Source organism: Talpa occidentalis, unplaced genomic scaffold, assembly GCF_014898055.3.
Source record: "Talpa occidentalis isolate TD23 unplaced genomic scaffold, MPIMG_talOcc4v2.1 talOcc4.12, whole genome shotgun sequence".
Taxonomy (NCBI): Eukaryota; Metazoa; Chordata; class Mammalia; order Eulipotyphla; family Talpidae; genus Talpa; species Talpa occidentalis.
The window spans coordinates 38860120-38929708 of record NW_023601212.1 but is presented as its reverse complement, the minus strand read 5'-3'; the positions used below and the strand labels follow the sequence as shown (position 1 = coordinate 38929708).

Sequence of the window (69589 nt, the reverse complement as noted above, 5' to 3'; positions counted from 1 at the left end):
GCAGAAGGACCGAAGTACACTGCTGAGGGGAGCAGCGGGTGGCAGGAGAGGTCTGCGGGCCACGTGGGACCCTCCTCCAGTGGCCCGGGAGCAGCCGGGGATCAAACTGGAGCGAGCCGCAGAGGCCACTGGCAGCTTCGCAACCCAGCGCTCAACCGCTGCGCCACCGGAGAGGCCCACTAATGTCTTTTTTTGTGTGAACTGCTAGTGTCTTTTTTCTGTGGGACAGTTTGGCACTCTGTTCCCTCCTTATATTATTTGGGTGTATTTTGGTCAGCCTATCTCCATGGACACCCCCCTTCCATGCTGAATTCCCTCTGGGCTCCAGTGTGCATAAGGGGTGGTAGGCAGGGAGTTAGGGCCTAAGGTTTGAGCTCCCCCCACCCCTGCCCCCACCAGCCAAGAGCCTTGGACAGTCTGACAGGGAATGCTGAGTCTGACACTCTGCCCGACTTCTCCGCAGCCTTGCCGTGGCGGCCCATGGAGTCGGGGCTGCTGCGGCCTGCGCCAGTGAGCGAGGTCATCGTTCTGCATTACAACTACACGGGCAAGCTCAGAGGTGCCCGATACCAGCCAGGAGCCGGGCTGCGAGCTGACGCGGTGGTGTGCCTGGCCGTGTGCGCTTTCATCGTGCTGGAGAACTTGGCAGTGCTGTTCGTGCTGGGTCGTCACCCGCGCTTCCATGCGCCCATGTTCCTGCTCTGGGGCAGCCTCACGCTGTCCGACTTGCTGGCAGGCGCCGCCTATGCCGCCAACATCCTGCTGTCTGGGCCACTCACCTTGCGCTTGTCGCCTGCTCTCTGGTTCGCGCGTGAGGGAGGTGTCTTCGTCGCGCTCGCTGCATCGGTGCTGAGCCTCCTGGCCATCGCGCTGGAGCGCCGCTTCACCATGGCGCGCCGAGGACCCGCGCCGGCTGCTCGTCGGGGACGCACGCTGGCCCTGGCTGTCGCCGCCTGGGGTGTGTCACTGCTCCTTGGGCTACTCCCGGCTCTGGGCTGGAACTGTCTGGGCCGCCTAGACACCTGCTCCACCGTCCTGCCCCTCTACGCCAAAGCCTACGTGCTCTTCTGCGTCCTAGCCTTCGTCTGCATTCTGGCAGCCATCTGTGCGCTCTACGCTCGCATCTACTGCCAGGTGCGGGCCAACGCGCGACGCCTGAAAGCGCGCCCGGGAACTGGCAGCGGCTTCTCCTCCCGCCTACATCGCACACCGCGCTCTTTGGCGCTTTTGCGCACGCTCAGCGTGGTACTCTTGGCCTTTGTGGCGTGTTGGGGGCCCCTCTTCCTGCTACTGTTGCTCGATGTGGCCTGTCCCGCGCGCGCCTGCCCGGTGCTCCTGCAGGCTGACCCTTTCTTGGGCCTGGCCATGGCCAACTCGCTTCTGAACCCCATCATCTACACGCTGACTAACCGCGACCTGCGCCACGCGCTCCTTCGCCTCGTCTGCTGCGGTCGCCATCCCTGCTACAGAGTCTCTGGTGCCTCCCGGCGGTCCGGCACCGCCGCTGGGGCTTCACGTGGCCTGCACCGTTGGCTACCCCCCGGCCTCGGCCTAGACGGCAGCTCCAGCCGTTCCGAGCGCTCGTCACCTCAGAGAGACGGATTGGACACGAGCGGTGACACAGCAGCACCTGGTGCTCTGACAACTGCCCGGACCCTGGTTCCTGCGCCTGCCGCAGACTGACGCCTTCTGACTCTCTGCTACGCTCCTCAGAGCTGTTTTGCAGAATTTTTCTTTTTATATGAAGGGATTTGTAGGAAAAGCAGACAAAAGACAGTGGAGGCAGAAGAGACACGGGGAAACATATTTTATTGACGCTAAACTCCATAACAGTGAATAGACAAAAATCCTGACCTTGTGGAATTCACGTTCTGAATTCCAGAGGCAATAATGAGAGATGCAGATAATTTCAGTGACAATACAATGATGTGATAATGGTCAAGAGAGGCCTTTCTTTTATTATTATTATTATTTATTTATTTATTTATACAAGCACTGTGTACAGTCGGAAGCATGGAGGGTGAGAGAGTTCACCAGAGCCAGAGCGGGGAGCAGAGCAGGCAGAAGGACCGAAGTACACTGCTGAGGGGAGCAGCGGGCGGCAGGAGAGGTCTGCGCGCCATGTGGGACCCTCCTCTGGTGGCTGGGGAACAGCCGGGGATCCAACCGGCGCTGCAGAGGCTGCGGGCAGCTTCGCAACCCAGCGCTCAACCGCTGCGCCACCGGGGAGGCCCAAGAGATGCCTTTCTGAGGTGGTTACTTGTGGTATGAATCAAGACCTATCACACTGTCCTAGGAATCCCTGAAGGAAGGTCATTTTAGGATGAGCTTACAGTAGGTGCAATGGCTCTAAGGCAAGAATGTTTGGCCCTAAATTCTATAAAAAGCATGGATCCCCTGTGGGTAGAAAACAAGGCCTGGAAATGACTGGGCATATGGTGTTCTTCCTTGTGGGCCCAGGGAAGGACTTTTCTGAATGAGGTGGGAGTCATGGAGGGTTCTAGACGGAGGAGGGACTTGACCTGTTTCAGACTTTCACTGATGCCTCTGGTCTTACAAAGTAGGGGCAAAGATGGAAGAACAAGATTAAAAGCGGCTGCACTGACCCAGGAAGGGGATGACTAGGACTCAGCCATGAGGATTCTGGATACATTCTGAAGGCAGTGAACAGGGGAATTGAGTCTGGGAATGAGGCAAGGAAAGAATAGCTAAAGAACAACTCTTTAGAGAAGAGGGCAACAAAGACAGGGCACCCTAAAATTTGACTCTGGGAGACTCATCTAAATTCTTACATATAACAAGATTTCTTTCAGTGTGATGTTAGATCCTTCATAAAAATATAATAAATTAATAAGAGCAATTATAGCTTATTGTGCCTGGTTAGTCACCCCCACTGGTAACTCAGGATATGCTTATTTCTACTCTTAGGGGCAACAAGCATTTGACAGATAAGGAAACTCCAAGCAGTGAGTATTTTGCCACAGTGTCTGAACCCAGATAGTAGGCCAGGTTGTCAGGCTCCTAGATCCTGGGAGGCTCGGGGCAATTGTCTGGCTCCTTAGGAGGGGTCTGGCAGCAGTAGGAGACTCCCTCCCCGTCAGGGACTCAGGGGTCTGCATTCTCTGCGGGGGTGAGGGAGCTATACGAGGGTCCCATTTATGCACATAAAAGGCTCCAGACACTCTGGCTACGGCAACCAGCTGTCCCTAGGGACATTCTTTTCTCTTGTGCTTCCGGGCATTAGTGGGGGGAGGGAAAGCGGGGCTGGTGGACCCTTCAGACTCCGAGTGCGCGCGCCACCTTTCGGGAGACTGCGGAAATGCACCCAGCGGCAAAGGTGTTTTGGGTGGTCACCAATCCATCTTAGGGGCCTGAACCTCCACCCATCACGCTCAGGTTGTCCCTGTAGGCCATAACCATGGGAAGCCAACTTATTTCCTGTAAAACAAACACACTCAAGCCTGGGATCACAGTTCCAGGATGTTTCCATTACTGGACCCAATTCCCCACCAGGCCTGGTTTCCCTACCCCCAAACTTCTATCTTCCAGAAGAACCTGAGACACCACTCCATTGTCACTGGTGTGATGGTGTGATGATAGGAAATCTATTTGCTTATTCACATTATCAAGAAGTACTGGTTACCTTTCCGGGATGCAATCACTATGGAAATTTCTTTTTTTTAAAGATTTATTTATTCATACAAGAACTGGGGTACAGGTCAGAGGCGCGGGAGGGTGAGAGAATTCACCAGAAAGAGTGGGGAGCAGAACAGGCAGACGGACCAAAGCCTGCTGAGGGGAGCAGCAGGTGAGATAGGAGAGGTCTGAGGCACCATGTGGGTTTCTCCCTGGCCAGCTGGGAATGGAACTTGTGTTGCAGAGGCTGCAGACATCTTCACAGCACAACCCTCAGCCCTGCTGCACCACGAGGGAGGACATTTCCAGAGCTATTCTATAGATAAATAGCTGAAATGTGAAAGGTCCATGCAGGAGGCTGGAATGCAAAAACCCACCAGGAAGCCCACCTGGGAACAGGAATGCGGACGCCTGCCTAGAGAATTCAGACAATGAAACTTCCCACTCCCTACAAATCTTTTCTCAGACTAAGAAATTCCTCCCCCCCTACAAAATCTTTTTGCGCCCTACAAACTTTTTCCTGCCTTAGAAACCCAGTTTCCCACCTGACCTCTCCTCACCCTATAAAAGCCTGCCTTCCCTGACAACGTGCGCGGCTTCACTGACCCCTACCTTGGGTCAGTGAGGTCCGCCTGTGGCACAATAAATTTTCCCTTCCTTTGAGAAATTTAGCCTGGCTCTCCTTTTCTTTATCATTCAGAACCTTTCAAAATGTAAATACATTGTTTCTTCTTTTATGAAATGTTAGCACTGCTCTGCATCTTGCTTTGTCCACTTTATAGTATATCTTGGAAATGATCTTGAATTCCACTTTTTGTAGTGTCTTGCTAACAAAAAACAAAGACCAGGTGACTAATAACAGAAAATTATTTCCCACAGTTCTGGAGGCTAGAGGTCTGAAATCAGGGTGCCAGCAAGGCCGGTTTCTAGCGAAGGCTTGCTTCTTGGTTTGCAGAGGACCACGTTCATGTTGTGTCCTCCCAGTGAAGAGAGAAAAGAGCACTAATACCATCAAGGACCCTCACCCCCTTGACTCATCTAAACCCAATTACCAACCAAAAGCCCCATCTCCAACACCTTGGGGGTGGAGCTTCAACATGACTTACAGGGAAACAAAATTCAGTCCATAGCACTTTGTTGTTGTTATAGTTAAAAAAAAAAAAAAAAAAAAAAGACGGGGGCCTCCCTGGTAGCAGAGGGGTTAAGATGCAACCTATGAAGCTATCCGCAGCCTTTGCAGCATGAGTTCAATCCCCCTGCCAGCCAGGGAGCAACCCATATGGCTCAGCAGACCTCTCCTGCCTCACCTGCTGCTCCCCTCAGCAGTGTGTTTAAGTCCATCTGCCTCATCTGCTCCCCGCTCTGTCTCTGGTGAATCCTCTCACCCCCTGCACCTCTGGCCTGTACCCCAGCTATTGTATGCATAAATAAATACTTTTTAAAAAAGAGGTAAATATTATATAGCAAAATATTTTGCTCCTTTTATCTGGATGCATAGTATGTCACCATATAAATGTGCTGCCACTTATTACCCCAGAGACCTATAGAGGAGTATGCCGGATGAGCCCAATCCTTTTTTATATTATACAGAGCACTGCAATTAACTCCTGTGTACATACATCCTCTTGTGCTTGTGTGCATACTGAATAAATCCCTACAAGTGGCACATCTGAGTCACAGGGCCTATGGATTTGATTTTGAGATACATGAAGTTGACTTCGGTGCCTTCTAGGAGGCTGTAGGTTTCCCCAGTCACAGGCACTCTGTGTATTTGCTGGCTGTGCTATCTCCATGCCTTTCAGGAGTAACCCAGAAACGCAGTTTCATGCTAGGGGGATGTGCAGAAGGGTGCAGTGCAGTTTCTTAGCCTCCCACTTGGGTTTAGTGCCAGATCCCCAGTGCCCAATGTTGAATTCTCTAAATTCACCCTGGAGGCTGGTGGAATCCTTTCTTAGACCAACACCTGTTCAGCCTAGCCTTTCCCTTTCTAATTCATTTCTTTCTCACTGAGACAAACAATAATAAAAACCCTCAAATTTATTTAAAAGTTAACTTTATATCCAAAAACAGCATAAATGGCAAATCACTATGCCTTGCCATAAAAAATAACCATCATATATATTTTTAAAAATTTATTTATTTTATGCATACAAGAACTGGGTACAGGGCAGAGGTGTGGAGGATGAGAGGATTCACCAGAGACAGAGTGGGGAAACAACAGGCAGATTGACTGAAATACACTGCTGAGGGGAGCAGACAGTGAGTCAGGAGAGGTCTGCTGCACCATATGGGTAGCTCCCTGGCTGGCAGGGGGATCGAACTCATGCTGCAGTGGCTGTGGCTAGCTTCATAGCTTGCGTCTTAACCCCTTGCGCCACCAGGGAGGCCCAGTAACCATCACATTTACTGGCGCTAGCATTCACATTTAGTCCCCACCATAAACTAGTGGGTAGGGGCTATTATTTTTATCATTGCACAGGTAGGAAATTGAAGCACAGGGAGGTTAAGTTACCCGCCCACCGGTTCAGAGATAGAGAGTGACAGAGCCCGAAGTCCAAGCCCCGCAGGCGAGCTGCACACGACTCTAGATCTCAAGTAACTAAAAAACCCACTTAAGTAGATTATTGTAGCAGCATCCTGAGAGAGCTGGGCCATCAAGCATTAATTGGAGGAGGTTAGGTCGTAGAAAGTAGCCCCGCGCTGACAAGATTAAATCGAATGGATGGAAGGGACAGAGAGGAGGGGGGCCGGGCCTGGCCCTAAGCTCTCCTCGGATGCCCCATTCTTGCTCATGGGCGCAGGGCACCTGAGGGAAGGGCGGGGAATCGCGGCTCCTTCCCTGCCGCACCCTCTCCTTTCTCTGCCCGCCTCCTTGCTCGGCGTCCCCGATTCTACAACTGAGACCCCGCAGGCTGCGCGGTCCGGTAGCCTGCGTCCCCCGAGACTTAGCGCTCCCGGGTATCCTGCAGCGAAGGTTTCGCTGGAGCCGACTCCGGCCCGGCTGCAGCCCCTCCGGTTTCCCGGAAGCGAGGCGCGCGGGTGGCACTACATCCCCCGGAGTCGCCGCCCGGCCGCTGGCATCCCCACCCTGCAAGCGAGAGCCACCGAGGTTACAGCGGGCCGAGGTGAGCGCGCTGGCGGACAAGGGTGTCCATGATTCTGGGTGCAAACAAGGGGACACGAGGCCTCGAACCCGGGCCTCTGATTCCTGGCGGCTCCGACCATGAGGCTGGGTACGCCGAGGGCTGAGATCCCTGGTTCCGCTGCGCCGCCAAGACCCGCGCTGTGGTCGCTGCGCTGGGACCGCGTGGCCTGGCGACAGCTGGATGGGGGGCAGGGAGCAGCCCCTCTCCGGTCCCGGCCGCCTGAGGCCCGGGCCGCGGGGACTTTTATTCTGACACGGCCTGCGCCCGGCTCTGCTTAGTCATGGTGACCTGCGCGCTCCGCGCCTCCCCCCGCGCGCGGCGATGGAGGCTCCCGGGCCTGGGCGACGGAGGCGGAGCCCGAGCACAGCCATGGCGGGGTGAGTGAGGCGGCCTGCGCTGGGGCTGCGGGCACGGTGGGCCATTGGCGCCCCGGCGGCCGTGCCCTGGGGCTGGGGAGCGGGGCGCCGCAGGCCCAGTCGCTTCGGGATTCCCGCGGCCCAGCTGAGGGCCAGGAGGGCGCGGCTCGGGTCCGGTCCTTTTGTTGGACGGCGCGACTCACAGGGTGGCCCGGGAGCAACAGGAGCCAGGAGAGAGGCCCAGGGAGCGCCGCTCGGTTTGACGAAGGACGGGGGATCCCGGGACTTTGGGGAGTTTGGTCTGCGCTGTGGGGTTGGCTGCTGAGAGACCGTGACGGGGCCACTTCCTCCCTTCTCCAGGCCTGGCTGGCTGCTCTGGCGAGGCATGCGCAGTCTCCCACTTGTCGACTCATGGGGGAAGTGCCCAGTGCCCAGGGGGCACCGTTGACCAAACGGCTGAAGACTGAGAGGCCTCTCCCCGGGGCCTCAGCTGGGGAGAGACGGCCAAAGGCGCCCTGTGGCCGGTGGGGGAGGGTGCTCTGGCAGACACCGCAGAATGGGCAGTCAGCCAGCCACACTTTTACTGACCCCTGCTCAGTGCCAGGCCCCAGGCGGGACATGGGGGAAGCACATGAAAGTGTGGGCACAGCCCTGATCTCGCATGGGGCTGCCTGCACGCTGAAGTGTTGGGGTGGGGCTGAGGTCCAGAGGGAAGCCTGCTCCTCAACAAGAAAGCAGAAAATCTGTTCAGCTCCTGACAAGTACAATGATGAAAATAAAACAGGGAGATGATTCTGCGCTGAGCCCCTGGAATGCTAAATGAAGAAACTGAAGAACCTCTTACAGACCCCACCCTCCACACACACTTCTCCCTGCAGGACCTTTCAAAAACACCTCATGCCCTGGCCTTCCAATTTTCATGGTTTTCATGGAAACTCTGTTCTCTGTAGTAATCATCTTCCATTATACTCTTTCCTGATTGTCAAGATTCTCTCATTCTGCCTCTGAGCGTTTGCACTTGCTGTTCCCTTTGCATGAAAAACTAATCCCTACACCCCACACCCATTCATATGTTCTTCCTTCTTTCTCAGCTTCTACGGAAGCCTAGACCACCTTATTTAAAGTAATGTCACATTGTCATGATGCTGCTGCCATTTTCTTCATGACCCTCTTTTCTGCTCAAGTCTTGCTTCGTTTATTTCTGGTCCTTCCCTCCCCAACTAACAGCTACCGGAGGGTAGTTTTTGTCTCTTGCTCACCGGTGCCTAGAACAGGGCCTGGCATGCAGTGAATGTGCGATAAATGTTGGTGGGGTGAATGAAGGAATGAACTTGACATGTTCTATGGCGGGAAGGGCCACTCGATGGATAGCTGAAACAGTGAGCAAAGGGGAGAGGTAGACAGCAGCTATCTGAAGAGGGTCTTGCAAGTCATTGAAGAGTTGAGCTGTATGCTTTATGCCATTGGGAGTTGGGGGGATTCTGAGCAGAGAAGGGATATCATGTAATCAATGTTTTAAGATGGATCCTTGGGCTGTGGAGGCCACGGAGCAGTTAGCAAGAGCAGATGGATGCTGCTTCACCCTGGGCTTGGGATGGAAAACTGATCTAAGATTTGCTTTATCTTAAAAGAGAAGATCTGGCCTCAGGCCCTAGCCCTGTGCTCTCCCTCCTCCAGGCCCCTGAGTGTCAGTGGTGGTGTTGTGCCTTGTCACCTGGAACTCCATGCAGCCAGAATCCAGGCCTAGCGGGGCTGGGGCCCACAACCAATTTCTGCCCCTGCAATCACAGCGCCCGGAGGGGGCAGGGGACGCAGTGATGTACGCTTCTACCGAGTGCAAGGCTGAGGTGACACCCTCTCAGCATGGCAACCGCACCTTCAGCTACACTCTGGAGGACCACACCAAGCAGGCCTTCGGCATCATGAATGAGCTACGACTCAGCCAGCAGCTGTGTGATGTTACGCTGCAGGTCAAGTATGAGGATGCACCAGCTGCCCAGTTCATGGCCCACAAGGTGGTGCTGGCCTCATCCAGCCCTGTTTTCAAGGCCATGTTCACCAATGGACTGCGGGAGCAGGGAATGGAGGTGGTGTCTATTGAGGGCATCCACCCCAAAGTCATGGAGCGTCTCATTGAGTTTGCCTACACAGCCTCCATCTCCATGGGTGAGAAGTGCGTACTCCATGTCATGAATGGTGCAGTCATGTACCAGATCGACAGCGTGGTTCGTGCCTGCAGTGACTTCCTGGTGCAGCAACTGGACCCGAGCAATGCCATCGGCATCGCCAACTTTGCTGAGCAGATTGGCTGTGCCGAGCTCCACCAGCGTGCCCGCGAGTATATCTACATGCACTTTGGGGAGGTGAGCGAGCAAGAGGGGACCTGGAACCAGGGTTTGGGGGTGGTATCAGAAGGACCAGGGAAAGATGAGTGCTCATCACCTATCTCCTGGGAAGCTGGAAAAATGGGGTTCTGAGCTTCTATTCTGCACATCAGGGGCAATGCTGGGAAGTGGCCAAGGAAAGTAAGGGCTTCATGGGTCTTTAAGAACAAGGGTAGGGACAGGGTGTAGTGAACTTGAGAGCAGCTCTGCCCTGGGGTGCACTGAGCTGAGCCCAACATTTCAGGCAGTCAGCAAATACTCATCGCACACATGTGACATGCTGTCGACTATAAATGTGATCCTTAGATATGTTTTCTTTGGTGCACGCAGTGCTGTCCTTACCCTTGGTTTCATTTTCACTTTTAAGTGGAGGAAGTTTTTCGGCATAACAGAAGGGTAACAGAAAATAACAGAAGGGTTCTTGAAAAATCCAATGATGAGTCTGAATTCTTAGGTGGGTGCCATTGGTGGTGACACATGAGATGAATAATAAGTGTTGGGCATTTGCTGTGGGACAGCACCTTTTCTAAATGATTTCCATCTTTTAAATTATTGAATTTAAAAGCTATTCTAGGATTTAGTACCATCCTTGAAGAGCCCCATGCTTTGAAGTGCCTTCCTAGAAATTTTCAGTCTGGCTCCAGTGACTAGCACTCCCTCGGTGGACACTACTCTTGTCTCCATTCCTTATTGTGACAATAGTCCTAGGGCTTTTTTTTTTTTTTTAAAGATTTTTATTTATGCATACATGCAGGAACTGGGGTACAGGCCAGAGGTGCGGGTGGTGAGAGGATTCACCAGAGACAGTGTGGGGAACAGAACAGGCAGATCGACTGAAATAAACTGTTGAGGGGAGCAGCAGGTGAGTCTGCTGCGCCATGTGGGTACCTCCTGGTTGGCCAGGGATCGAACTCTAGCTGCAGAGGCTGGGGATAGCTTCATGGTGCTGTGCTTGCGCCACCAGGGAGGCACAGGGCCTATGGCTTCTAAGAAGTGGTCCAGAAAATAGGGCTCATCCACTGGCCTATACAATGTTTCTTTCCTGGAATTGTGTGGGGTCGGTGGGGGGTGTCTCAGATTGGTGGTGAACTGTGCTGATTGTAGAAGAACCAAAATTATTTATGTAGATCAGTATTGGACAAGAAATATTTCCCCAGGGACCCTTTATGCCCTAGAAGTAGTTCTGATGTGTCATACAATCCCCTTTTACAGAGGAGGAAGACCAAGGCACAGAGGATTTCAAATATTTGCCCAAGGTCACATGGTTAGAAATTTGTGGGCCAAAACTGCAGCTCAGGCTGCTTTCTTCAGTGCCTGTACTTTTTGCCTTGCTTTACTTTTTTTTTTTAAAGATTTATTTATTTATGCATACAAGAGCTGGGGTACAGGCCAGAGGCGCGGGGGGTGAGAGGTTTCACCAGAGACAGAGTGAGGAACAGAACAGGCAGATTGACCAAACTACACTGCTGAGGGCGAGTCAGGAGAGGTCTGCTGCACCATGTGGGTTGCTCCTTGGCTGGCAAGTAATTTCATTAAAAAATTAGGTAATGTTGGGCCTCCCCGGTGGCGCAGCGGTTGAGCACTGGGTTGTGAAGCTGCCCGCAGCCTCTGCAGCGCCAGTTCGATCCCCGGCCACCGGCGAGGGTCCCACATGGCGCGCAGACCTCTCCTGCCGCGCCCATTGCACCCCTCAGCAGTGTACTTCTGTCCTTCTGCCTGTTCTTCTCCCCGCTCTGGCTCTGGTGAATTCTCTTACCCTCCCACGCTTCTGACTGTACCCAGTGCTTATATTTAAAAAAAAAAAAAAAAAAAACAGAAACCATTTAAAAAATAATAAAGTTGTAAAAAAAAAAATTAGGTAATGTTATAAAAACATTTTTTGATACAAATGTCACTTTTTTAAAAAAGATTTATTTAGGGGCCTCCCCGGTGGCGCAGCAGTTGAGCGCTGGGTTGCGAAGCTGCCTGCAGCCTCTGCAGCGCCGGTTCGATCCCCGGCTGCTCCCCGGCCACCAGAGGAGGGTCCCACATAGCGCGCAGACCTCTCCTGCCGCCTGCTGCTCCCCTCAGCAGTGTACTTCGGTCCTTCTGCCTGCTCTGCTCCCCACTCTGGTTCTGGTGAATTCTCTCACCCTCCCGCACTTCTGACTGTACCCAGTGCTTGTATGTATGTATCAATCAATCAATCAATAAATAAATCTTAAAAAAAAAAGATTTATGCATAGAAGAAGGGGGTTACAGGCCAGAGATGCAGGGGGGTGAGAGGATTCACCAGAGACAGAGTGGGGAATAGAACAAGCAGATTGGTTGAAATACACTGCTGAGGGGAGCAGCAGGTTAGTCAGGAGAGGTCTGCTGCGCCATGTGGGTAGCTCTTTGGCCAGGGATCGAACTTGTGCTGCAGTGGCTGTGGATAGCTTCATAGATTGCACCACCAGGGAAGCCCATAAACGTCACTTTTTACCTGGCATGTGGTATTAATTCATTTAATCATCACAACCTATGAAGCTTATACTATTTGAATCCCCATTTTACATATGAGGAAACTGTGGAGTGATATCGTTGATACCACTGAGGGTGGAGGGAAGACACATGGGAGTGTGCCCATCCTGCTAATTCTGTCTACAGGTAGCCAAGCAAGAGGAGTTCTTCAACCTGTCCCACTGCCAGCTGGTAACCCTCATTAGCCGGGATGATCTGAATGTGCGCTGCGAGTCTGAGGTCTTCCATGCTTGTATCAACTGGGTCAAGTATGACTGTGAGCAGCGGCGCTTCTACGTGCAGGCACTGCTGCGGGCTGTGCGCTGCCATTCGCTCACGCCCCACTTCCTTCAAATGCAGCTGCAGAAGTGTGAGATCCTGCAATCGGACTCCCGCTGCAAGGACTACCTGGTCAAGATCTTCCAGGAGCTCACTCTGCATAAGCCCACACAGGTGATGCCCTGCCGGGCGCCCAAGGTGGGCCGGCTCATCTACACAGCTGGTGGCTACTTCCGTCAGTCCCTTAGCTACCTGGAGGCCTACAACCCCAGTGATGGCACGTGGCTCCGGTTGGCAGACCTGCAGGTGCCCCGTAGTGGCCTGGCAGGCTGCGTGGTGGGAGGGCTGCTCTATGCTGTGGGCGGCAGGAACAACTCCCCTGATGGCAACACCGACTCCAGCGCCCTGGACTGCTACAACCCCATGACCAACCAGTGGTCACCCTGCGCCCCCATGAGTGTACCGCGCAATCGAATTGGGGTTGGGGTCATTGATGGACACATCTATGCCGTGGGCGGCTCCCATGGCTGCATCCACCACAACAGTGTGGAGAGGTAAGTGGCAGGGCCAGGAGGGTGGACTCCCAGGCTCCCACTGCAAACAGCTCTCATGCCATTGGATCTTGGGAGTCCCCTTGCTGTTGAGTGCTTGTCTCTGCATCCCGCCTTCAAAGAGTAGAAACTTTAAGTCCAAGCAAAACTACCTCAGGTGATGTGTCTGGGCCTGGGAACTGCTTACAGGGCTGTCATAAACCCACACAGCAACTTTGTGATGATCTGGAAGAAGTTCCATCCTTTTGAGATTGCTGCAATGTGCTAATTTTGTTAAAACATAGTACCTCACTGCTATCTGCCCCTATATTGTATTAAACAGGGTATGTGAGGTCACTTATGTGGACAGTGCCTCAAGTGTGGTGCCTTTGTGCAGTACACATCAGTGCCTGGGGAGCCTGTTATAGAGGCCAAGTATTTTGGATATTTGGCTCCTGTGTAGCCTGGTCCTTTGCTTCTCCTTTTCCAGAAGTGTGATCCAGGATACAGTTGTCATGGAACTTGTTGAACTCCCCAGCCCTCCTCTGGAAATTCCAGAGATCTGGCATTGATGGGTTTGTGGTGAGGTTGGGAAATGGGAATTTTAAACAAATAACTCAAAGACCTCTAATGTACATGGTCTGTGAATAAGACCATGGGATGGCACTGTACCCTTGGCAGGCCATTTTTGAGGAAAAAAAAAAAAAAAGCACACTATTAATTATCCCAGGAGTGCAGGTGTGAACTGGCAGTGTCCAGTGCTCAGGCCAACTGGGACATGGTATGGTCATCCATCTTTGAGCATCACACTTTGATGCTCACTTGAGAAAACTGTTTCTGGGACATCACTTGATTGTTAGAATTGGGGTTCTGGGCACTTACAGGGCTGGCACAGACCCTAGCTCTGCCACTCCTTGATGCCACTTTACCTCTCTGTGCCTCCATCTTGTCATCTGTGAAGTGGTGGGTGATAATGAGGATACCCTGACCCAACAGGCTGGGTTGATCTTGGTGACAACACAAATAACAGCCCAGGGCCTGGCAGAGGTGTGATTTAGGCACCAGGGTCCAGCAGGTGTGCATGTGACCTTGAGCAGATGACAGCTGCAAACCTCAGTTTCCATCTGGAAAATGGAACTACTCATGGCTTGTTCCTTGGAGAATGGTTGTGAGGACTAAAGATCAAATGTACAAAGAGCTAGCAGAGTATTGGGCTATAGTCAGTGTTCCACACAAGTCGGTGATGATCGCTATTGTCATTGTTATTATGATCCTACAGGTATGAGCCAGAGCGGGACGAGTGGCACTTGGTGGCCCCAATGCTGACGAGAAGGATTGGGGTGGGAGTAGCTGTCCTCAACCGTCTGCTCTATGCTGTCGGGGGCTTCGATGGGACAAACCGCCTCAACTCAGCCGAGTGTTACTACCCAGAGAGGAACGAGTGGCGAATGATCACACCCATGAAAACCATCCGGAGTGGGGCAGGTGGGCAGGGTCTGTGGGGAGGGGAGCCTGAAGGAACACCCTCCACCCTGGGGCAAAATCTAGCCAGGCCTAAGTGCGGCTTCCGTTTCAACTTTGAATCCCGTGGGCCCACAGAGGGCTAGATTCTGACAGATTCCAAGCTTCTGTCCCCCAGCTTTGTTTCTTTTTCTTTTTTTAATTTAAAAGGCAGGTTTAGGGCCTCCCTGGTGGCGCAGCGGTTGAGCGCTGGGCTGCAAAGCTGCCCGCAGCCGCTGCAGCGCCGGTTCAATCCCGGCCACCGGTTCAATCCCCAGCCGCTGGTGAGGGTCCCACGTGGCACACTGACCTCTCCTGCTGCGCCTGCTGCTCCCCTCAGTAGATTCTTTCGTCTGTCTGCCTGCGATGCTCCCCGCTCTGACTGGTGGATTCTCTCAGCCTCCCGCTCCTCTGACTGTGCCCGGGGCTTGTATAAGTAAATAAATAAATAAATAATTCTTTTAAAAAAAAAAAAAAGGCAGGTTTATTAGGGAAGGGATAAAACAGTAAAAGACACTTGAATAGACAAGCGGGCAGGAAGAACTGCCCCAGAAGGGACAGGTTTGCTGAGAGAGGCCTGCATGGTCGCAGGCGGGCGGCCTTAAGGAGAGCGGCCTCCACTGAGGGAGGTCAGTTAGGAGAAGTCCTGGCATGGTACAGGTCACTGGCAGACAGGTGGCTGCTGCCCTGTGGAGGGAGAGAGTTGGTGAAAAGAGGCACCTGCACAGTCACAGGTGGGCAGACGGATTGCTGCTCCCAGCTTTGTTTCTGAAGGGTCTCTCAGGAGAGGAGTGAGGGGAGGGCCCCCCAAGAAGGTGGTGACTGGGGCCAGGCCCTGGAGCAGTCACCTTCTCTACATGGTGTGCTCTAGGAGTCTGTGTCCTGCACAACTGTATCTACGCTGCTGGGGGCTATGATGGGCAGGACCAGCTAAACAGTGTGGAGCGATACGACGTGGAGACGGAAATGTGGACTTTCGTAGCCCCCATGAAGCATCGGCGAAGTGCCCTAGGCATTACTGTGCACCAGGGGAGAATCTACGTCCTTGGTGAGGCCCCGGGGATGGGTACCTGGGTGGACAGGACTAATGCTCCAATCCTGGCCGGAAGGCTCCTCGAGGCTTCTTCCTCCTCTTTCTTACCCTGTCCTCGGAGGGAGTGACCTTGCCCTCCGCTCTCCCTGCAGGAGGCTACGATGGCCACACGTTCCTGGACAGTGTGGAGTGCTATGACCCAGACACGGACACCTGGAGTGAGGTCACCAGCATGACATCCGGCCGGAGCGGGGTGGGTGTTGCTGTCACCATGGAACCCTGCCGGAAGCAGATTGACCAGCAGAACTGCACTTGTTGAGCCACTTTTGTTTCTTGAGCAAAAATACGGTCCGATGGAGAGTATTGTCATTTTTGTACAAAAAACAGGACAAAAACAAAGGACACAGAGCAAGTGCTTGTGCTCTAGTAAGAGGCCAGGACGCCTCAGTGCTAAATGACAACTCGGAAGAAAAGAAGGCCAAAATGGGAGCCCATGAAGAGAAGACCCAGAGAACTGCTTGGGAGGGGGTGCGGAAAGGAGAAAGTCCCCCACCTGCTATGCCGAGACTAGGACTGGGTCCCACAACAGCAGCCACTGCCTCCCTTTGGGGTGAAAGCAGGTGCTGACATCAGGTATCTCTGTGATTGGATCCTGGAGGGCTGGGAAGGGGCCATCAGAGGCCCTTCTGGAGATGTAGACCCTAGGAATGGGCCTGTACATAGAAACCACTGGATATCTCTGCCCTGAACAGCCATTTTGTTGATAAACAACCTTGTAACTTTGCAATGAAAATAAAAAACAAACTAACTAATGTCTTCCACCTAGGCTTTCAGCTGGAGGTCTTGAACCCAGGGACAGAAAGGACTCTTCTGAAATGCTTTCAAATTTTTGCTTTAGTTAGACTTGTATCTGAAACCAGTTAACTCTGCATCTGGATATGTAGGGCATCTTTTTCCCCATAGACCCAGCCACACAGGGCTCACTTTGTCAGTTTCATCTGCTTCAAAGACAATGACCTATCTCTTTTGACATCTTTCCTCGGACTCCCTGAGATTAATTTCATATATGTATACTGATATTTGAAGGCAAACCATCTCTGACATGGCTTTCATATTCAGAGCAAATCTATCTGGCCATTTTTATGTGCTACTATAATACGGACTGAGCCTTTTATTTAGGTCACTGGGTATTAAAGGACAAAGGGCTTCTTGGGAATCTTCTTAGGCAAAAGACCTAAAGAATTTGTACAAAGGCAATATACTGCCCAGATTAGTCTCATCAGTCAACTCTTCTGCTGGGGGGGTGGGCAGATGAAAAAGGAAAGAAGTAAGGTCCCAGCTATAGGGGATTTCACAGATTCACTCGCTTCTGGGGAAAACCTGATGCCCCCTTCTGTGCAACTTCCCTTAATCCACCTGGAGGCTGCCCTAGCTACTTGTTCTGGTCCTCATCCTAAGGATTTTAAGGAACAAGAAAATAGATTGAGGTTGGCTACATTACTTAGTGGGGGAGGACTAGGAATTGTAAATATCTGGATAATCTTTTAGCATTTGTAGAGTGTTTCTACATATTTCCACTTGTTTATCAGTAGGACTGTGAGCTCAAAAGGACAATCCTGAATTATTTACAGATGAGAAGCAAAGGTTCAGAGGAAGTGACTCGTCCACGGTCACATGACCACTGAGTGGGGGAGTTTGGATTCCACCCCACAGCAGCTGTTCTCACTCCGCCATTGCTTTTGTGAGAAAGGATATCAGAGGTGGGGGAGGGGGAGAAGAAAGGGGTATTAATGTGTGTATCAGTGAAAGTTCCAGAAACATCAATCTAATTTAGAGTCCACAGAATTTATGTGTAGAGTGTTTGCCAGGAGCCACGCAGCCTAAGTCAAAGTGGTGCTTGAGCCCTGGTCTTGTCAAGGGTTCAGAGTGGTTGGAGTCCTATTCTTGTCAGGTTTAGTTGATTCAGTACAAATAGGTCAGGTGAACAGTTTCTTAGCTGCAAAAATGGTGCTTGGTTACCTGCTGGGTGCTGGGCCCTGTGTGAGCTCCTGAACCAACAAAGGTAAGTATATTCATTTTCTGACTCCACGATAACTTCTTGCTAGTCCTTGCTGTGCTAGGATTCGGGTTATGACAATGAATAAGCCCCAAATGATCTCTGCCTTCATTGAGAGTACAACCTAGCAGAGGGACTAGGGTGACCAATTCATCCTGGTTTAATTTGCCCGGGACTTGGGCCTCCCTGGTGGTGCAAGGGGTTAAGTCTCAGCACTATGAAGCTATTGGCAGCCAGCCGGCTAACCACATGATACGGCAGACTTCCCAGTCTTGCCCTCTGCTCCCCTCAGCAGTGTATTTTAGATCTGCATGTTCTGCTCCCCACTCTCTCTGGTGAATCCTCTCAGCCCCATACCTCTGGCTTACACCCTGGTTCTTGTATGCATAAATACATAAATCTTTTAAAAAAATAATTTACCTGGGACTTTTCCAGTTTGAATACTGAGAGGCTGGTATCCAAGAGGGACTCCTTTGTCCCAGGTAATCTGGGGCCATTAGTCACTCTACTGGTAAGCATGATGCTGCAGCAATGTTACACTGTGCTGAGTGGCAGGCAGGTGAGGGTCACACAATTGGTAGTCGGGGCTGTAGATGCTAGGTGGCAATTGCTTGACTAGGCAATGAGAGTAGGTGGGGGAGGGTCCAATGAAAGGCTGGAGCAGTAGGCAAGTGAGAGAGGATACCAGTTCAGATTACGTAGGTGGCTATGAGACTGGAAAACAGCTACAGCTACAGCTAAAGAGACAGGTGATTAGATAGGAAGGATGAATAATTAAAAATGAAGCTGTGGGTGGTTTCAGAGCTTCAACAGCCAGAACAGGGAGTTCCAGAGGAATCTGATGTTATCAATGGGCAGTGATGATGATTTAGAATATGTTAGGTTTGAGGCTTCAAAACAACTATTTTAGGAAAGTGCATAAAGTTATAGCCGTCAGTCTTTAATGCTTCAAGAAATATTTCTTGAATGTCCCATGCCAGATATGAGGTGGGGTGTTCAGACAAAACAAGGAGCAAGCTTGACCTATGTCAGAGCCCCAAGAAAACATTCTTGAGTAACTGATCTTCCCATGAACATCCAAAGGAATTAAGTGTAAACTAGGTGAGGGTAGACGAGACAAAAATTGGCAGAGGAAGCATCATGTATAAAGGCCCTGTGGCACTGGAAAGCAAGTCTGGATGAAACTGAGGGAGGAGGAACATTGTATCAGAAGAGGCTAAACCAAGAGGTTATCAGGGGCCCAGGCCATGTAAGCCCTGTGGGCCACACTCATTTCTTTGTTAACTACCTAAATATAATCTTTTATAAAAATAGAACTTACAGAGAAAATTCAATTCTACTGTGCACTTCAGTCCCCTCTTACTGATACAAAAAATATATGTATATATATATATATATATATATATATATGCAACAATGGTCTATGTATAAATGAAATAATGTTGCCTATATTCTGCAATTTTACTTTCCCCTTCAGGACTTTCATGTTGTTTTACCTCTTCCACTGTTGACAGATGTTTGGATGGTTTCCAATTTTGCTGAATTACAGATAAGACTGCCATGTGCACTCTAATTGTCCTCTTGAGCACACGTATGTATATTTCTCCAGGAGAACTTACCAAATCTTATAGGATAGGCACAGCTTTACTGAATACTGCCAAATCTCCAAGTGGTTATAACAAATCTTATTGCGCTGTTTTCTTAGAGTTCTGTATAGATCTACACTCAATCAAATTCATCGCTCTTCTTGGTGGTTCTTCCTTTTTGCATCATATTTAAGATGGACTTTATGTTCTTGCTCCATCCTCTGCATCCTGCTCATTTGTTAAGTTATTTTCTCCTGACCATAAATTGTTCCTATCTAAGTTAACTAGAGTTAGTACTTGATGGTTCTGTCAGAATCAAGAATCCAGACTAATAGAGACATCAAGAAATTTAAAAACATAGTTTTTAAAGGTTTATTTATTTATGCATGCAAGAGGTGGGGTATAGACCAGAGGTGCAGAGAAAGGGGTGAGAGGATTCACCAGAGACAGAGCGAGGAGCAGAACAGGCAGATCTCCTAAAATACCCTGCTGAGGGGAGCAGTGGGCAAGACAGGAGAGGTCTGCTGTGCCATGTGGGTAGCTTCCTGCCCGGGGATCGAACTTGTGCTGAAGTGGCTGGCAACAGCTTGATAGTGTGTCTTTAACCCCTGTGCCAGCAGGGATGCCCCAATTTTTATTTTTTTATTTTTATTTTTAAAATACTTATTTATGCATACAAGAATGGGGGTACAGGCTAGAGATGCAGGCAGTGAGAGGATCCACCAGAGACAGAGTAGGGAACAGAACAGGTAGATTGACTGAAATACACTGCTGAGGGGAGCAGCAGGTGAGTCAGGAGAGGTCTGCTGCGCCATGTGTGTTGCTCCCTGGCCAGGGATGGAACTCATGCTGCAGTGGCTGAGGTTAGCTTCATAGATTGCATCTTAACCCCGTGCGCCACCAGGGAGGACTGGCCCCAATTTTTAAAAATATTTTTCTTTAAATATGTTTAAGTATTGTTTTTTAAAATATTTATTTATTTATGCATACAAGAGCTGGGGTACAGGCCAGAGGTGTGGGGGGGGGGGTGAGAAGATTCACCAGAGACAGAGTGGGGAACAGAACAGGCAGATTGACTGAAGTACACTGCTGAGGGGAGTAGCGGGTGAGTCAGGAGAGGCTGTCCCGCCATGTGGGTTTCTCCCTTGCTGGCAGGGGGATCGAACTTGTGCTGCAGAGACTGTGGACAGCTTCAAAGGTTTGCATCTTAACCCCTTGCACCACTAGGGATGCCCTAAAGTATTGTTTTTGCACTATTTTTAAGTCCATTTGGAATTTGTTGGTATATGTGGTATGAGATAGGAATTTAATTTTTATGTGAGTAACTCATTGCTGCCCAATTATTTTTCAAGCCATTTCTTTTTTCTTTTTAATTTTTTTAATTTTACATATTTTATATCATTTTTCATTTTTGTACAATGTATGCATTTTCATCTTGGGTATAGTCTCCATAAAATTCCCACCACCCTTGTTTTGATCCTACTCCCTTCTCCCCGCCTGTAGTGTGTCTCTAGTTTATAGTTAGTTGCCTGTTGATTTTGATTTTTACTTTATTATAATTAGTCTTTTTCCTGATCCCTTATTTGGGTTTTCTAAATTCCTGCTATGAGTGAGACCATCCAGTATTTTTCTTTTTCCTTCTGGTTTCTTTCTTTCTTTCTTTCTTTCTTTCTTTCTTTCTTTCTTTCTTTCTTTCTTTCTTTCTTTCTTTCTTTCTTTCTTTCTTTCTTTCTTTCTTTCTTTCTTTCTTTCTTTCTTTCTAAGATTTCTTCATTTATTCATACAAGAACTGGGGTACAGGTCAGAGGTGTGGGGGTTGAGAGGATTCACCAGAGACAGAGTGGGGAACAGAACAGGCGGAAATACACTGAAATACTGAAATACAGTGACTGAAATACACTGCTGAGGGGAGCAGTGGGTGAGTCAGGAGAGGTCCGCTGTGCCATGTGGGTAGCTCCCTGGCGGAGGATCAAACTCGTGCTACAATGGCTGCTGATAGCTTCATAAGTTGCATCTTAACCCTTTGTGCCACCAGGGGGGGCCTCTATTTTTTGAAGTCTTCTTTGCTGTCCTCAAGAAAGCTTTATAATTTCTCCACAAGAGGCTTTGCATATTCTAAATCATGGGAGATTCTAGGTGTTGTTACTATCGGTATTTTGGGTATTCAACTTAAATTCATATTTTGGGCATATGGGAAAGTTGTTGATATATTTTGATCTTCCACCAACCATTGTTTTCCTAACTTCATTTTTCCCCCAGAAGATAGTCAAATCACTTGCAAATCTTTTCCAATTATACCACAAATTACACCACTAATTTGTCTTTCCTTTTCATTTTAAGGATTGATTTATTTATGTGTACAAGAACTGGGGTATAGGCCAGAGGTGGGGGTGGTAGTGGTGAAAGGAGTCACCAGAGACAGAATGGGGAGCAGAACAGGCAGATCTACTGAAATACACTGCTGAGGGGAGCAGTGGGAACTACACGAGAGGTCTGCTGCGCCATGTGTGTTAGCTCCCTGGCCTGCGGGATCGAACTCATCAAACTAGTGCTGCTGTAGCTGGCGATAACTTGATAGTGGCTGCGTCTTTAACACCTGTGCCACCAGGGAGGTCTGTCTTTTCTTACCACATTAGCTAAGACATTCTGTACAGTGTTGACTAGTAGTTTTCATAATGTGCATATTCCTAACTGTAAGGTGGTTGCTTCCAATGTTCCACTTTGAAATCTGAGATTTTCTCAGATTTGCCCAAAGATTTGTCATTGCCCAAAGATTTTCTGTACTCTGTGCCTTAAGTTTTGCTGGAAGCTTTATCAAGTTCAGGAAACTCCTTTCCATACCTAATTTGCTATATGTTTGTTTGAATCCTAAGTGGATATTGGATATTCAGAGGGCTCTTGTTCAGTAAGTGGGTGCCAAAAATTACATTTCTTTTTAAAATATTTTATTTATTTTTGCACAGAAGAACTGGGGTGTAGGGCAGAGGTGCAGGAAATAAAAGGATTCACCAGAGATGGGGGAGCAGAACAGGCAGATCTACTGAAATACACTGCTGAGGGGAACAGCAGAGGAGACAGGAGAGGAGCTACAGAGGCTGTGGATAGCTTCACAGTGCTGTGCTTAACCCCTTGCGCCACCAGGGAGGCCCTTTATTGACTAGGAATGAGGTAAATACTGGAAACCTTAAATGTTAATGTTAATCTGAATGATCAAGATTGTTAAGGAAGAATGACAATGACATTTAATGACTACAAAACACTTTATTTGCATTCCTTTTTTTTTATTTTTTAGAGGCATGCTTTATTTATTTATTTTATTTATTTTTTTTTTGTTGTTTATACAAGCACTGGGTACAGTCAGAAGCACGGGAGGGTGAGAGAATTCACCAGAGCCAGAGTGGGGAGCAGAGCAGACAGAAGGACTGAAGTACACTGCTGAGGGGAGCAGCGGGCGGCAGGAGAGGTCTGCGCGCCATGTGGGACCCTCCTCCGGTGGCCGGGGAGCAAACCGGCGCTGCAGAGGCTGAGCGCAGCTTCGTAACCCAGCGCTCAACCGCTGCGCCACCGGGGAGGCCCTTTATTTGCATTTCTTAAAGTGCCTCACTGGCTCTCATTACCTGTAAAAATTCAGTGCTTGCACCAATTCACCTTATTTTCTTTTTTTTTTTTTTAAGACATTTATTTATTTATAATAAAGCACTGGGTACAGTCAGAAGCGTGGGAGGGTGAGAGAATTCACCAAGCCAGAGCAGGGCGCAGAGCAGGCAGCAGAAACCGAGGTACACTGCTGAGGGGAGCAGCGGGCGGCAGGAGAGGTCTGCGCGCCATGCGGGACCCTCCGCCGGTGACCGGGGAGCAACCGGGAATCGGACCGTCACTGCAGAGGCTGCGGGCAGCTTCGCAACCCAGCGCTCAACCGCTGCGTCACCGGGGAGGTCCTCACCTTATTTTCTGATGGGTTTGTAGCTACCCAGTTTCCCCAGTGCTGATACAGGCAGTGAGCTTTGAAGGGAGTGCAGCGCCCTCTTATGGACCGCTGAGTGAAAAGAAGAACTATCCATATTTCCAGAGAGGAAAGTTAGGAAGGAGCAAGGTAGGAACCTCAGGGTGTAGAATGTCCTGACCTTAACTTGTTCTTTTTATTTAAAAAAAATTATTTTTATTTATGTATGCATATAAGAACTGGGGCTTAGGCCAGAGGTGCAGGGAGTAAAAGGATTCAGCAGAGATAGAGTGGGGAGCAGAATAGGCAGATCTACTAAAATACACTGCCGAGGGGAGCAGTGGGCGAGACAGGAGAGGTCTGCTATGTGTGCCATATGGGTAGCTCCCTGGCCGGGGATCGAACTCATGCTGCAATGGCTGGCAATAGCTTTATAGCACTGAGACTTTAACCCCTGGATCACCAGAGAGGCCCCTTGGCTTGTTCTTATTTTTTAAATTAGCAGCACTCAAAATTTCTGGAAAATACTTGTATTTTTTATAAATCAAATACAACTCTAAATGCATTCAGGAAGCACACTGTTTGAAGAACTCTTCCCCCTATGAGCCCCTGTACCACCTCAGGGTTGTAACTGATTTTATTTGTCAAATTTTAAGCAAGATCTCCAAGAATGCTTTTTCAAATTATGATTTCAGGATCCTCTGGGATAAAGTCAGTTGATCTAAACAGCTTTGGTAGGTAATTCAAAACTAAGTAGCCTAAGCTGCCTCTTTGCCTTCATGCTCAGTTTCAGGATCAGGAAAATTGAATAGCATTAGCCAAGACATTGGTATTTCTTCTTGAAGTCTCAGCAATTGTGTCATTGTGTCTTTCATCTGTAGCCTATGGCTTCCCCTTACTCATTATTTTTCACCTTCCCTGACCATTTCCTCATTTCTTTAAGAATTCACCAAGTAAAGAGTGAGACAGGCAACAAATACTTCAAATATTTCAGTGCCTACCATGTTCCAGGCTTCTGCAGATACAACTGCAAGCAGAAGACATGGTTTCTTTCCTCCTCATGTGTAATCAACTGGTGGGAGACAGATATTTGCATGGTTGCTCATTAATGGACCCTGAAAAGTGCCCTAGGAACAAGTAGTTTGCAAAAGTCATAAACAGGGCCTCCCTGGTGGTGCAAGGGGTTAAGACCTATGAAGCTGTCTGTGAGCAACCCACATGGTGCAGCAGACCTCTCCTGACTCGCCCGCTGCTCCCCTCAGCAGTGTACTTCGGTCAATCTGCCTGTTCTGTTCCCTGCTCTGTCTCTGGTGAATCCTCTCACACCCCACACCTCTGGCCTGTACCCCAGCTCTTATATGCATAAATAAATCTTTTTTTTTTAAAAAAGTCATAAACAACATTTGTTGGATGGTCTTCATCATATTCTTCTATTCTTCTGTCTTGTTCACCGTTTTACTTACTAAGACACACTAGGAGCTTCACATGAATGCTGAGTAGAGAAATTTCTGGTTACAATGGATATACAATAAAGATTTACAGGATGAATGGCCTTGGAGTCTTCCAGATGCTTTATAAGGGTCTGGATTTTGCCAGCTCTGTGCAAGAGTAGAACTACTCAGCTTGTTAGAATTTCAGTGTGACCCAAGGAATCCTTTTTGGCTTCCTTCTAATTGTTACCATCATATCTCTTGGGATTTTGTGGAACAAAGTAATACCTCTCCCAGGTGACAGCCCTGCATATCCAGTCACTCAATAACCAGCTTCTGAGATGTCAGAAACTGTGTATTAAAGTATTAATAAATACTTTAAGGCAACTTTAGCTCCTTCCTGTGGCTCCCATTTTAAAAGAAACAGCCCCAGTTCCTTAAATGATTTCTCATGTGACATGGTGAGTTCCTTTAGCAATCAATATCACTCTCCCCACCCCCAATACTTTCAGCTTGAGCTGAGTTTTTTTTTTAAGGTTTATTTATTTATGCATACAAGAGCTGGGGTACAGGCCAGAGATGCGGAGGTGAGAGGATTCACCAGAGACAGAGTCTGGAACAGAACAGGCAGACTGACTGAAGTATGCTGCTGAGGGGAGCAGCGGGAGAGACAGGAGAGGTCTGCCTGGCCATGTGGGTTTCTCCCTGGCTGCTGGGGATGGAATTCGTGCTGCAGAGGCTATGGATTGCTTCATAGTATGGCGCTTAACCCCTTGGGCCACCAGGGAGGCCCTTGAGCTGAGTCTTGCCTTACCCCTCCCCCCAGCTGGGAGGCAGAGAAGTGCAAGAGGTGAGACTTCTCATTTGTATGGGAACCTCTGAAACCCTTGTGGGAAGGAAGGGAGGTGGGTCTTCCTCAGAAAAAGGGGGGAGTAATGGGTCCCTTCTTCAGGGTGTGGGGGTGGTAATGACAGCAAACCCTCAAGAAAGGGAGGGACATGCCACACCCCTTTTCAGGAAGGAGAAACAACTGGGGGTCCTTGAGGAAGCAGGTACCATTCTGGGGATGACCCTGGTATTCTCAGGAAGGACAATGTTAGGGCCCCATTAAGAAAGGGGACTGATGGGCCTCCCCGGTGGCTCAGCGGTTGAGCGCTGGGTTGCGAAGCTGCCGGCAGTGGATCCCCGACTGCGACTGCTCCCTGGCCACCAGAGGCGCGGCCGCTTTAGTACCGCGTGCAGACCTCTCCTGCTGCCCGCTGCTCCCCTCAGCAGTGTGCTTCGGTCCTTCTGCCTGCTCTGCTCCCCGCTCTGGCTCTGGTGAATTCTCTCACCCTCCCGTGCTTCTCACTGTACCCAGTGCTTGTATAAATAAATCAAAGTTAACCTTAAAAAAAAAAAAGTCTTTAAAAAAAAGAAAGAAAGAAAGAAAGGGGACTGGACTGACACCTTTGGATGCCCTCAGGAAGGGAAGATGACACCAGGTCCACCTAAGACAGAGACCATGAGAACAACACTAGGTCACTTTCACGGAGGGAGTGACACCAAGATCCCCTCACCAGCCTCCCTCTGGAGGGTCTAGCACCTCCAGTCCACTCAGTCCTCTGGGTTATTTGTGCTGCTTGTTTTTAAAAAGGCAACTGTAATGTAGAAATACCAATGTTCTCTTTGTGGGAAAGACAGCAGTTAGAAAAGGGAAATAATGAATATACTGTTAGGAGGGTTTTTTTGTTTGTTTGTTTTTGTTTTAAATACAGCAAGCCTTGGGCCTCCCTGGTGGCGCAAGGGGTTAAGCACCGCACTATGAAGCAATCCGCAGCCTCTGCAGCACAAGTTCGATCCCCGGCCGGCCAGGAAGAAACCCATATGGCGCAGCAGACCTCTCCTGTCTCGCCCGCTGCTCCCCTCAGCAGTGTACTTCCGTCAGTCTGCCTGTTCTGTTCCCCACTCTGTCTCTGGTGAATCCTCTCACCCCCCACATCTCTGGCCTATACCCCAGCTCTTGTATGCATAAATAAATCTTTAAAAAAAAAAAAAAATAATAAATACAGCAAGCCCCTGGGATTCAAGAGCAATCTGGAGAACTCATAACAGAAAAATTCCTGCTAGGGGTAAGAACATCACCCCCTCCACACCTTGGACCAGATGTTGCAAACTAGTTATATGATTAAATGGTCATGACTTTGCAAGGCTCTGGATTTGTCAGGTGGGAATGTCAGGGATCAACTGTAAGATAATTTGCGTACAGAGTTAACAGGAATTCTACACGTTAATAGTACTTCCAATTCTTTCACTCTTACAGTTAAGTAGCACAGTATTTAAAGTAGAAAAATGGCTGAAATGGAAAGATTGGAGGGAGATAAAGAAGGCAGGAGAAAGGCGGTGGGAAGACACAGAACTTCAGGTCTTTGCTCTATTTAGGGCCATGTCATAAGCACGCCACTGTTCCTGCTGGAGAGGAGAGGGCCAGTGGTTCAGGCTGACTCCCTCAAACTCCGCCATCATCACAGGAGGGAAGAAATGCAAAAGCAACCGGGAGAGTCAGGCTCAGAATAAAAACAGGGAAGATGGATCGGAAGCAATGGGGAAGTAGAAGGCAGAAATACCCAAGAAAATGGACAACATTAAATGAGCCCTTCAGGGACTAACCCTTTTAGGACCACCAAAGAAGGAAATATCTGTACAAATGAACACAGCACACCACACTTAGATGTGGAATGGGAAAGGGACAAGGGAAAAGTAAATGTTGCCAAGCAGAGGTTATTTCTCAGCCTTCAGATACTAAAGCGGCCGCGCCTCTCATTGGTTGGTTTTCCAGCTATTGACAACCATGACAACCAATCATAGTGCGCAAAGAGGTGCATCCTCGCCACGCCTCCCACCTGGTCTGTGCGGAGGCGCCCTTCTGTTCGCCCTGTAACTCCCCAATCCCACGCTAGGGGGCACTCGTGGTTGGCGCTCCCTGCCCTGTCTTCTCCCACGACCCACTTTACACTAGTACCAGCTTTATAGAGCTGTTGTGAGAATGAAGTGCAATACTTTACGTAAATCAATGCCTGGAACATAGTAATCGCTAGGTAAACATCACAGATTTTTTTTAATTACTTTATTTATTTATTTAAAAGCTCTTTATTTATTTATTTTTAAAGATTTATTTTATTTATACAAGCACTGGGTACAGTCAGAAGCGCAGGAGGGTGAGAGAATTCACCGAGCCAGAGCGGGGAGCAGAACAGGCAGAAGGACCAAAGTACACTGCTGAGGGGAGCAGCGGGCGGCAGGAGAGGTCTGCGCGCTATGTGGGACCCTCCTCCGGTGGCCGGGGAGCAGCCGGGGAGCAGCCGGGGATCGAACCGGCGCTGCAGAGGCTGCGGGCAGCTTTGCAACCCAGCGCTCAACCGATGCGCCACCGGGGAGGCCCAATCACAGATTTTTTGTTTGCATTTTACAGCAAGGGAAACGGAGGCAGTAAGTCACCTCTTCAGACCATCCCGGTTCATTACCTGGCAAGAGTTGGAACCAGAATCCAGCCAAGCTGAACACAGAGTCTCTGCTTATCTGCCACGTTTTTGTGCCTCCCTAATCTCAAATGCCGGCTATTACTCCTTTCCCTTGACTATAAAGTAACTTTCCCCCTAGTTATAAATGTAATTCATCCTCACCGCAGACTTTCAAAAAATATCAAAGACTGCTGAACAGAAAATGCAAATCTCGTTAAAATCTGCTGTCTTTTGTATGCACATAATTCTTAGTAGAATCCCGTAATGCAGAACGTTTTGAAACCTACTCTTTAAACTGAACATCTTTGAACATCTTGTCATTTCAGTAAATGTAAGTCCAACTCATTTTTAATGGCTGCATATTATGATGTCCGGTGGGTAATGCTTCATTTTGTGACTCCATTATTGGACATCTGGGTTCTTAGTAATTCTGGGTTCTTAGTAATTCTGCACTACGTTGACCAACACTAGAATGGACATTTTGTAATCAGCACTTTTAGGTTTTTATTCAATTGTTTCCTTAAGTATTTTTAAAGCTGTAATAGCTGGGTCAAAATGCATGTGCTGTTGTTCTATCTTTGATTAAACATAGAGCACTCTAGGAAAGCTGGATGTGCCCACTGCCACCAGGCCTGACAAGGTCTGACTGCTTTACCCACCTGAGAATGGGCTGCCTTTTCATTATTTGCCAATTTAAGTGTTTATTTTTTTTATGCTGTGAGCAAGGGAAAATATTACCCACATCTCAAGATTTTGTACATATGAAATAAAGTAGTGATAACATAAAAGTATCCAGGCAACTATCATTGTAGAGCAGACCTTATTTCTCTGAATTTTCCCAACACTGTGAGATCACTTCTTGGCCTCACTTTCCTCACCTGTAAAATGTACGATAGTGCAAATCTCAAGGACCCCTGGAGAGTTGATAAGATAATCTGTCTAAAGAGTTTAGCTCAAGGCAGAGCTCTGGACATACACGCCGGGAGAGGAGAAGCCATTTGCCCAAGACCACATAGCTGGCAAGTGACTGATGTTGGCTTCAGAGAATGAAGCTACTGCACCCATTCCCCAGACCCCCCACCCTGTTTAGGTGACAAGGTTTGCTGTCATGCCCTTGTTACTGCCCTTGGTCACTTTCGCCTGAAGGAAGACGAACTCCCTACTGGGAGAATTTTAAAGAGCCAGCTGATGATCATATGCCACCTCTGCCCTCTGACCCACTTTCTCTGCCTGCCACCCTGTCCCAACACAGGAGGCATTTGGATCATCATACTTGCCCTTTTACACTTGGGGAAACTGAGGCCCAGAGCAGAAAGTCTCACCCAAGACCACTCAGTCAACCCCTGCAGTCTGGGGTTGGTGCTGTCACCTCCTGACCCCCAAACCTACAGCCTTTCCCCGACTCAGCCTCCCTTTGAAACACCCTCGGGAATATGTGTCTCCTTTTTGCTTCTTGCACAAAGTTCAGATTCCCTGGAAACTTTTACCTAGTTTTCCAATTTTGCTTCTCCCCTCTGGGTCCAGATTGGCCCCCACTCCTCTGGGTCAGATTATCCACTGTGAATCTTTAAGTCAGTCAAGCAGGCAAACCTTTGCACTAAACCCTCTACATTCATTCTCTCACTTAAGTTCTAGAACCTAGCAATGGATACAGCAGCCACTGGCTGCATGTGGCTACCTAATGTGAAGGAAAATTAAAACTCTGGTTTCTCAGTTGTTCTAGACACATCCCAAAGTCACGTGTTGCTAGTGGATCCTGTGTTGGACAGCATTCTTATCATTGGTCCAAGGAAGCTTGACCTCATTGTTTCAGAACACACATACTGGGAATATACACATCTACACACCCCACTGTGCTTAACCACTTTAAGCACTGTGTGTGAGTGTCTATCTTAGTTTATTATACCCTAAAGGCAGCCAGTATTCTAATCTAAAAACCTCATCACAAACACTTCCTATCCAAGTCTTTATCCACTGGGGTAGTTTTGCTCATTAGCACCATGATGTCAGAAACATCTTACTGGTGGAAAGGAGGCCGCGTTAATTAGCTTGATAAAGGTTGGAAAAATGGGCTTCCATTGGTGGAACTGACAGTACTCAAAAATGTGGATTTTTTAAAATATTTGAGACTCACTCATCTGACCTTGTTAATAAACCTGTCAGAAAAATGACTTAAGTCCCAAGCATCTTGTGTGAATTCAGACAGTTCAGCTTGCCTGATGTCCATCGTAAGATTTCCATGCTAGAAACAACACAGAATCCTGCCTTTATATATTCAGGTTCATTTTCTTGGCTTTGTTTTAATGCCAAGTGAGGACTGCAACTCCAAAATAGAATGCTGAAAATTCATGGAACTTACAGGTGTGAATTCTCTTGTGCCTGTTCATCAAGTTTAATGTCTGCACCTCAGAATTTGACAAAAGACCTTACATGATGACCTGGGAGTCAGGTGGTGCAGGTATCGTAAGTTAAGTTTCTTGAGGTCTCTAGGAGTGATCTGCAGGTTCCAGCAGCACCCAAGTGTTTGCCAGTGTTCCAGGTAGGAGAAGTGAGGCCTCCCTGGGTATGTTAGCCTGTCAAGACTGTGTAGTCTGAACCTCTACTTACAACCTGTGCTAGACCTAGACGAAGAAGCCTGGGGACTGCCTCCTATCAAGCTCTCTGTACCCCCTCAAGTTCTAGCCACTCTGGAAGCAAATGGGAAAGGAACCCTCCTTTACCCCCACCTCACCCCAAGCAGAGACTGCTGGAGAGAAGCACTCCCAGAAACAGGGTGAAAAAGGAAGTCACAAGAGCCAGGAAGATCGGCGAAAGCCTTGGTTTAATTGGAGACAAGATTGAAGGACTGATTATCGATCAACAGACCGACAGATTAATTGTCAAGTGGACAACACACAAGCAGCTCATGGGGGTCCTGTGCCCCACCCACACCCCCATTCCCAGGGAGAGGAGTCCTGATGGCAGTGGGGTTCCCTCTGATCAGTTCCACCCAGCCCTGGGGAAGGGGGAGGGGCAGGCTTCACCCAGTCCTCCCAGCCCTGCTATGACACGGCTTCCCATCAAACAACAGCAGAGTCCACCCTGGGGGGTGGGGGGGGGTAAGTCTATGGTACAATTTGTATAATACAGCAGGATTGGAGACTCTCCCTCTGGGAGACCCCCTCCTCTCCTTCCCCTGACAATGTCAGTCAGGGAACGGCAAGTTTATTTTCCCTTTTTGCCTCTAGAATAATTTACAAACCAACCTTACAGTATATACAAAAAAAAAAAAAAAAAACAAAATAAAAAATAAAAAAAGAAAGAAAGGAAAAGAAAAGAAAAAAAAAAAAAAAAAAAACGAAAAAAGACCCACTCCGGTCACCGGCTGGGACAAAAACTACTTTTGCTACAAAAATGAACCCTGTACAGCATCAAGGGGGTGGAATTAGGTGGTACACCCCACTGGATGGACAGACAGATGGAAGGTTGAGGAGAGCAGGGGCAGGGGCTACAGTACCATGTGCTCAGAATTGAAGGGGAGGGCAATGAAAGAGAGAGATCCTGCTCTGCCCACTTGCAGAACTGGGCCAAGGAGTGGAGGGGAGGAGAGGAGGGGGGCTTTCCTTCCAAACAGTCCCCCCTTGATTTGGAAAAAAACAGCCTTGCATCTGTCTGTCATATTGCTCAGGGAATGGTTGGGGGACAGGGAGAGGCTTGGCAAGGGGGGGACACGAGAGAATGACTTTGGTGCCAGGGTGGGAAGGAAGGGCTGCCCAGAAAGGGGGTGTGGGTATACACATTATTGCTTCCTCCTAGGGCACAGGGTCTGGGAGGGGGGCTGGAGGATGCTGGGGTAGAGGGCATGTTCCCAAGATGGGGGTTCTGGGCCTGGCCCCACCCCACCAAAGGTGCAGGTGGGAGTCACTGCGGCCCCTTCTCCTATGGCCATGGGAATCATTAAGGCAGAAACAAAAGGAGAAGCAGCTGAAAGGAGGGGTGTGCTATGGAGCTGCCCACCCCACAAAACAGAGAAAATTCAAACAGAACCCAATGTAGAAGAGGAAGGGCGTGGCAAGCAAAGGCGGAAAAGCAGGCCCTCCTCAGACCAAAGGCAGGTGGTGTCAGTGTCCCTTTAACACCCCCTCTGCATCCTGAAGTGCACAGCTCCCCCTGCCCGACCAAGTCAGTATTGCCGAGTTTGTGCAAAATGAGGCGGAAGACTTGGGGGGACAGCTTGCCTGAGAAGGGACGGAGCTGGGGCCTCCACAGTGACTATGCCCAGCCCCACCCAGAATGGCTATTCCTGGCTGTGTTCTAGAGACCCTCCTAAATTCAGAAGAAAAGCCTGCTTAGACCCAGGCAAAGAGCCTAGAGACCGGAAGACAGAACTCGGGGAGGTGGGGGACAGGAGGTGACAAGGGGAGCAGGGAACAGGAGCATCTACAGTTGCTGTGTTTCATCCTGGTATTTTTTTTCTTTTTTTTTTCTTTTTCTAAAAATGTAACAATTAAAATTCAAAAAATAAAATCCCTTCCAGGACCTCAGTCCCTCGTTCCCCAGCCCCCACCTCCAAAAAGAGGCCCCAAGGATGGGGGTGGGGGAAAAGGGGAAAAAAAGAAAAGAGAAAAAACCCCACTTTTCTGTTTTCTTTTTTCTCAGGAGGCCCAAGAGTCTTTGAGGCAGTAGAGGAGGTGGTTGGGGGGTGATGGCGGTGAAGGGAGGCGGGGAGGGTAACAGGATATCAGGGCTGGGGCTCAGGTAGGGCCTCCAGTAGACCCCCACCCACCAGGAGCTGGGAGTGTGGGTGGCTCCTTGGCAGATGTCCCTGGGCAGGCACAGCACGCCCTCTTGGCAGCCTGGTGCTCTTTTTGGGCCCCCACCTCGGCCACCATAGAGGGGAGGCCCAGGAAGCCCGGGGCCTCCTCTGGAGGGGGTGGGGTCCTCAAGGCAGGCAAAGGGGTGCTCTCAGGAGACAGGGCAGGGGGGCTGTTGCAGCCTACCACTTCCATGGACACATCTGGGCACATGAACCCCTCCTGGCCCGTAGCCACACTATCTGCTAAGTCTGCTTGCTGTGTCAGGCACGCTTCCTCTAACCCTGCCTCCGCGGGTGTGTCCTGGCTGTGGGCCTCAACTGTGAAGGGTGCCTCAGCTGGGGATGCAGCCTGGGTCATGGGCAATTCCTGTGTTTCAAATGTGCCTGGGGTGGCAGATGCCTCTTCCTCCTCTTCCTCCTCCAGGGTCAGCTCAAACTGGAACTTATCCGGTGGCTGTGGGTGGCCTGGCTCCTCCTCGGGTGGTGGTGATGGGCTCTGCCGAATGGCGCTGTAGTACCAGTCCCGGTTGTCCTCCAACGTGTCCAGGATCTCCTGGGCATCTGGGTGGACCAGGTCAGCCCACGTCTCCCACAGCGGATGCACAATATAGTCGATGAAACCCACCTAGGGGAGGGGAAGAAGGTATAAACCCCGGGCCTGCTAATGCAGGTGCTGAGGGATCTAAGGAAATAAAAAAGAAGCTGATGCCGTTTGACCCAGCAATCGTGCTTCTCCATGTCCACCCTGGAAAAATTCTTACTTAAGAAAATCACATATGGGGCCTCCCTGGTGGTGCAAGGGGTTAAGTCTCATCACTATCAAGCTATTGGCAGTCACTGCAGCATAAGGTTCTGTCCCCGGCCAGGGAGGTGACCCACATGGCGCAGCAGACCTCTCCTGTCTCACCTGCTGCTCCCCTCAGCAGTGTATTTCAGTCAGTCTGCCTGTTCTGCTCCCCTCTCTGTCTCTGGTGAATCCTCTCACCCCGTGCACCCATGGCCTGTACCCCAGTTCTTGTATGCAAAAATAAAGAAATCTTTAAAAAAAGAAAAGAAAATCACATATGAGATGTAAACAAAAACTGGACACAGTCACACATTGCGTAATGACGTTTCTGTCAACAACTGACCAAATATTTGAGGGTCATGCCACAGGCCCTACCAGCCAGGTCTATGTCCTTACTCTACCACACAAAATAAAATTGCCCGGTGAAGCATTTCCCAGATCACATCCCTGCTGTTGAGTGCCATCTGACTTATTATTAATAGGATTAGAAGCTGTTGTATACTCCAAATATTTATTATGAGCATTTTTTTGCAGCAAAGAGAAACTAGAAATAATTTCATGGCAAACTACTGATTAACACTCTGATATCATCTTCCCTCCTTATTGATGATCTTGATTTTTCTGGTAGGCGGTCACGAGTCCAGCTGAAAACTGTATTTCCCAGTCTCCCCTGCAAAGACATGGTGGCCATGTGACCATACGTAAAAGGGGCATGGGGGAGGGATGCTGCCTCAGCCAGCAGAGGCCTTTCCTCCCTGCAATGCAGTTAGAAAGGCTGGAGCTTCAATGTCATCTTTGACCATGAGAAGCAAAACTGAGGATACAAGCCCCATGCCTCAGAAGATAGAAGAGAAAAACTGAAAGCCCTGGGGAGCCTGCCAACTTCGTGGAGCAAAACTCCTTTTCTCTACAGACTTCTCATGAGAGAGAGAGAACACGAAACAAACCAACAACTTTATCTTGTTTATATCACTGTGAATTCCTAACTACTAAGTAGTTAGATGTCCACTGACAGGGGAATGATCACATAAATCATTATCTATACCAGTGTGAAGACTATACAGTAGCATAAAAGGTTTCTCTGTGTAAAAACTTGGTAAGATCTCCAAGTCATTGTTGGGAAGAAAAGGAAAGCTGGGCCTCCCTGGTGGCGCAGGGGTTAAGTCTCAGCACTATCAAGCTATGGCCAGCCCACATGGTGCAGCAGACCTCTCCTGTCTTGTCCACTGCTCCCTTCAGCAGTGTACTTCAGTAGATCTGCCTGTTCTGCTCCCTACTCTGTCTCTGGTAAATTCTCTCACCCACCCTGCCCCATACCTCTGGCCTAGACCCCAGCTCTTGTATGAATAAATAAATAAAAATAAATCTTTAAAAAGGCAAGATGTATAAAAATAGGTATATATTCACACAGTGTACATTTTTAAAAAAGCTAAGCCCACAAATTATTGCTGTGAAGCTGTCTATGAACATAACTAAATAATAAAGCTGATAAAATTGGTTTTCACCATGGAGTGGGGGTGGGGGATGTTGCTGCATGCCCAGGGGACATTTGGAAGTTTCTGGAGGGAAGGGTTCTCCTGGAAGCTTGTGGGTAAAGGCCAGGGATGCTGCTCAGTACTCTACAATGCACCCCCACCCTGAAGAATGCTGTGCTCACAAATGTCAACAGTGCCCAGGCTGGACAGCTCTGGTGTGGAAGGGCATATACAGTGAGCTGGGAAGGATGGACATCACCAGGGAAGAGTTCGAAAGTGGGAGGATGAGAAACTCACATTCACATTTTAGCCTTATCTTTTAAGAGATTGTTTTCCTGTTCTCCTTGTTAAACTATTTTTTGTAAAGATGTATTTATTTATGCCTAACAAGAACTGGGGTATAGGCCAGAAGTGTGGGGGTAAGAGGATTCACCAGAGACAGAGTGGGGAACAGAACAGGCAGATCCACTGAAATACATTGCTGAGGGGAGCAGCGGGTGAGTCAGGAGAGGTCTGCTGTGCCATGTGGGTTGCTCCCTGGCTGGGGATCGAACTGGTGCTGCAGTGGCTGCTAATAGCTTCGTAGATTGTGTCTTATCCCCTTGCGCCACCAGGGAGGCCCCTTCTTGTTAAATTAAATTGGCACACGATGAAGATGAGTCATTCCATCTCACTTTAAAATCTACCAAAACCAATCAAGAAGATGTGGTACATATACACAATGGAATATTACTCAGCAATCAAAAAAGATAAACACATGCAGTTTGTAGCAACATGGATGGAGCTAGAAGGGATCATGCTCAGCGAAATAAGTCAGAAAGAAAAAGAAAAATACCGGATGGTCTCACTCATAGCAGGAATTTAGAAAACCTAAATAAGGGACCAGGAAAAAGACTAATTAATACAAAGTAAAAATCAAAATCAACAAGCAACTATAAACTAGAGACACACTACGGCAGGGGGTGAGCGGAGAGGAAGGATTAGTGTCAAAATAAGGGGGGTGCAATTGTATGGGGAATATAACCAAAATGAAAGTGCATGCATTGTGCAAAAATGAAAAATGATGTAAGAATTATATAAAATAAAATATTAATTAAAAAATAATAAAATCTACCAAAACCAGGGACAATTTAAATAGCAAGGTTACAGGGAAACTGGGAATTTGTATAAGTTTTGTAACTAAGAGCCAAGTCAGTATTATGATGTTATGGTGGTTGCTGCAAATGAGCTAGAATTGTATGAGCACAGGTCGGTTTACCACCTACCCGAGACACTTCAGTTCACCTGCTCTATGGAGACATTTTCCATCAAAATAGAAAACAAAAACTTGACTTTGTGGAGGGCAGGTCATGACCTAGCCAGGATGGGGTGGGGAGACCCGCCCTGGACCCTTCAATTGGCTGATCTGAAGTTGTACCTGAGACTTCTCCACAGAGGCTGTGTGCTTGTCACACATGGGGCTGATTTCCATGCCCCGTTCACGTTCACGGTCGCCCTGCTGGAAGAACTCGGCCATGATGCGGTCCGTCCACTGGCGGTACAGCTCCAGCGGCTTGGTGGGATTGCTGAGGTCCGCACAGTGTACCATGTTCCGCAGGACCTGCATGGGGTGAGGAACCTTCAGAGGCGATGCCCCCACCCCAGTCTGAGGATTCAGGCTTCTTTGCCTCCCCCTCTTGGGGTGAAGTGGGGGAAAGAGGTGTGAAGGAGATGGACAGAGCACAGAAAGGAGGGAGATGAATGGAGAAGGAGGACAGAGATGGGAAGGGGCTGATGAGCAAAGGTCAGGAGAGAGAGGGAAAAGAGACGTTAGAGGGAAGTACAGGGAGTTAGGTGGGGGGAGAGGAGGGAAGGGGATGGTGGGGGAAAGGAGATGAGCAGGAGTTAAAGAGAAAAATGAGGAAAGATGGGGGTTGGAAGGCAAAGACGAGGAGGAGCTGCAGGCTGAGGGAGGGGTGTACCCCGAAGCTAAAGGGGCAAAAGGGTTGTGTGGGGGTCACCTGGATGCGGTCAGAGTAGTTGTCCAGCAGGAGGACCCCTGAGCTGGTCACTTTCTTTGTCTCTACCATGGTCTTCAGGTCAGCCAGGAGGGTCATGTGCTTGGACATGTCCGTGGCCAGCACCTGTGGGCAAGGGGGTGTCACTGGGGTCACTGAAGCTCTGCCCTCTGCCCTCTACATCCACCCATGAGGATTTCTGAACTTTTCACTCCCTGCAACCTACCCCCACCAGGCCACCAGAGGTCGTGGCCTCCACAAAGGAGCCGCTGATCTCAGATCCAAGGCTCCCAAAGGGCCCCTTTCCTTTCCCACTCTGTCCCCCATCTCCAGCTCACCATGTCAATGACCATCTTGCGCAGGCTCTGCCGCTGGCGCTTGCTGAGGTTCTGGAAGATGTCGCAATTGTCTTCCTGCAGCAGCTTGAAGCCCACGGCCAAGTGATGGTTCTCCAGCACAGACTCGTCATTGTACATGAGTGCCAGCTCGGAATCTGAGGCCCAAAACAGGGCAGGCATCAGGGCAGGTGGAGGTCTCACCAATCCATCCCCAGAGCCTGTACGGAGGGGTGCTGCGGGGTCCGCCTCCAGCCTAGGGCACCCCACCCCTTGGAGGGCCACTCACTGGTATTGATGAGGAATTGGTTGGAGACCCCGGGGTGGTCCACGTCATGAATGGCAGCAGCGAAGAGGGCTGCGAGAATCTCCAAGTCAGTGAACACAGCCTGGGGGGGCCCATAGAGGTGGTCAGAGTAGAACAGAGCTTAGGAAAATTAGGGAGGGCGGGCTCCCCAGTAGGGCCCTCAGGCATTGAGATGCTGAAGACAGACACATTCAAACTGCAATGCTTCCAGAAACTGACAGGGATCAAGTGTGTGGTGCTGGCAGATCCTGGGCAAGCTGGCATAGACTATCTCTGAAAGATTTATAAGATTTACTCCAGACATTGCCCTCAGGAATCCATTCTACTCCCTGGAAATGCCCATCAGGTGTGAGCTGAATGGGCCTTGGATGGATTCTTTTTTTTAAAGATTTATTTTATTTATTTATGCATATAAGAGCTGGGGTACAGGCCAGAGGTGGGGGGGGGGTGGGAGGATCCACCAGAGACAGAGTGGGGAACAGAACAGGTGGAATTACTGAAATACACTGCTGAGGGGAGCAGTGGACGAGACAGGAGAAGTCTGCTGCGTCATGTGGGTAGCTCCCTGGGTATTGCAGTGGCAGCTGATAGCATGACAGAGCTGAGACTTAACCCCTTGTGTCACCAGGGAGGCCCCTGAATGGGTTCTTACCCATCAGGTGAGAACCTGAAGTTGGCCCTGGAGGTGGCAGTGAAGGCTGAACTTTTGGGACCTGGGTTACAGGCTGAACCTGTTACGAACCCCTCCTCCCCCAAATTCTGAGAGCTCCTGCATCAGGGTTCTTGCTGTTACCACTACAGTAGAGATCCGAGCAGTCTTGTTAGCGCACCTGAGAATGGGAGGCTGCTGAGTCTGATGATATGTACTGACCCCCAAACCTTAACACCACATTTTCTCCCCTTCTGTATCTATCAAAGTCCTACTTCCCAATTTTGTACAGATTTATCTATGAGGAGGTAGGCCCATACAAGCTATAATAAACATTCCTTTGATCTCAAAAGAAAGGGAGGAAGAGAGGGAGGGAGAGAAGGGGAGAAGAAAGGGAGGGAGGAGGTCAGAGAGAGAGAAAGAGAGAGTTGGGGTGAGATCAGAAGGCCATAGAGAGAAAGGTAAGGATTAGAGTGAGATGGAGATCAGTGATCAGGGCCAGAGGAACAGGAGATCTGAGTTAGGTAATCAGAGAGAGTGAGAGACAGACTGGGCTGGGGAGGCAGGGGCTGGGCAGTGCTCACGTCCAGCGCAGGTGTGGCCAGCAGCACGTGGGTGGACTGCAGGACGTCGGCTGCATGCAGACTGTTGTGGTAGGCCACGTCAGCATGGTAGTGGTCTTCCAGGGTCAACATGTATGTCACCATCGTGTCCACTGGGATTCGGAACTTCTTTAACAGGTCCCTCTCCTGAGGGCAGGTGTGAAGGGGTGGTGACCCTGCTGACCTCAATGCCCCCTCCTGCCCTCCTCCCTGCACCCTGACCCATCAGCCTGCCCCGCTGTAATAGCTCCTCACCTGGAATATCGTGTACATGACGCAGCTGAGGGAGCGGCCTCCGGCATAATCTGAGACACAAAAGATGTTCAGGCCCCACTTGTTCAGATTCTCCAGTTCCTGGTGGGGATGATGCCCAGAGTTCAGAAGTATACAAGGCCCAGAGCTTTCTAGATTCTTTCCTAAGAGTTCCCAGCTCGGGTCTAAAGGCAGCACCAATACAGCCCACCCAGTGGACGGTGTACTCAGCAGCACAGAATTCACTACTCAGGTTCTACTGGGTAGAAAATAACAGCAACTACAGCAACTGTCTACTGAGCGCTTATTACCTGCCAAGCACTATACAAAGCACGTGGTCTCGTTTGGAAGAGGCAAAGTAGTCACCTAACTCTCCCACAATCCTATAACTCACAAGAGGCAGACCTGGGATGTGAACCCAGCTCAGCTGACCCCAAGCACAGTTCAGCCTTTGAGTTAAGCCACCGTGAGTGCAGAAGGACATGAGATAATTTTCCATGTCTTCCCAGAAACCAGAACAGTGCTAGTGCATAGCAGGGGCTCAACTGACAGGAGCAGGATTTGCCAGGGCTGACTCAAGACATAAAGCGTAAATTCTGTCCATTGCAGGAAGTGTCAAAGTGGCAGTCCATGGCCCCAAATCTGACAGAAGGGCCAGTAGTCAAACCTAGGTCAGTAGATGTTGCTGGGGTCCTGCTTGGATCCCCCTCATTGCTACCCCTCCCCCTGCTGCTGGGGCTGATTGAGACTCCCAGCTTCACCTTCTCCAGAAAACTGTTCTTGTCTCCATATGAGCTATAAGGGGGGTGATGCCATCACCCAGAAGTACAAAAGGCAGGCTCTTCTCCATGGTGCCATTCACACCCCAACTACAGCTGAGACAACCTCCTTACTCAGGCCCTTCCTATCCTCCTCCTTCACTGCCCTTTCCCCTGCACATAAAGAGCATAGAACCCGAATCCTCATCTCAGGCTGACCCACTGCCCAGTCCTTCTTTGAGCCCCAATGGGAATGGGGGTGTGGGGAGCCTGGCCCTCTCCAGTCCAGCCCTGGCTGAGCCCCCACCCACTTGGGCCAGGAGCTCTTCTTGGTCAGTCTTCACCCCAAACCGGGGGATGCTGGAATCATTCAGGCTGCTGCTGTGCATCAGTTTCTTCACCCCTGTGATCTGAGACATGGGCTGGAACTGTGGCCCAGGAGGCGGGGGCTGCTGGGAGGATCTTTGCCGGGGCACTTGCTGTTTTTCCCGATCTTTCATTGTGGGTGATGGGATCTCCACTTCATTCTGCTTGTCTGAAGAGATGGAAGAGGGGCAAAGATGAGCACCCCTCCATGCCCCCACATGCCCAGGGATTCTCACCTGGGAAGACAGAGCCCTTCCAGGTGTCATGCTGTAGGACAGAAACCAGAGGGGAGGTTGGAATTCTTCTGGGAGGTGGTGGGCTGAAGTGGGGATGCTGGGGCTGGCCCAGAGCTGTGGGGTGGCCCTAGTGCAATCGCCAAGTTTGGCAGGGGGGTGGTGTGGGAAGTGAGGAAATAGGGTGGGTAGAGCTGCTGTCTGCCCCCATAGGCAGGGAACCTTCTCCAGTAGGGAAGACACCCTCATGGAGACCTAGAGTGCTGGTGGGGGTGGACAGTGCTGGGAAGAGGGAGGGAAGGGTGGTCTCTGGCTCCAAGGGTCCCCCACCCCCTTGACACCAGCCTGCCTGGGGTCCAGCCCCATGAACCATTTTCCTCAGCTTTCAAGGGCTTCCAGAGCTCAGCCAGAGTCACCCATTGTGACCTGGGGCTGCGAGTCAATGAGAGGGCCTAATGGGAGTTATTTGCATGCTGGGCTCCCATTGGTTGGATCTCAGAATCCAGGCAAGCCACACCCCCATTGGCGGGAGCATTTGAAACTCTGAAGCCATCTCTTGACCTTGGGAGAGGTTCTCTGAAATTTGGGGCCTTTGTGGTTTGGTGATAAGTTGTAAAGGTCAAATTACCCTGGGTTTAGTGGAGGTATAGTCTCAGCTAGAAAGCTCTTAGGTTCAGAGATCAGGATAAGTTGGAGGTTACCATGAGCTTCAGGGTTCCAATGAACTGGAGGGTATTTTTCTGTATTAGGATTCCACCAAGTTAGGAAAGTCTCCTGATTTTGGAAAATCTCTTACAGGTTCTTAAACTTGATAATCTATTGAGTTCAAGAAACTAAAGTTGGGACCTCCCTGGTGGCAGGGAGGTTAAGATGCTGCACTATGAAGCTGTGCGCAGCCACTGCAGGCACTTAGCAGGAGTTCAATCCCTGGCCAAGGAGGTGACCCACATGGGGCAGCAGACCTCTCCTGTCTCGCCCACTGCTCCCCTCAGCAGTGTATTTCATCAGTCTGCCTGTTCAGTTCCCCACTCTGTCTCTGGTGAATCCACTCACTGCCCCCCCCCCCACACCTCTGGCCTGTACTCCCAGCTCTTTCATCCATAAATAAACAAATCTTTCAAAAAAATCTAAAGGTGGGGGGGGCTACTCAATTGGGGGAGTTTTTTATCTTGGAAGTTTGTTAAAGTTTGGGGGTCTTTTATGGGCTCATAAGGACAGTTACCCTTTCAATTTGATAACTTTACTGAGTTTGGTCATCTTGAGTCTGGAAGAGACCTCCTGCATTTGGGAAGAATTTGGAGATTCTACTGAATTTTGAGTGCCACTGAATTTGGAAAGGGTTTTTCATCTTGGAGAGAATTTGAGGGCATCCTGAGTATGGGATCTCTTGAATGGGGTGACTTTGACCTTTAGGGAAAATTGATCGTTTGGGCAAATAGGGCAATAGGACCCAGGGCAACCTCTTGCAGCCCAGGTGGGCTCACACACACACAAGAGCAGCCCCTCACTCACCCAGGAACGTTGTGGAGATGTACTCAGAGACCTGGTTTCCTGACCTGCTCATCTCTGACAGGTGTGTGAGTTCACGGTTTAGCATCCTTTTGAACTAAGGTGAAGGAGGCAAGAAGAAAGAAATGCTGGGGGTCATGGTGGGAGGAACTCTCACCGTAGGAGACACTCTCAAGAAACTTCTGAAGGCTCCATGAGTCCCTCCTACTTCTCTGTGCAGCCAACAGAGGATCCATCAGAGGGATCAGCCCCTCCTCCCTCCCCAGTTCTCAGTGTGGGGAGTTGGGGGCAGGCTTGGGGAATTCCGACCCAGCATTCCCCTCCCAGCATGAGGAGAGAGGGGCTCCCCTCCCCAGACTCTTTCCTCCTCCCCACAGAGGAGGAGCCAGAGGGGCACCTGTGGAAGGGAGGGGCTCCTGCTTAACAGGGAGCCAATGGACTATCAGGAGAATCCTGTCGCCATGGAGATGGGAGTCTCCTTAGCAACTCCCCCTCCAACCAGCTACTGAGCTGGGGGAAAGAGGGGCAGGCAGCAGGTCTCTTAACCCTTGCCTTCCCAGAGTTACCCTAACCCAGGGCTTGGCAGACACAGACCCCACTGCCTGCGGGTCCTGGCCTCCAGCCCCCAGCCTGGATTGGAAGGGAATGTGCTATCCAAGCTCTGGGTGACGAGAACGTTTTGCTGGGGCAGGGGAGAACGGGGAAGTGGGGAAAGGCTAGTTCATTCACCAGGGGAGGGGGGTTCCCATCATAGCCCCCTTCTCCACAACCTCAGAGAGGTGGGCAGATGCACAGATGAAAGAAGCACAACCAAACCTTGGCTTGGAGGCCTGCCCTGGTCCCCCCATGCCACTTCACACAAGCATCTGCTGTGACATTGTGCAGAGAGGAGAAAGGGCATCAGCTCCCTGCCCCCAAGTTCTGCCAAAGCACCCTCAAAACAAGAGCAGACTCTGTCCAGAGAGGCAGGAGAGACACTCAGCAGAAAGGGTGAGCCCATGTGGCCCACAGGGGGACAGGGCACTCACTCCTCCCAGGGCTGCCCAGAGACCCTGTGTGCACAGAGACACACACACAAGATGGACCCACCACCACACACAGTCACAGACTCCCATGTTACACAGTTCTGCACAGCATCACACAGCCTCACACACAAAAACCAAGGAGCACACATAACAAGACAGACACTGGTATCACATGCCCAAGAAAAATCACGCAGCTCTGGGCTCCCAAACATGGTTCAACACACAACAACACAATCAGAGACACATGATCTCAGACTGGGCCACACCATGACCCAGACAAACAAACATATGGTTAATTAAACCCATACCCCTGCACACATACATGTGCACTGAGAAGCACATGCAGCAAGAGACCCAACCCCAGGGAAAGCCACACACTCCCAGCTAGCCACCATCCACTCCCAGCCCAGGGCCACACACAGAGACTCAGCCATAAGGCTTCATCTTCAGGCCACACACGTGCACAGCTGCATACACAAACTCAGACCGGGGACTGGAGGGCCCGAGGTGGAGGTGGGAGGGCCAGGGCTGGGTCTCCTGCCCATCCTCCACCCCAAGTTTCCCTACCTGGTCCCACCAGCCCACCAGCCACGGCTTGGAGCAGGTCTCGCAGAAGAAATCCACCAAGGGCATCTTGAAGCCTTAGCCCCGCACAGGGCTGCTGCACACAGAGCCTGAGCTGGGGAGTCCTAGGGTTAACAGCCACTGTGCGTTGGGGGGGGTGTGCTGGGCAGGTGGGCAGTGGAAGGGGGAGCCGCGGAGGGGCCTGGGCCGGCCCAGCAGGGCTGGGGGCTCCCTTCCCCTCCGCGCCCCCGGCAGCAGCACTGGTTACATGGTCCACCAGTCCCTGGGCCTCATGGGCCCCCCCTCGTCAATGGCTGGAGGTGGCCAGGGACCCCTGCCCATGGGGGGGCAGGAAGGGCGAGGGTCCCAGAAGGAAGCTCTGGGGTCCGTGTGTGTGCCTGTGTGTGCGCGCGCGCGTGTGCGTGCTCACTGCAGTACTGGCAGGCTGCATGCGATGTCAGGTGGTGCTGGAGATGGGGGGGGGCGTTAAAGGGGTATGGGAGCCCATGGACCTCAGCCAGGACCCAAGTGGGGCTACCAGGGATAAGGAGGGAGGCACCCCCAAGAGGACATGTCCCCTCCATGGACATATAAGAGACACCCAAAGACACACAAACACCCTGAGACACACCTTTCCACAGGCACCAACACAGAGCCAGATACTTGACATGCTCTTAGGCACTTGAACACACAGACATCTAAATGCTGTTAGTGCTACACTTACCTCTCTCACACACATAGTCACAACTCACAACTCTTATGTCCAACACATTTATGGGTAAACAGTTCAGTATGCAGTTATAAATGTTTTCAGACACACCCCTTCTGAGAGCACAGAGCAACACCAAGGGAGACACACACCCAGATGTTAGATACACTTACAGACACACACCAATAGACATACTTTTAAACACAAATCCACATGACCTTAGACACAGGGAATGCTCACTCTCAAATCCACAGATGCACAGATATACACACACTTGCGGATCCACACTCCAAGACACAGTCACATTCTGAGATGCTCAGTGCACCCTCAGACACAGTAGCTCTCAGACGCCCATGTTTCCCGACAAGCCTCCATCTACAGGCACCTGCACCCCCAACACACACACCTCCACCTGCACACTCATTTCCTGATAAGCATCCTCCCACAAGGACTGCCACAACACTGCACAAGCTGAGAAATCATTTGCACTGCCTACTTTCTCAATGACGCCCCCTGCAGTTGTGCAGTGTATGGTCTGCATCCTCTCCTGCAGCCCTGCAAGCACACACAGTCACTCAAATACACAGATTTGCATCTGGATCAATGCCCACAGACACACACACCCCCACAGCACACTCCCACACACAGCCCTGCGTAATTGCCTGTGCAAGCCCATACATGCTCCACAGGTTCAGCATCTGTACATCATTCCTGCACATCATTCCCCTCGGAATCCACACCCTGCACTGCAAATGTGCGGCTGACAATTGACAGCCACACAGATGCATGAGCCACAAATACATACCTGCAGACTATACAAGCATATTATACGCCCCCCATCCTCCCAAAAGATATAGTCACCTGTGGATAGACATACAAGCAGACACACATGCTCAAACACACCAGTCTTCTCCAGCCCTGCAAGAATCCTGAAGCTGGCACCCAGCGTTGGCCCACCCCAGGGGCTGGCCCCTAGCAATGGGCCCTGTGCATGGATTTGCCCCTTTCCCTAATGGCCCGACCCATAACCATCCACATGTTGACCCTAGTTGGCCCCACCCCTCCAGCCCTGCCCAGGTGCTAGCACTGGCCCACAGGCCCAAGGCCCCAGGCCCCTGCACACCTTGTGCGAAGCCATCTCGCTAACTGAGCGGTAGGTCTGCATGGTTTCCAGCTGCTCCAGACACCAGTCCAGCTCCTCCAACGTCTCTCGAGCCAGTTGCTGGCATGTCTCCTCTGAAGAAGGAATAGCCGGGGCTATGACTGAGAAGATCCACAGGCAGACCCCCAGAATCCCCCACCCATGGTCACGGGGGTCCACCAGGTGAGTGGGGTGCTGGGGAAGGGGGCGAGACAGCGACCCTGGGTGAGGGACCCCCACTGGGGCAGTAAGAAGGCCCCCCCTGGGCTTAACTACCTGACAGCGTGGCCTTGCAGACAGGGGTTGGGCCGCCCAGCGGGGACCGCCTGCAAAGAAATGGGTCTCCAATGTCAGCCTGGGCCCAACCCCGAAGATACCTGTTTCCCCCTCTCCATGTATAATGCCAGTTCTCTTCTTTCTGAGCACTCACTGTATCCCAGGCACACCACCATGTAGTCTGCTGCGGCCCTCACAGAGCCCCACAAGAGCCCATTTCACAGATCAGGAAACAAGCTCAGGGAGGTGAATTCAGGATTACACAGCTGGTCAGCTGTAGGGTGAAGTCCTGTCTCGCCAAAGTCTCTGCTTCCTTGACCATCTCTGCACCCCCTCCCATTCCTTGACCCTTATGAAAATAGCTTTGTCCAGAGACCCAACAGCTCTCAGCCACACCAGTGCCTCAAATAATGACTCCTATTTAATAAGCTCCTACTATGCACTGGACAATGTTCTAGCACTTTTCTATATACCATCTACTGGACCCCATGGCAGCTATCTAATGGAGGTGCCATAGGAATGCTATTTGCCTAGCAAATTGGCATTAAGGGCCAAGGCTGGGTGGCTGACCACCCATGGCCTTATCACCATGTGTCCTGACCCCTTAATAGTCTTTATAAACATTTCTGTGTGGTAGGCTTTCAAATCTCAATGACTTACTGGCTCGAGGGGGAGCTAACGCCTGAGTAGAGGCTCAGAGAGGTGAAGTGCCTGTCTGAGGTCACACAGCAGGGCTGAAAGTCGAATACAAGTGTTCCTCATGATTGTGGGCATGGGGGCCCAGCCTTGACTTACTTGTTACTGGGAATGGGCACATTGGTCAGAAGAGAGAAGTTGCTGCGGACGCTCCGGAGGCTGGCCAGCACCTGGGGTGTGGAGCAGTAGTGAGGGCAGGGGTCTGCCCAGAGGGCCCATGTCCCCCAAGTTTGCTTCAGAGTTGGAGGCCTTTTCCTCCTTAGGGGAGGGGATCTCACCTGGGCAAACGGTGTCACAATGAGGTCCTCAGCATGCCTAAAATCAATGACAGGGCCAGGTCAGGGGTCTTCACAGTGGGACACCCCCCCCACCCACCCCCCTTACCCCCCACCCCCACAAGCCTCCAGATGAAGAGGGACTGCAACAGGGATTCCATACAAACAGCTCTCTAGGGTGAATACTGTGGGGGCTGGGCCTGGGGAGGCTGGCCGGCAGGGTGGGGGCTCCATAGAGCAAAAGGAGGGGGCACTTATGCCTCAGCAGTGACATGCTGAAGGCTGATCCTGAAGGAATATGACAAAGAGGCACAGTGACACACTACAGTGACTGGGCTGGGTGAGAGCAGGGGTGGGAAGGAGGTGGAGGGAGCAGGAGGAGGGCTAGAGAGGGGAGGTGGGTACTTCCTCGGGTGGGGGCAGAGCTAAAGAATCCCATGAGAGGGGAGGGGCTGAATAGGTGGGGGGCTGCTCATGCCTGCATAGGTTGTCATCATAAGGGGGGTGGATTATAGAAGTCTGGTGGGGGAGAGGGGGCTCAAATGAGGTGGACGCTCTGGAAAAAAGCGCTGGCAGATTAGGGCTCAAGTGGAAAGGTTTCCTCCTTGCTAGAGATACAGGCTGAGGCAGGGCCACATCCTGGCAGCCTATATGCAGAAGTGGGCTTGAGCAGGTTGAGTGGCTGGGGTATACCTGGACATGGGGTGGGGGGTGCTGGCCTGAGAGAGGGCCCCAGTGTGTCTGGGTAGGGGGCAGACATAGGGTGAACACTCGTCTCTCACTGGTAGATAAGCTGAAAGGGACTGTCCTTGCTGGATTGAAGGGGGCCGATACCCTTCACTGGGGAGGACAGGTGGGGGGCTTGGGCTGTGTCTATCCAACTCTTGCTGGGGAATGCAGCCTATGACAAGGCCAGAGGGGAAGGGTGCTCACGCCTCGCTGGTGACTGATGAGTTCCGGGACATGGTCTTGGGTGACATGTCATAGTCACTGTCTGAGCGGTAGAGAAAGGACTCGCGGCGCTGGCTGGTGGCTGCCCCAGCATGTAACACAAGGCCTGGGCTCGCCTGCGAGTCCAGGGGGCTGCGGCCAGGTGATGATGTGGGTCCATTCTCTGCTTCGAAGCTGCAGGGAGCAGATGGGGGAGAACAGGGGTCAGGGACTGAAATGGTCTTGGGGAGATCAAGGAAATTCCTGGCAAAGATAGGGGTGGGGTGGGCAGATAAAGAACATTACATACACTCCAAGAGAGAAGGAAAACAGAACTGCAGAGATCAATTGACTATTGAGCGCCTTCGTGTGCCAGGCCCTGTTGCTGGCACTGGGACACAGCAGTGACCATGATTCATCCCTCAGAAATGACCCGGGGACAGCCAGATCACAGTTAGGTTAAACTAGTGGAAATACATACTCCAAAAGTTGGGCAGTTGTCCTTGGCTTTACTCTTTCCTTTTAACCTCAAATCAGGGCCTCCCTGGTGGCGCAAGGGGTTAAGCACTGTACTATGAAGCAGTCCGCAGCCTCTGCAGCACGACTTCTATCCCCAGCTGGCCAGGGAGCAACCCACATGGCGCAGCAGACCGCTTCTGTCTTGCCCGCTGCTCCCCTCAGCAGTGTATTTCAGTCAGTCTGCCTGTTCTGTTCCCCGCTCTGTCTCTGGTGAATCCTCTCACCCCCCACACCTCTGTCCTGTGCCCCAGCTCTTGTATGCATGGATGAATAAATCTTTTTTAAAATAAATAAATAAACCTCAAATCAGCCTCATCACCCAAATCTATCGAGAATGCATCCACTTCTCTCTCCCTGGCCAGCCTCCCAACCTCATCACATGCCTGGACAAGTGCATTTGTCCCTGCCTTGGTCCCCAACTCCTGCCTTCTCCCTTCAGTCTGTTTGCCCCAGGGCAGCCAGAGGGAGCCTGTGAACATACAAGTCAGGTCATAACTCTCCTTAGCTCTCTGCTGAAAACTCATGGCTCCCACTACACTGAGAGCACAAGCCAAAGTCCCCACAAGTGCTGCCCACCAGGCTCTGCCCATGACCTGCCATCTCCCCTTCACCTCACTCTGCTGCAGCCACAATGGCCTACTTGCTAGTCCCCAAACATTCCAGACACATCCCTGGCTCAGGGCATTTGCACAGGCTGTTTCCCCTCTCAGATCTCCAGTGGCTCCTTCTTTGTGTCCTTCAATCTTTAGCTTAAATGTCAGCTACTAGGGTAGCCTCCCCTGACCAACCTAACTATAGTTTGTCCGTGACCAAATAGTTCATATTTCCCTTCCTTACAAAATCAAACCCAAAAGATACTACTTACCTGACATATGATATATTTTGCTTATCTTCTTAATTTGTTTGCATTCCCTCCTAGAACTAAGCATTGGAAGCAGGGTTTTGTTTTGTTTTGGTCTGCTTTGTTCATTGCTCTATCCTTGGGCCAAGAATACGGCCTGGCACACATGGATGGTCAATAAAAATTTATTAAATGAATCCTAAGACATAAGAATGAATGAATGAATACAATAATATGTGAGCTGGATTGTGTCCTGCAGAGAATTAAAACGAGATGAGTGATAACAAGTTACTGGAGAGATGATTTTATCTGCTATGTGAGTGTGCATAAAAGATGAAAAGTAGCAGACCTGGAGGTGGGAGAAAGCACTCCAGGTGTGGGAACAGCAAGCGCAAAGACCCAGGATGTTGGTAAGTTGGAGTGGAGATAGATACAGATGAGCTATGACAAAGGCAGCAACACAGAGACAGAGATAGGTATCCGCTGACTTTGTCACTTCCCAGCTGTATGAGTTGGAGGAAATTACTGAATTTCAGTTTCCTCATCCATAAAATGGGGACAACTACCACTGACCTTGGGTGAAGCAGGCAACCAGCATTAACACAGATGAAATAGAAAGGTGCCTGGCACAGGAACTCAAAATATGGTGGTGATTGCCTCTCAGCATCCGGGGAGTAGATTTAGCAAGGCAGTAGATGCGGAGAGTTGAGAAGAGCGAGCGGCTGTACCCTGACCATGTGCTCTCTCCAGTCTGTTACCCCTTGTCTATTGTTAATATGAGGGGGTTAGACTGATGAGCAGACTCCAGACTATGCTCCGGTGGGTGTAATAGGTTAGAAGGAGGAAATGAAAGCCTCCCCTTTCTTGTCCTACCTACTGAGAATCAGCATAAGATTCGATTTTAACGGCCCCTCTGCTAAGAAATGTTTGAAATCTCCCAGACCAGAGAGCAAAACCAGTTTCCATATACTGAACTTTTTTTCTGGGCCAGTCGTGAGCTGGGAGTAGGGAGGCCAGGAGAGACTTCACTGACTATTTTACAGAGAAAGAAACTGAGCTTCAGAGGGGAGAAGAATTAGTTCTGGGTAACACAGCAAGAGTGGGCTGAGAATTCAAACCCAAACCTTGTGGCTTTTCAGACCAAGATGTTAGCTACTGTTCTTTGCCTATTCCACCCCACCCCCCCTTAGAGCAAATGTTCCCAGGGCCCAGGCAACCTACATAAAAAAGAGTGGCCTGGGGGCCCTGAGCAACCAGATATTCCAATTTAAGGGAAAAAATCCAGGCATTTTAAAGAGTGAAAAATTCAAACTGCATTTAGAGATGAACCTCAACAACATTTTTAAAATATGGTGAAAACTGCTTTGCAAAGACACTGTGGAGAATAAAAAGCTACAGACTGGGAGAAAATATATGACAACGCACTTGTATCCAAACTATATCATGAACTCCTAACTCGGTAATTAAGAAGACAATTAAATAAAAAATAAATGAGCAAAGGCATGGACAGTTGACCAAAGAAGATATCCATATGGCAAGATGAAACAGGACACATCACTATGATTCCTAGAGGAATGCATTTCCTTAGGGAAATGAACTGTCATATCATACCTACTGGGATGGGTAAAACAGATAAGCAAATAAAAACTGACAGTTTCAGTCAACTGGTGATAAGAATATGGAGCACTGGAACCCTCACTGATTGCTGGTGAGAAGGCAAAGGGGTTCAACCACTCGGGAGACAATGTGGCAGTTTCTTATGAAATTAAACATACATTTACTGTAAGATTCAACAAAGTCACTCCTATTTATTTGCCCAAGATAAATGAAAACATATGTGCACTCAAAAGCCTGCAGACATATATCTATGGCAGTCATGTTCATAATCACCCCAAAATGGAAACAGCCAACTACTATACATCAACTGGTGAGCTGATGGCAGATCCATAATATGGAACACTTCTTTGGCCATTATAACAAATGAACTACTATGACTTAATAGGGAATATATATATTTGGTCTCTAACAAGGTTCCTAAAACTCTGGGAATCTCGGCATAAGAGACTTTTTGTACGCTAATGACATGACTGGAGGGACTCCAGGACAGCCTCAGGAGGGGAGTTGGTTGTCAGGGGAAACAATCAGGTGATTAGAGGGTTGGAACTTTCCTGCAGGCAGGGGAGAGGGGCTGGAAGTTGAGCTAATCACCAATGCATTGACAGATGGTTCAACCAAGGTCTCAGGCAAAACCCCTAAACTACAGGGTCTGGAGAACATCCAAGTGTCAGGAGGGTGGCGCACCTGAAGAAGGCATGGAAGGCATCTCAGTCAGTCTGCCTTATGCATCTCTTCCACCTGGATGTTCCTGAGTTGTATCTTATAATAAATCAGTAATCCAGTAAATACAGTCATGCGTTGCTTAAGCAGTCATTGAGTGCTTAAGTACAGTCAATAATAAACCGCATATATGACAGTGGTCCCAACACTATAACATAGAGCCAGGGTGTGCAGCAGGCAGTGCCATCTAGGTTTATGTAATTATACTCTGCCAGTCACACAAAGATGAAATCGCCTAATGATGCATTTCTCAAAATGAATCCCCCTTGTTAAGCTATGCATGACTGTAAACTCTGCCCTGAGTTCTGTGACTTGTTCTACCAAATTATCAAACCCAAGGAAGAGGTTATAGGAACCTCCAATTGATATTCAATCAGTCAGAAGCACAGGTTCTGGACTTGAAACTGACATCTGATGTGGAGACAGTCTTGTGGGACTGGGACTGACCACTTAACCTGCAGGAACTGCATTAACTATGGCCAGTTAGTGTCCAAATTGAAATAAAGCATAGGACACCCAGTTGGTGTCTGCAGAGAACTGGAGGCTTGGTCAGAGTGGGAAAAACTCCACACATTTGGTGTCAGAGGTGTTACACCAGAATAGAGAATAACACAAGTTTCCTTTTTAATAACTGATACATGAATAACTGGAAGAATTTTAAATGAATTTTGCTAAAAGAAGCCAGTGGTGGGGATTACATGTTTCAAAACTCAGAATACTGACTAATAAAAGAATTTAGCGAAGTTGAGGACGCAAAATCAATACACAAAAAACAGCTGGTTTTCTAAACACTAAGAAATAATGATCCAAAAAGAATCTTACGGGCCTCCCTGGTGGCGCAAGGGGTTAAGCAACGCACTATGAAGAAATCCGCAGCCACTGCAGCACGAGTTCGATCCACAGCCCGCCAGGGAGCAACCTACATGGCGCGGCAGACCTGTCCTGTCTCGCCTGCTGCTTCCTTCAGCAGTGTGTTTCAGTCAGTCTGCGGGTTCTGTTCCCCACTCTGTCTCTGGTGAATCCTCTCACCCCCGCCCCCACATCTCTGGCCTGTACCCCAGCTCTTGTATGCATAAATAAATAAAACTTAAAAAAAAAAAGAATCTTGCCCCCAAAAATTCCATTTATAATACATTAAAATAAATGATACTTAGTAAAAAACTTAACCAAGAAGGCAAAAACCTTGTACATTGAAAAGTACAAATTTGGGCCTTTTTGGTGGCGCAGCGGTTGCGCGCTGAGCTGCGAAGCTGCCCATAGCCTCTGCAGTGCCGGTTCGATCCCCAGCCACCAGCGAGGGTCCCACATGGCGCGCAGACCTCTCCTGCCACGCCCACTGCTCCCCTCAGCAGTGTACTTCATCAGTTTGCCTGTTCTGTTCGCCGCTCTGGCTCTGGTGAATTCTCTCACCCTCCTGCGCTTCTGACTGTACCCAGTGCTTGTATAAATAAATAAATAAATCTTAAAAAAAAAAAAAAAGTACAAATTTGTTGCCAAAGTAAATTAAAGACACGAATAAATGGAAAGACATCCCATTTTCATGATTAGAAGATTTAATAATGTTAAGATGTCAATACTACCTAAGGTGATCTATAGATACAATGCCATTCCTATCAAAATCCAAATGATGTTCTTTGAAGAAATTTTAAAAATCCATCTAGAATACATATAAAATCTCAATGGATGCTGAATGGCTAAAATAATCTCTAAAAAGAAAAACAAAGCTAAAGGACTCACTTCCTCACTTCAAATTTTACTACAGGCCTCCCTGGTGCACAGAGGTTAAAGTATAAGTGCTGTCAAGCTGTCACCAGCCACTGCAGCATGAGTTCAATCCCTGGCCAGGGAGCTAACCCATATATGGCGCAGCAGACTTCTCCTGTCTCACCTGCTGCTCCCCTCAGCAGTGTATTTCAGTAGATCTACCTGTTCTGCTCCCCACTCTCTCTCTAGTGAATCCTCTCACATCCTGCACCCCAGTTCTTACATAAATAAAATCCAAAGTCACATTTTAAAAAATTACTACAAAGCAACAGCAATCAAAACTGTGTAGTACTGGCATAAAGGCAGACATATAGACTAAAGGACTTGAACAGAAAGTTAAGAAATAAATCCCTGCAGATCTGGTTGAGTGATTTTCAACAAGAGTGTCAAGATCACTCAATAGGTAAAAAAGAGTCTTTTCAATAAATGATGCTGGTAAAACTGGATATCCACATACAAAAGAATGAAGTTGGACCCTTACCGCATACCATATACAAAAATTAACTCAAAACAGATCAAAGCCCTACACATAAGAACTATAAAACTCTTAGAAGCTACATGGCATTGGGTAGGAAACTAAAAGCACAGGCAACAAAAGAAAAAATAATAAATTAGGGCCTTCCTGGTGGCACAAGGAGTTAAGATGCAACCTATGTAGCTATTTGAAGCCACTGCAGCACTAGTTCTATCCCTGGCGGGCCAGAGAGCGACCCACATGGTGCAGCAGACCTCTCCTGACTCGCCCGCTGCTCCTCTCAGCAGTGTATTTCAGTCAATCTGCCTGTTCTGCTCCCCACTCTGTCTCTGGTGAATCCTCTCACCCCCCCACCTATGGCCTGTACCCTAGTTTTAGTATGCATAAATATATCCTTAAAAAATAATAAATAAATTAGACTTCATCAAAGCTAAAAACTTTCATATATATTTTATTCACAGTGTGAAAAGGCAATCCACAGTATGGGAGAAAATTTTCGCAAATCATGTATCTGATAAGGAATTAGCATTCCTTGTCATATACAAAGATATATATATATATATATACACAAAAAAATTATATATTAATATATAGAGATATATAAAGAACACCTAAAACTCAACAACAACAAAAATCCCCAAACAATCCAAATAAGAAGTGGGGAAAATCTCCGAAGACAATTCCCCAAAGAAGATACACAGATATTCAATAAGCACACAAGAAAATGCTCAACACCGTAAGTCATCAGGGAAATGCAAATCAAAACCACAATGAAAAACTACTGAAACCCCATTAGGAAGGTTGTTATTTTTTAAAAAAAGGGAAATAATAAATGTTGGTGAAGATGTGGCAAAACTGGAATCTGTGCATTGCTGGTGAGAATGTAAAATGGTACAAAAATGATGCAATTTGGCAGCACCACAAAGACTTAAATATGGAATTACTATATGACTAAGCGATTCTACTTCTAGGTATACATACTGTAAAGAACTGAAAGCAGGGACTAAAACAGATACTTGTACACCAGTGTTCATAGCAGCACTTCCACTATAGCAGAGGAAACAACTTAAGTGTCCATTGGGTGACCGAATGGAGAACATGCAGTATATCTACGCAGTGGAATATTATTATTCAGCCTTAAAAAGGGATGGAATTCCGACACATGCTACAAGCTGAATGAATCTTGTAAACATCATGTTAGATGAAATAAACCAGACACCAAAGGACAAATATTGTACAATTCCAGTTACATGAGATACCTAGAGGAGTCAAATTCATAGAGAAAGAAAGTAAAATAGTAGCTGCTTGCTAGGTGCCTGGGGCAGAGAGATAGGGAATCAGTGTTTAATGATGACTGAGTTTCAGTATGAGGAAATGGATAGTAGTGATGGCTACACAGCAGTGAGTTTACTTATTCTCACTGAATTGCACTATTAAACTTGGTTAAAACAGGAAATTTTGTTATACATTTTTTGCTACAATTAACAAAACTGTATAGACTGTATACTAAAAAGAGTGAATTTTACTATATGTTAACTTTTTTAATTAAAAAACTCTTACAGGGCCTCTCTGGTGGCGCAAGGGGTTAAGAACCGCATTATGAAGCAATCCGCACCCTCTGCAGCCGGCCAGGGAGCAACCCTCACGGTGTAGCAGACCTCTCTTGTCTTGCCTGCTGTTCCCCTCAGCAGTATGTTTCAGTCAGCCTGCCTGTTCTGTTCCCCACTCTGTCTCTGGTGAATCCTCTCACCCCCCGCATCTCTGGCCTGTACCCCAGCTCTTATATGCATAAATAAATAAATCTTTAAAAAAATACTCTTAAGATGGAATACTCATAGATCATAAGTACAGATAATGCCCATTTATAAAGCACCTGCTGGGTATCAGGTGCCACATTACATCGTTTTAGGTATACAGTAATAATCACTGACACTTTATTGAGTATTTGCTGTATGCCTGGCACTATCAAAGTGCTTTATACACATGAACCCATTTGTGTCTTCCACCACTCTCTGAGTTGTGTTCTGTTAACATCCATGTTTAATGAGGAGACTGAGGTTCAAAGGGGTGTTGAGGGGTTGGTGGCCTCACTGCCTAAGAACCATGTCCTGTCCCCACTGAACACCACTGGGGAAGGGGAAGGAACATACCCACGTACTAAGGATGCTACCCTGCCCCAGGAACTGAGGCACACTTTAAGTCAGGTGTGACACAGGCCCCAGAGGGTACCCTCTAGCATAGGCCAGCAATACTGCAGCCCCAGGAGAGTCAGCTCGCGTAAGCAGAAGCCCAGAGGCCTGGATGAGAAAAGTCCCTGGGGTCCCGATGTTTGTGCTTCCAGGAGCAGATGTTCCGTGGGCTGAAGAAGGGCAGAGGGGAGGGAATTAGGGATGTTGAACTAGAGCCTGGGAGCGGGGTGTGTGTGGGGGGGGGTCTCAGCTACCCCTCAGGCTGTGGGGAGTCATCCTTCCTGGCATGCCCAGAGTCAGGTTGGAGACTGCTCCAGTTTTGTCCCAGTGAGACCCAAAGCTACCAGCCAGAAGTTAAAGGCAACCGATAGGCTGGACACTGCATCAGAGGTGAAATGATTTGCCCGTGATGTCCTCCCTAGGATAGGCTGACCACAGGGTCAGGTGAAGTTGCTACATGCCTCTACCCCAAGCCTATCTACCTGGGCTCCCCAGCATCAAATTGGGCCTCTAGAGGACTGAATAGCCCAGGGGCAGATCCAGGCCTAAGGGAGCTTTGCTTCAGAGGCTGATGGGAAACAAACAAAGTGGGGGTGGGCAGTGGCAGGAAAGGAGGTACCTCCTAGTCAGTAAAAATCACAAGCACCATGAAGGTAGTCAGTCACTTGCTGTTGAGTGCCATACACTGGGTATTTGTATTTGTCCACGCTGGGTACTGTATTTGTTCTAACACACACAAATGCTTCATTTTCCAGAAAAGAAAGTAAGGCACAGATAGTGTGAAGAATCTGGCTAATGGCAGAAAAAAGATTTGAACTTGAGCAGCCAAGATACAAAGCAGCACTCCAAATGACTGGATGTCTGTCTCCCCACTGGCAGGCCTGGCCTCTCCCTGGGTTCCCACCCCAGTCCACCTGATGCGCTCACAGGAGGTGCCAGCAGTCTTTATGGAAAGGCCTGGCATTTGCTTTGTGAAGGTCACACGGAGGTTGAGGGCGGGCACTGGTGTGTGTCTGCCAGGCCGGCGCATGGTGCCAGGTGACACGGCTGTTTGTGGGACTGGCTATGTAAGGAGGGCCAGCAGATGTGTGATTCAGGGGGTCTCTGTGCCCTGGGGACACCTGTGTGCATGTAGCTTTCTGGGTGGATTTGTGTATCTGTGTGTGTGTGTGTTGGGAGGGGGTTGGGTGTTCATAGGTGCCTGTGTAAATCTGAGTGTCTGTGTGACCTTGTGACACTGTGTACCTATGTTGCAAATGTGCTGTGACTATACTTGACTCTCGAATGGAAATGAGGTGTGCTCCTGTGGTGATATGGAGGTGGGAATCAGGCCTGGGTGTATGTTACAGTGAGTGTTTCTGTGGGTTAGTGTATACAAGTGTTTGTGGGGTGGACCAGGGTTTCTGCAGTCTGTGTGTCACCAAGACTACAGTGGGGTTCTCTTCGTGTCCCCACCAGCCAGAAAACTCACATCTAACACAGTAAGTACAAGGAGACCCTGATTATTCTGCGTATAGTAGTCCGTGTGGAGCATGCGTGTCCATGTTAAAGAGCAAGTGTGTCCAGGTATAGGAAGGGGTTAGTGCAGGGGAGCAAGGACAAGTCTGAACAACCCTGAGCGTTCTGACAACCTGAAGACTACTTCTCTGTCCCAGCACTGTTCAGATGATTCTAAACACCCTCCAGGATTCTAGCAGGAAAGTCCCCTCCCCACCTCCACCCCAGCTTGCTTTTCAGCTTGGCAACACCAGCAATGGTAAGGCTGAGGCACTGAGCAGAGCAGGGCCAGAGGGACCTGGCTCCAAGCCAGTGGCCTGGGAGTGGAGCCCAGGTGACGCTGGACACCCGTATTTGCTTCCAGGGTGAGTGTCAGAGGCCCAGGTTTAGGGGCAAAAAAAAAGGGGAAGGGAGACTATCTGGGATAGGCAGGAAGGGGACTGGACCCAGCATCCACTTTGGGGGCCACCACCTGCAGGAAGCCCTCCACCCAGAATTTTATGGCCAGGGAAGGGGGTGGGGTTCCAGGCAGACCCTGGAAGCTACTTTCGAGGACTCTCCCCCGCCTCCCCCGCCCCAGGTAGAATAGCGCCGCTTCCCGCCTCCCCCAATGTAGCCAGAGCCCTCAGGTGGCAAAGGAGGGGACTGGCCACAGGCCACCCACCTGACAGATCTGCCTGGAGGGTGCCAATGGGTGTCCTCGTCGCTGAAGGAGAAGTGGACCAGGGACTCAGGGCCCGCTGGGGGCAGTGCCAGGGCAGGGGGCCTGGGCCGGGGCGCTGCTGTGGAGCGCATGGATGCCAAGTGCCGTCGGGGCGCGCATGGGGACGGCTGCACGATAGTGTGGAGTACACTGTTCGCCAGGCCTGAGGTGTCTGTGGCAGCCGCAGGTGCCGCCTCCACACCCGCCCTCCCGGTGACCCCCCAGGGACGGCCCTAGGCGCTGAGGCGCCCTGCGTGGCAGGGCGGCCACGGTGACTGCGTCCTCCTGAGGAGGCCCAGCGGAACTTTACGCACACTTCCCGCCTGTCCACCTCCCCAAGGGGCTGGAGGGTGTGTGTGCCCAGGGCTCTCATTTCTTGGGCTCTGGGCAGCACCCCCTCCCCACCCGCCCGCCTCTGGCCCCGCCTTCACCCCCTCCCCCCTTGACGTCGAACTGGGCCAGCTGGAACTCTCTGAACGCGACATTCGCCCCAGGGAACTAGACTCACCAACCCAGCGAGGCTGAGTGGGGGGTCCGGCAACAAAAACCCTGGGGAGGTCGCTGGAGCAGGGAAGGTGGGGCGGGGTGGGGAGTAGGGTTGAGGCAGAACAGAGACAGGCGAGACATAAGTAGCAACAGAGAAACCCGAACAGAAGCACTGATTTCTTCCCCCACCCCACACCCTCCCCGACCCCAGGCAGGGCTCCCAGAGGCCCCTACCCCTTCTTGTCTTCCCTCCCCGCCCCCATCTCTTCCCCAGCTCCTCAGGCTGGGCCCGGTCCAGCGCCTGTAGTGCCCTCTCCCGGCCTCCGGACGCAGGCTCTAAACAAGTGGGTGTAGAGATAAGGCAGAGACGGGGAAGCAGAGGACCCTCTCCAGACTCTAGAAAAGCTCCCAGCACCAGCCCGGGACTCACCTCTGCTGCCAACCCCCGATTTTAAGGAAAACGGACACTGGGAAGCAGGACCGGATATGGCCACAGGCTTCTCACGGCCCCGCAATCCACCCGGGATACGTCCTGGAAGGGAACTTCCACTTGTGCATCGTGCCCAGTGCACGCGGTAACACCACCCGGCCTCGCGGCAAGGCAACCCCCCTCCCCTCCCCGGAGGGCACGGCTGGCTCCATTTCACAGGCCGTTAGGCTGCTGCTAACAGAACGGAACACACGTCTCCGGATCACCCTGGATGGCAGGCTGGCCTCACTCTCCCAAAATCTGACCACAGCCTCAGGTCTGCACAGGAAGTGGGAGGAACGTAGTGTTTATTGAGCGCCTACTGCATGCCCTATCAGATGTCTCCACGGCAACCTGGAGGGTAGGGATGATTTTTGTCACGGCCCTAAGACGGAAGGAAAAAGTGAGGCTGGGGAGCGCAGCTATGAACCCCAGACGGCGCGCGCTGGGTGGCCAGGGGATACTCGAACCTACGGCCACTGACGCGCACTTACCCGGCCCACGCCTGTCGGCTGAAATCCTGGAAGTTGCGGAGAAGCTGAAGGCGCCTGCAGAAAGTTAGGGACGGGCTGGCGAAGAAGATGGGCGAGGAGGGTGGTGAACTTGGGCGACGGGGCATGCACGGGGTTGGGGGCTGAGGCAAGAATGCCTCGTCCTCGGCTGCCGCCGCCAGGAAGACCGCCTGCGGCTGCTGCTGCTGGGGCTTGCGGCCCAGGCTGCGCGGCCGCGCCATGGCCGCGGGGGGCGCGGGGAGGGGGCGCCTCCAGGGCAGGCGCTGGGGAACCGCGCCGCCCGCCCCGCGCGGCCACGCAAGCCAGCCGCCCTGCCCTGGGGCCCACGGGCCCCACCCCGCCCGGCTGCATCGGCCCTTCCGGCTTGGCGCTGGGGCCGCCCCTGGGGCGGGGCGGGCCTAGGGTGCCCACAAGGCAGCCGCGGGGACACCAGAGACCCCAGGCCCCCCACCCTCGCACGGTCCCTCTGATGTCCTCACAATAGCCGGAAGCGTCTCTACCAACACCTAGGACTCTCTCACAAACCTCTTGTGGTTTTGAGAGACCTCTGGGATATCCCCCAAATCCCTCAGAGGACCTCACAATCCCAGAGTGTATTCCCATTGTTCCAGAGCTATTCCACATACAATCTAACGGTACCCCCAATCTCTGAGACGTCCCCCTCAAAGCCCAGAGGTACTGAGAGGCTCCCACAGTCTTGAGGATACTCAGTAGCTCCCCAGATAGCTCTAGTACTGTCCTCATTGTTACTAAGATAGCTTCACAAACCTAAAGGGCACCACAGAAATCCCAGGATGTACCCACAAATGCAAGTGGTGCTGAGAATCCATGAGAAATTCCTCAGGTCCCAGGACCACCACCAGGGTTCCTAAGATGTCCCTACTATGCCCTAGTGTAACCCCACCATTCCACCTCAAGCAGAAAACCTCAGAACCCCCCACAAAGACCCCAAAACCACTAAGGGTGTCCCAAAGCCCTAAGGTCCCTTACAGACATGAGGAATGCTTCCACGTTTCCATGTATGTCTCCCAATCCCTGAAATGCTCCCCACAGCATCCCTGAGATATCCCCACAAATACAGAAACCTCAATGTAACCTCATGGGTGTTCAGACTCAGAGGTACATGGAGATGCATCCCAAATCCTGGAGCACCTCCACAGCTCCCTAAGATAGTACTATAACCCTAGGCTAGCCCCAGAATCCAAGATAATCCTTGGGGACACCCCCTGTACACCCCCATAGCTCCTGAAATGTGTCTCACAACTTTTAAATACCTGAGAAGCTCCAACTGTGCTCACGGCCTCTAAATTTGGGAAGTGGGAGAAGCTTGTTTTACCTAAGAAAAATCCCTTCCCCTCTCCACCTGTTGGTTCCAAAGTCACGACACAGGAAAATGCATGGCATTTGCTTTGTGAAGGCTGAGGACTCAAAGTTAGATAGCTTGGGTTTGAGTCTGACATCTGACACTTCTTAGTCATTTGACCTTAGCCACTCACTGCATTTCAGTGAGTTTCAGTTCATTTCTCTCAGTTTTCCCATCTGTCAAATGGGTATAACACTACTCACTGAAGGACATGTATAAGTATCTGAAAAGTATTGGACATATTAAACACTCATTGAATGTTAGTTACCGTTATTATTGATAAAACATTTATGGAGAGCTTATAACATGCAAATCACTATACCAGAGAGTGGATAAGGATGCTGCTGCTGGGCCTCCCTGATGGTGCAAGGGGATAAACACAGCACTGTGACTCTATCTGCAGCCTCTGCAGCACAAGTTCAATCCCCGGCTGGCCAGGGAGCTATCCACATGGCGCAGCAGACCTCTCCTGGCTCATCTGCTACTCCCCTCAGCAGTGTATTGCAGTCAGTCTGCCTGTTCTGTTCTCACCTCTGTCTCTGGTGAATCCTCTCACCACCCTGCACCTCTGGCCTGTACCCCAGTTCTTGCATGCATAAATAAATAGATCTTTTTAAAAAATGCTGCTGCTGCTGACAATGATGGCAGCTAATCTTTAGAATGTTTCCTATGCACTCACTGCCTCTAGTTATGATCTCATTTATTCCTCATCAAACACCCACAGATAATACTATTGTCCCCACTTGACATGTGGGAACACTGAGTCTTGGAGAGAAACAACCAGCTCAAGGTCACACAACCAATGAGTAGCTGACCCAGACTCTAAACCTGCATTTGCTGCCCTTTATTTCATTATCACCTCCCCAAGAAGTAGCTTTTTCAAGTATTTCCCCCCCATCACCTCCTCCACAAAATGTGAAGACTGCAGACATACTATACCTCTGTTTATGTACTATGTGTATACCAGGGCTTTATACATAAAGGTATACACCTACACCAAGAGCCAATTTTCACCACATAGGAATGTATCACTTCATTGGGAACAGAGGCTGTCCCAATTCTGGCACTCCTGACATTGGGGGCTAGATAATCCTCTGTCCTAGGAGGTAGTCCTATGTAACAGCAGTTGCAGAATACCCGGCCTCTAGCCACTAGATGCCAGTAGCATGACATGACAACTCAGTCATAATCACTCAAAGTCTTCAGCCACTGCCACATTCCCCTGAGGGGATGGGGGTTAGGAAAGAGCCCCCAGGTGAGGACTCCTGCTCCAAACCCACTAGGATCCATGCACAGGTCACCAGGACCCCACGGTCCAAAAATGAAGGACATTCAGGTTTACCTATCCTCTATTTGCAATCAGACTTTGAAAATAGCTTTTTCACTAGCCCATTGCAGGAGTGGGGAAGTCGAGGCCCAGAGACGGGAAGTGACTTGGTAAGGGTCACCCAGCTCAAAAGGAGCAGAGCTGGGTTGAGTCCGGCTGCCTGGCTAGAGTCGGGGATTGTAGCCACTAACTACACGGGGCCTTCACAGCTTAGTTTCCTTCCGGCCCAGCAACCTTTGACCCTTCTTGGAAGTCACATATAAACTGAGGCCTAAAGTTAACCCTGACCATGACCTATGAGGCCCTATATCAACTGCCAGTTATCTCTCTGCTGTGTTTCCTTCCATTCACCCCTTGCTTACTCTGCCCCATCACACTTGCCTCCCTACTTTTCCTCGAACATACAGGACACGCTCTGACCTCACAACTTTTGCACAGGCTATTCCTTGTGCTTGTCACCCACACCCTCAGACACCTACAAAACCTCCTCGCTTCCTTCACTTGGGTCTCTGCTCAAATGTCACCTTCTCAGATAGGGATTCCCTGACACCAGAGTTTCTCTGTTCTTTATATCCCGTGTGCCCCATCTGGAATCATCATACACCTTTATTTGCCATTTCTTCCTCATCCACTAGTCTGAGACCTCCAGGATGGTGGAGACTGGGTCTATCTCATTCTTAACAAGAGCCTGAAGATGCCCGATCAATGTTTGTGGAACCAATGGCCCTGTTACAGATGGGGAAACTGAGGATGAGAAGTGAAACTCTTTCTCAAGGTCACATAAGTGAAGGGCAAGTGAAGGGCAAAAGTTGGATTTGAGCTCTCAGGAGTAAAAACCGTGGGCTCAGATGTGCCCCTCCAAAATTAAACAAACAAAAAAACCCAACCAACTTCTTTCCTCACCTGCCATTCTGCAGATCCACCAGACCCAAAGCTCCAAATTCGTGCAATTTAGAGGGGCTTGCAATCAATCTGTTATTAGTCAAAGAGGGGATACTGAGCATCTTGGCTGGGTTTGCGGGTTGGGGGCTGCCTCTCTTTTTCTCTGCTGACATAATTTTGAGGAAGTGCATTTCCCTAAACACCAGCTCACGGCAGCCCAGCACCAACAGCAGTTGTACCACAGAGTTGGGGTGGTTTGTACTTATTCAGCCTGGTTTACCCATGAAGAAACTGAGGTGCAAGGAAGAAGATGGCTGGCCCCAGGTCACACTGCGAGAGCTGAGCTGGGCTGGGCTGCAATCCGAATCTCAAGCGCAGGTCTGAGGAAATCTGGCACCGAACCCTAGTGCTGACCTTCCTCACTGTGCGACCTTGGACAAGTCAACTCTCTCTCCGTTTCCTCGGCAGGAATGGAAAGCCAGAGACGTTGGGTGTTAAAAGGCATGGTGCTGGGAGGCTCTATCTTGCTGGGCATCGGCATGGGCAAGCGCGCGGAGGCAAGACGGGAAATCTGCGTCCGCAACTTTGACGCCAAGTTCCTCTCCACCACCCGGCAGCGGTCTCCACAGCGCTCGACCGGGGGTGGAGGAGGGGGGTAGCAACTTGGTCCCAACCCTGGCGAGAGGAGACCTCACCCTCAGCCTGCGGTCGGCCGGCCTGGCGCCCGCTCTCCGGGGCGCTCAATAAGCATGAAATAATAATACCGGGCGCGCGGCAATGGTGGCGGCAGCGACTTTGGCTTGGGGACTAGAATTCCAGGAGGAGGTCGGGGCTCAGAGCGCACACTCAACGTTTGCCTTGCTAGTCACCCAGCAGAGGGCGTGTGGAGCAAGGGGCGCGCAGTGAGACCCGCTCCCCAAACACATCCAGAGATATGACAGCGCCAGAGACAGCGGGAGGTGAAGACCCAAGTAGAGACCAGACCACCGGTCAGAAAGAGACCCAATCCGGCTGCCTCCACCCCCTCTTTGCTGGGGCCATTCAGTGAAAAGAGTTTGGGAACCAAATGGGGAGGGATTGATACACTGCCCTGGGCCCCAATTCAGGCAAGTCCCCCACCTCACACTGGAGTCCTTTTCATCCCACTCGGTGGCTCTGTCATGAAGATCATGGAGGTGCCATGACTCAGCCCTGCCAGGCACCAGAAGCACCAGCTCATGTATTCCCAGGTCTGCAGGGTTGTGAATACTATTTTGGATGGGGGGCAGGGGGCAGTACCCTCTTTCTTGGGGTTCCTGTGACTCAAGTCTAGTGGGCTCTCTGGATCCCCTTTTTGGTTGCTGGATGAACTCTAACATGGGGGAGCACTGGAATGCACCATGTGTACACTGGTAGAACCGGCAGTTGGGAGAAGGAGCTGGCAGAATGCCCATTCTAAGGAGTCAGGTCCCCACTGGAGGCTTCACAGTTCCCCATTCCTCCTTCTTCCTGGGGGTGGGAGGAGACACTGGTACTAATGCCACAGCCATTGGAGGCTACAGTGGCCCACAGTGAAACAGAAACCTGAGTCCCTATGGAGATGTGGTTGAACTTCCTGTTTTTTCTTCCTACCCAGAAGGAGCTCCTCTCCCTCAGTCTGGCCCTGAGTGACTATCTAGTGAACACTCACTGTGTTAAGTCCTTACACACACACCTAATTTTACAGAGCTCTCAAAGACCCCACAGGGCAGTACCAGCAATAGCCTCACTTCACAGATGGGTAAATGTAAGCTCAGAGGTCAAGACACTTGTGTAAGGACACACAGGCATCAAACAGACAGCCCTGGGTTGGAATCTCAGCTTTGCCATTTCTTGGTTGTGTGAGCTTAGGCAAGAAGGGACTTTGCCACTGTGGGCCTCAGAATTCTTATTTGTCCAAAAAGAATACCTCATGGAACACTGGAGATGAGGATGTGTGGAAAGGTCCTCAGCCTAGAGCCTATGAAGAGCCACTACAAGATAGATACCACTAAGATAGCAATGACGGCTACCACTCAGCCACTGTCCCCCACGAATCAGAGCCCTGGAGACCCAGGTAGGTGGATTCATTGGGGCCTTAAAAGGGAATAGGGCCCAGTTCCTGCTGTACCCCACCCCCATCTCAGTCTCACAGGACAGTGACCTGCGCCAAACTGGCGCGCTGCCCCTGGTCTTGGCATTTCCTGTTGATTCCAGCTTTGTTTTCCTTCAGCTTCTCTCCAATTCCCTTTGGGAAATAGCAGATTGTGTATGCTAAGCCCATGACACTAGCTTCCTGGTGGAGGCAGGGGTACTAAAGCTGGGTGTACCCCAAACTGAGACAAGGGAGGTTGGTGGGGCTATGGTGTCTGCTGGAGGTCCCAGAGAGACCTAGAAAGGCAGGGTGACAGCTTACTATGACCTTTAGGCTCCCAAGAGGGGCCTCCCTTGGGAACTTCAGGAGAGGCTGGAGTCAAACTATTTTAGTGATGTCCCAAGCACAGGGGCACCCATGGGTGTCAGGCAAAGCACACATGTAGTCAAAACTGTCACATGTCACCAGAGTATACCTGATCAGACACTTGAGCACCATGGGAACGCTAGGTGGTTAGAAGACAGCACACCAGGCTGGCAGGAGCACACCTTAAAAGTCAGAGTATTAACTCTGGGATGCAGGACACACAGGCAGCTGAGAGCATGTCACAGGGTCTCAGTCAGAGAGCACAGACAATTCCATGGACACAATCACACTGTGCCCAGGAGTGTACACATCACGGTGCCACAAAACTGCATGCCAGGAATGCACACTGTCACAGTCGTTGTCCTAAGAACACACAGAGTTTACCCTGTCATAATCACTGCTCTTGGAATATACCCAGTCACTGTCACAATCAAAGCACACACAGTGACACAAGCACAATATCCTGGGAACACCTAAAGTCCCAGTGTCACAGTCATAGCATTCCAGAAAGCACCCACAGTAGTACTGTCACAACCACTGTTCTGGGAGCATACAGTCACCACATCACAACTACACTGTTCTGGAAGCACACATTCCAACTGTCACAATCAAAAGACCCCTGAAATCTACAGAGAGCACAGTACACAGCAAGGCACAGCTGGAGTGAATTCAGATCAATGAGAGGATACCATCCCAGTGGCCTAACTCACCAAAACTGTCACCCCAGGAAAGCAGGGATTCCTCACCCTGTGCTAGGATTGTGCACCCCCTAGGCGCATCTCCCTCTGTGTAGCTACTGAACCCTAACACTCCTGCCCTGACTGGGGGCTCCAATCCAACACAAAGGCCCCCAACACAGTGCTCCTCCAAGAGGCCCCCTCTGGATTTCTGACAACAGCTGTTGCAGGAGGAGTCTATGGTTGCCCCCCTTAATCCATACAGTCTTCCACCCTCTTGAAGGACCAGAGAGCCACTCAACCTGGAGTGGAGGAAACAATGTGATCCTAGTAGGTGGCCCCCTAGACATCCCCAAACAGTGAATCTAGCCCTCAGTACAGTGCTCCCAGCAAATTCCCTCCAAGTGATACCCAGTCTAGCCATTGTCCTACCCTGCCACCAACTAAGGATATATACCCCGACGCCACGGCCCTCAACCCAACCTACACACGCACCATGGCGCCCCCTACATTGACCCCCGAATCAGCTTCAGTGGGAAGCTTCTGGAACTGTGCACCGCAAGCAGCCAGTCCCGGACGCCCCCGCGGTTGAATTTCCCCAACCCCCACCCCCGCCTGTCACACTGACCCCACCCGCATCACAGCGCCCCCTGCGGTCAGCAGGGCGAGTGGCGTCCTCCCTGCGCGCCTATCCTCTCCGCGCGCGCCCACCGCCAGCAAGCAGTCTTACCGCCTGCAGCTGCCTCCGCCCGCGCCGCCGCTGCCATGGAAGGACGAGGGCCAAGACATGCGGGACGTGCGCAGGCCAGGCCGGTCGCCGGTGTCCACGGCATCGGCGCGCTCTATGGGCCGGTGTGGCGACCGCTCGGGTTCGGCGCGCTCCGCGCTGTCCGAGTAGCCGCGCTGCTGGATACGGATAGGGGTCCGCGGCTGCCGCCACAGGTGCTGAGGTGGCGGCTTCAGTGTGGCCTGACCCTCCCGGGGCCCGGGCAGAGACAGAGATAGGCTTCTCTCCGAGGGGAAGGCCGGGGGCTCCATGGCGCCGGCCCCCACCTGAGCCCAGGGAGACCCCGGCCTCTCCAAGCTGCACCCCGCTCAGCGGAGCGCCAGCCGACGCGCCCGGGTCCCCGCAGGCGCGCCCGGCCTCGGTGGGGCCATTGCGCCCCGGGGACAGACCCGGGGGCGCTACCGGCCGATGGCCCCCGGGCCGGGCGCCGAGGCTTCCTGCCTGCGCCTGGCTCTCTGCTCCGTGCCCAGCCGCGCTCTCCGCGCTCAGCGCCCCGCGCCCGGATCGGCGCCAGCCCGGGCTCCTCCGCCCCGTCCCGCCCCTCCCCGCCCCCAGCCCGCCGCCGCTGTCAGCACCGCCCCCCTCCTCCTCTGTCCGGGCCAGTGGGGGGCAGCCACCCAAGGAGGGGGCCCTCCCGCCCACGCACAGCCCCGCTCCCGCCGGGGAGGGGGCGCCGGAACTCCGCTCTTTCCAGAGCGCCCTGCCTAGTTGCAGAGCGCACGGGCTTGAAGGAGTTAAACGGTTAATCCGATCGCGGAGAAGACACCCGACTGGTTGCCGGTATGTCAGTCAGTCTGTCCATCAAGGCGGGGCGGAGCCCAGTGCCGGCGTGTCCTCGCAGCTACCCCTGGCCCTGGGGAGCGGGTGGGGAGTGGTCTCGGTACCACCGAGGCGGTTCCCGTGGAGGGCAGAGGCGATGTACGGGTGATCGCTCGTTTGTGGGTCCCAGGATGGTGGTGGTGTGTGCCCTGGGCGGGATGTGCATGCACGTGGCCCCTTCCCAGGCTTGTCTGTGTTTTCAGTGTCGGTTTGGAAGTGTGTGCGCGCACGTGGTTGGCTGCTGCGAACTGCCCGTTTCTCTGAATTTCGCTGTGTGTATGTATGTGTCTGTGGTGAAGGATGTGTGCGCACGTGTGCTGCCTGTTTAGAGGGTGCGCGCCTCTATGGGGTCTGTCCGGGTGGTACAGGGACCGTGTGCGTGTTTCCACGCCTTTGGGAGTATATTGGTCACTGTGCTTGCGGAGTGGTGGACACGATTCAACCCAGGGGTCTGAGGAAGTCTGTATGTTGGTGTGTATGTGGTCGGCCTGGGGCCGTTATGGGGTGTTTCTGGGGTGTGTCCCTGTGGTTCCCTCGTGACTCCAGGAGGACACCCGTGGTAGATAACCCGGCTACCTGCCCACAGCTCGGTTATCGCTGCATCTCCTAAAGCGCACCTGCACGAGGTAAACTATGGCAGGTCCCGGCAACCCTAGAACGCACCTCCGTGCCCTTTTCAGGAGAGTAAACAGCCGCGCCTCCTCCCCTCGGCCCCCGCCGGCAGAGCCCCCCTTCCGGCACCTAAATCGGGAGTCGCCGTGACTCACACTCCCGCCTCCCCCAGCGCCGCGCCGAGCGAACGCGAAGAGAGAGAGCGGGATCCGCGCGCCTCCTCCCTCTCCGCCCTCCCGCCCGGGCCAAACCCTGGTAACGGCTGGGCAGGGGGAGTGCAAGGAGCCAGCTGCCTCATCTCCCGAGGCCGATGGATGTAGGACTCTAACTGCTCGAGGCCGCGTCCCCAGAACCAGACTCCCGCTCCCAAGCGTCCCCTTCTCAAGTTACTCTGGCCAGGTCGTGCAGTCTGCCACCTCGCCACCACCCCGCCCAACCTCATTGTTCATAGAGTGTACTTGTAATGCCATCTCCAACTCCCAGTTTCTTTTCTCCCCTCCAGAGGGGACTCGGGCTTGGGGAAAAGCAGAGCAAGAACCCACACCCTGTCTGCAGCCTCAGGGTATCCCGGAGACCAGAACTGTGTCCCTTATCGGGGGCCCTCCCCACAAGTACACACTCCAACCTGCTCCTAGGGAACTGGCAATGGCGGGACTCCACAGATCACCTGAGGGTTGGGCTATGCCCAATTCTTGGGGGTGGTAGGTGGGGGCTGTAGCATTTGCCAAAGCACTCTGGATGGGTAATACAAGATGGGGGGCAGGGAGAGAAGACCACTGTTGGGGTTGCAGGAGGAGGACAGGCAGTGAGCCAACGCTGGTAATTGGAGCTGTGGCCTGAGGCTGGAATGGATTAGGCTGAGCCTGAACCTGGAAGGGGCCAGAGGAATTTTTTGGGGGTGGGGGAGGTTATTATTAGATCACCAAAAGGAGAAATGACAGTCAGCTCCTTCCCCTGATCTGGAAGTGATACATTGTGCCAAGACCCAAAAAGAGACCCTGGAGCCCTCCACATGAGTAGGTAAGGTGGTTGGGAGACTGACTATAAAGGGGAGGGCAGTGGGGGCAGGTGCAGTCCAGCAGCCAGGACCAGCTAAGCTGTCTGGCTTTTGAACTCATCACTGGGCCAAGATGAAGGCTGCAGTGCCCTCGGAATATCCCAGATGTAAAAAAAGCAAGAATATACATTGTGAAGCTGGGGCTGATTGATACCGCTCACTTCCCCCCAGGAGGAAGAAAGGTGCCCTTCCAGGAGTTCACCATCCCTTTTAAGGTTTGGGAGAAATGGAATCCTCCCAGAAGGGGAAAGATGTACACAGCAGACACATTGGA

General features: G+C 50.8%; 3 protein-coding genes across 8 annotated transcripts in view; 2 read left to right on the top strand and 1 right to left on the bottom strand.

The window, feature by feature from the left end:
• The window catches only part of S1PR5 (sphingosine-1-phosphate receptor 5), a 3227-nt gene extending 1293 nt beyond the window's left edge, over positions 1-1934 (top strand). Inside the window, exon 2 of the mRNA XM_037504364.1 lies at positions 464-1934. Coding sequence (XP_037360261.1) covers positions 481-1683 — 1203 coding nt within the window. The 5' untranslated portion in view covers positions 464-480 and the 3' untranslated portion in view covers positions 1684-1934. The remainder of the gene's footprint in view (positions 1-463) is intronic.
• Positions 1935-6662: 4728 nt separating this feature from the next.
• KEAP1 (kelch like ECH associated protein 1) lies at positions 6663-16233 on the top strand. Of its 3 annotated transcripts, none has more exons than XM_037505771.2 (6): positions 6663-6761; positions 8816-9501; positions 12151-12836; positions 14092-14297; positions 15184-15360; positions 15498-16229. In XM_037505771.2, exons 2-6 carry the CDS (start codon positions 8863-8865, stop codon positions 15662-15664), a joined length of 1875 nt encoding a protein of 624 aa, XP_037361668.1. In that variant the 5' UTR covers positions 6663-6761; positions 8816-8862; the 3' UTR covers positions 15665-16229. The 3 variants fall into 3 exon arrangements, with proteins under 3 accessions (XP_037361668.1, XP_037361667.1, XP_054549245.1); XM_037505770.2 differs by lacking the exon at positions 6663-6761 and adding an exon at positions 7052-7159; XM_054693270.1 differs by lacking the exons at positions 6663-6761; positions 15184-15360 and adding an exon at positions 7092-7159 and having other exon boundaries at positions 15498-16233.
• A 14000-nt stretch (positions 16234-30233) lies between these two features.
• On the bottom strand, positions 30234-67305 carry PDE4A (phosphodiesterase 4A). Of its 4 annotated transcripts, none has more exons than XM_037505766.2 (15): positions 66771-67305; positions 47545-47736; positions 46615-46651; positions 46436-46506; positions 45641-45690; positions 45347-45459; positions 41929-42022; positions 40129-40352; positions 39063-39161; positions 38790-38954; positions 37539-37638; positions 37253-37407; positions 36918-37040; positions 36335-36517; positions 30234-33280 (listed from the first exon to the last, which is right to left on the bottom strand). In XM_037505766.2, exons 1-15 carry the CDS (start codon positions 67076-67078, stop codon positions 32594-32596), a joined length of 2601 nt encoding a protein of 866 aa, XP_037361663.1. In that variant the 5' UTR covers positions 67079-67305; the 3' UTR covers positions 30234-32593. The 4 variants fall into 4 exon arrangements, with proteins under 4 accessions (XP_037361663.1, XP_037361664.1, XP_037361665.1 ...); XM_037505767.2 differs by lacking the exon at positions 66771-67305 and adding an exon at positions 59316-59554; XM_037505768.2 differs by lacking the exon at positions 66771-67305 and adding an exon at positions 57828-57979.
• Positions 67306-69589: the final 2284 nt, after the last annotated feature.

What these genes read in the sequence shown, in the direction of transcription:
- KEAP1 (XM_037505771.2), top strand. Translation starts at nt 8,863, where the DNA reads ATGCAGCCAGAATCCAGGCCTAGCGGGGCTGGGGCCCACAACCAATTT. An exon ending in CACCACAACAGTGTGGAGAG is followed by an intron (nt 12,837 to 14,091) that starts GTAAGTGGCAGG and finishes ATGATCCTACAG; the next exon opens with GTATGAGCCAGAGCGGGACG. An exon ending in AACCATCCGGAGTGGGGCAG is followed by an intron (nt 14,298 to 15,183) that starts GTGGGCAGGGTC and finishes GGTGTGCTCTAG; the next exon opens with GAGTCTGTGTCCTGCACAAC.
- PDE4A (XM_037505766.2), bottom strand. Translation starts at nt 67,078, where the DNA reads ATGGAGCCCCCGGCCTTCCCCTCGGAGAGAAGCCTATCTCTGTCTCTG. An exon ending in AAGAAGAGCTCCTGGCCCAA is followed by an intron (nt 39,162 to 40,128) that starts GTGGGTGGGGGC and finishes CATCCCCACCAG; the next exon opens with GAACTGGAGAATCTGAACAA. An exon ending in TCATGTACACGATATTCCAG is followed by an intron (nt 38,955 to 39,062) that starts GTGAGGAGCTAT and finishes ACCTGCCCTCAG; the next exon opens with GAGAGGGACCTGTTAAAGAA.